This window comes from Ursus americanus, chromosome 13, assembly GCF_024610735.1.
Source record: "Ursus americanus isolate L20-20 chromosome 13, mUrsAme1.1.p, whole genome shotgun sequence".
Taxonomy (NCBI): Eukaryota; Metazoa; Chordata; class Mammalia; order Carnivora; family Ursidae; genus Ursus; species Ursus americanus.
Window position 1 is genome coordinate 45,838,838 of NC_142139.1, and position 67,773 is coordinate 45,906,610.

Sequence of the window (67,773 nt, forward strand, 5' to 3'; positions counted from 1 at the left end):
TTATGCATTACATATGCACATATATGTATACAAGATGTATATATTTTATGGGCATATATGTGTATTAAATATATGTGTATATGTATATAATATAGTATACATAATATATGTATAACAATATTTCTAATATAATGCATTAAATTAATATTTATATGTATTATATAATGTAAAATATTTAATATATTATAATTTGGTTCTAATTTTCAAAGCTAGTGTTGGAATTAATGAAACTTTTATATGACTTTGGAGAAACTTTTTCCTACATATTCATAAATTCTTTACATTTTGATTGTCCTGGTCCCTTAGGGACTTGATCATTTTTTTCCTGTTTCATGAAGTCCTATATTCAATAACAACATCTTCAAAATAATCACCTTATTTCCCAGTCTCTTTCTTTTCTATTTTCCAAAATTCAGGTTTTCAGTGTTTGTCATTTGTATGTGTATAGTTTTGAGTATTTTGCTACTCCTACCTGGAAACTAGGTGCTCCAAGTCCTTTTTAGAATGACATAGAGAAATACACTAATAAAAGTAAATCGATTACCATAAAGTGCATGTCTTGATAGATACAATTTATAGAGCTTTGTTTTCCAATAATAGCATTTTACAAAATGGGCTTACTAACTAGATCTTTGGGAATGGATTCTCTCTCATATTTCTACATTATGTCAGTAAAATGGATTTGAGAGACTGTCTTGGCTTTATAAGAAAGAATATGGCATTCTTAAAAAGCACCTCATAACCACCCCTCCAAAACTGGACTGAAGCCATGAATTTCATAGTATTTTGTGTGTCATGGTCTCAGATGCCCCATTGGCTATAAACTTTGATCCTGCTTCATGCTCATGATGAGACAGCTGCGTGGAGAGTCCCAGTGTTCTTGAAAAACTGTGCCTGCCTGTCTATAAAAAGAGATGTGTATGTTTTTGCCTCTCAATCTTCCACAGTCCTCAGTATAAGGTCCAAAGGTTTATATAAGCCGACCAAATAGATATTTACTTGTTGAGCATATATTGGGGATTTATTACCATTTTTAAGAGTGCTCACTCACACAACTGGAAACAAGAATGCAAAACAGAGTTTCAATCACAACAATGGTATAAAATTGTATAAGGTATTACTCTGGTCATGAAAATCAGCTTTTTTATATGACTCTAAGTGAAAGTAAGAATTCTTTCCCAGCACAGAACTGATTTTATATGAGTTTAAAAGTGTTCTTTCTTTTTTCAATCTCTTGCTTTAAAACACACTAACTAATCAGTTGACCAAAGCTCTACTGGCTATTATATCTACTTGCAAACTAGCAAATTCAATTTTCAACATAACAACACAAAGTAAAATGAAGTGGAATGCTGTGATTTTAAGGGGGCTTTGCCCTCCTTTGTTCTGTGAACTTTACTGGCTTTCACACCACAGCAGTCTCACAGCTCTTTGTTCAAACTCAACATCGAATGTAAAGAATGGCTTTACATTGTGATTTTCTTACCCGAGGAATCCAAATGCATCAAGAAAAATGCTCATCAAGGCTTGGAACAGAAAGAGGTATTTATTTTACATGTGCCCTAGTTCTGTATAAGTCAACATCATGACAAATGAGTTGAGATTGCAATTGAGAGTTGAAATTCTCTTTGTCTCCTATGAATCATAAAGCCAAAACACATGGCCCAACATAACACTTTTAAATATTAGTTACTGATAGTGGGAAACATTAAAGATCACCATCTCACATATATAAGTAGAACCAGACATGTGAGAGATACTGCAAACTTGAGTGGCTTCTGCTTCTTATCTCTATCAGACGTCTACTAGTCAATTTTTCCACTTAAACAAAGGCCATAGTTCCTGCAATTTATCTCAGTATGTGTAAGAAATACAAATTCTATCCGGGTGGTAAGTCATTTTGACAGAGTAGAGAGAACACTGAATGGAATTGGGAAGGGATAAGACTTCAGCATAAGATGTGAAGTCAAGCTGATTTGGATATGAATCTCAGTTTGGTCACTTCCTGGCTCTTTGTTCCTGGTCAAGTTATTAACCTCTCCATTCTTCCACTTTCTCATTTGTCAGATAGAGTCATGAGGACTAAACTGGATGAATAGTAGCTTTGAAGTGCATCACACCATGCCAACTTCATAGTAGGAACCTGATATGGGTGGCTGTTATTGAATTAGAACTACCATATTGTTTCAAGCCACAATTCTCTGGAACGCATATGAAATCATTTTCAAAATACCAATGAAAAATTTGTACAAGCCTAAATAACAACCAGATCTCCAACTGTGTTTATACTACTCATTATTTGCCTCCTGCTTTATCTCATGCTCTTTCAGTTGATTTAAATGGTGTCCAATACTTCTATAAGAAATTTTAAAGTGTTAAAAGATAAGAAAAGCAAGAGGTTTGTAAGGTAACTTAGCTGCCATTTGTCTAAGCGGCAGAAACAAAGCTATGAATTTTTCAAGAGCAAAAATATGGGGGTAGTAGATAGAGCCTAAGGACAAGTGAGGAAATCATGAGAATAGGAAAGAGTTCTAAAGCCTGCATCTCTGCATCCTAGAGAACGAGGGGAGAAATCAGCACTAAAGAAAAGGAGAAAGAATTGCTGGAGACTTTGCAAAAATAACATGACCGTGTATTGCAGAAAAGTTATTCCAATAGTCAGAAAATACATTGAAGAAGCTTCTAGAAAAGATAAAATAGAAGTAGCAATTCTGCATTGCACTTAAAAGAAAAGAAAGGAAAAAGAGAGAAGAAAAGAAAAAAGAAAAGGAAAGAAAAGGAAAAGACTGCTCATAATAGAGAAAGGGGTCTGAGATGCTGAAGGCCCTTGAAGGGGATTATGTTGCAACAAAGGAAAGCAGGCTTACGGAGGACAGCTTCTTGAACTTTGCTGTCTGGTTCCCATTACTCTTACTCTTCAAAAAATGTCATCCATTTCTTTCAGAGCAGAACATTTTGCCAAATACGCTATTTAAATATTGATTGTAGAACATTTCCTTGATTTGAAAGTATACTACCAAGATTGGCAAAAATCCAAACTATTTCTTTCTGTAGTCTTTGTCATGATTTATATGGGTGGTTCTTCCTACCAAGACAAAATGGAAAAAGAACAGAATGTACACCGCACAATACATGCAATTCCTGACAATAAAATGCATTGGCTAGAGGTACCGTGAAGGATATTTGAGACATCACTCAAGAGATTCTGATTATGTACACAAATATATCTGAGAAAAAAAACCTGTTTCTGTTTTTAATAGGAACATTTGAAGAACAGAAAGGAAAGGTTAAGGGAATGTCATAAAATGTTCTTCTTATATATGTTCTTCTTATATATGAAAAAACGTTGGCCAATGCCTCTGATTTTTGTTATATTAACTTTGCAGTTTAACTTTCAAAGATTTGAAGAAAGGGAGTGGCTAAAGATGCATGTGCTCCCTTATTTTTCTCTGCTGTGTCTCCAGATCTAAAGCAGGGCCTGGCCCCTAGCTGGCACTCCACAATATTTGTTACATGAATGAATAAATAAAGCCTCAGAGAAATCAAGTTAGCAAATAAACTCTGCAATCATCACCAGCTGAGAGGTAACTGGGCCAGAACATCCTGAGATACACATTTAATCTCATGGTTTAGGGCACCCCAACCTGAGTGCAGAGCCTCAACCCTGATAATAGCAAGTAGCTTGGTTTATAATCAACTGAGAAGAGAAATCAGCTTGTTCATTATGAAAAAAGAAAAGGAAACAATCTAGCTCCTTATCTGGATTTATTGTTTCATGTATATGCCCACATGGTTGTGTGTGTGTGTGTGTGTGTGTGTGTGTGTGTGTGTGTGTGTGGTGCATCCATCCATCTTTCTGAATCTTTCAATGATACAATTTCAGTCACCTTGTCTGGTTTAGACAGGCCTCTTTAGATAATACTGGTGTGGTGACCACAGCTGAAGAAAATATATCTAAAGTCCTAAGCAGCCTGTTTTACATAGTGTTTCTAGAATATCTTTTCAAGTCATCTCTAATAGCAAGGATATTCTTCTCAGAATTGTTAGTTAATTCCCTCTGAATCTTAAAATATGTAATGGTCCACAATTATGTATGAAAAGTACTTCGAAATTAGACCCATCCTACCTCAGCCCTTGATTATCTTTTTCCTAAGTGAGTTCCAGAACTTCCTAAATTACTTTTCTACATCTTCCCCACCCTCTCCCCCAACACGCGCTCCAATCCACTCTAACACATGGCTCCCCAGCTTCAGAGCTTATAACCATCCCTCGGTAAAACATGGCAAGGGAAAACAGCTTAAGGTTATTCTTAGGAAACCATTATTCTTAGGAAAGAATGATATATCTAGTATAAAGCTATAAAACGACTGTCACCAAAACCAGAAAGCACTATATAGATTTCTTTGAAAATAAACAATAGGGTTCTAAGAGACCTAATTAAAAGAAAATGGGAATTATACCAGCAAAGACACTGCCAGTTTGGACTAAAAGGAACAAGAGAAAGCAGGACTCTTAGAAGAGGCAAGGCTGTCAAGCTGGCTGACTGCAGACCTTGAGACTTCTCAGCCTCCATAACTGCATGATCAACAAGATGAGACTGTAAAGCTACTGGGCTGTGAATGTGCACTATTCCTCAGAAACAAAAGGGAAGAATCATATGGAAGATGATTCGGAGATCATCAGAGCTGCTATTTTCACCACAGTCCCCAGGGACAGAACTGGTTTCTGCTGGTTTCAGTAGGCCAGGATGCTGCCACCAGGTGCTCAGGGGTAAGGCTGCCCTCCCAAGCCCCGTGGTCAGGTCCCTTGCAGAGAGCCCTGGGGCAATGGCAAACTAAAGGAGCAAGACAAGCCTTGCATCTGTGAGGGTGATGCTGCCACCCCAGTGGGCCTGGGAGATGGGACATTGAGCCAGAGAGGATGATTCTTGACACTTAAAAGCCAAAATTTGCCTTTCTATGTTTGGACTTACTTGAGACCCATCATCCCTTTCTTCTTTCCTATTTGTTCCTTTTAGAATGGGAATGTTTCTCCCACGCCCGTCCCACCATCGTATTTTGGAAGTATATAACTTGTCGAGTTTCACATGCTCACAACTGGAGAACAATTTTGCTTCAGGATGAATCATAGCTCAAGTCTCCCCCATATGTGCCATATGTGATTTAGATGATATTGAGATGAGACTTTGGACTTTAGATTTTAGAGTTGATGCTGGAACAAGTTAAGACATTTTGGACTGTTTGCATGGAATTAATGTATTTTGTAAGTGAGAAGGAAATGCATTTGGGATGACTAGTACTATGGATTGAATTGTGTCACCCCAAAATTCATATGTTGAAGCCCTAGCTTCAATGTGATGGTATTTGGAAATGGGGACTTTAGGAAGGTTAGATGAGGTCATGAGGGTAGAGCTTTCATGATGGGATTAGTGCCCCTATAAAGAGAGCCACCCAAGAGCTTGCTTCCTCTCTCTCTACCTCCATACACCAAGGAAAGGCCATGTGAAGACACAATAAAAAGGTGGCCATCTACAACCTAAAGAGAGAGCCCTTTCCAGATACTGGCTCTGCTGGCATCTAGATCTTGAACTTCCAATCTTCAGCACTGTGAAATAGAAATTCCTGTTATTAAAGCCACCTACTCTGGGGCATTTGTTATGGCAACCCAAAATAATAAGACAGAGACCAAAACCCTAACCTAGATATGCTGTCTGGCATATAAGGTAAGGGAGAAGAATGGGGGGAACCAGCAACTGCTGCTGAGAACAGAAAATATAACCCCCCCCCCACAAGAAAATACACAGAGACCTGTGTTCTACAGCAACATCGGCCAACAGACTTTTTTGCAATGATGGAACTGTTCTATATCTGTGCTAATATGAAAACACAGCATCCATGAAGCACGCGTGGCTCCTGAGCATTTGAATTGCTGCAAGTGTGACTGAATTTTTAATTTATTTTACTTTAATTTTGATAGTTCCGAAAACTACCTCCTGAAGTCTCAAAGAATATTTTGAAAAACTCTTTGAAAACCAAGTTCAAATAAAAAGATTGAAAAACAAAGAGTCAATCAAGAGTTAATAAAGCCATCAAAGATGAAAGTTGAGCTCTCTAAAAAGAAATTTGAAGATAATAAAATCATGAGAAGAAATTAAGACTAATGGGAAGCAGGAAGAAGCAGAATAGATGCGGTTGAAATAAAGTCAGAGATGTGAAGGAAACACTGCAGAAAACAGTACATTTTGTGAAAAAAATACAGAAAAAAGTAAGCAAATAAGAAAAAACCAACTGATTCAGAGGAAGATTCCTTACACACATAATGAATCTATCTTTACCTGAAGACAGAACAAATAGAATAGAACCAAAAAAATATATTCAAATATATATTGTAAAAATCTTGGGGAAGTGAAAGAAAATATAAACATGTTGATTCTATGTTGTATTCCAGGAAAATCTGATGCAGAACAACCAACTTTAAGACACAACCTGAGAATTTATTAAAATTAAAGGATAAAAAAAAAAGAATTCAACATGCATCAAAACCAGAAAAGCAAATCACCTACAAGTCAGAGAAAACCAAAACAAAACAAAATAAAAACCCAGTCTGGCCTCTGAAATCTTATCCGCAATGTTCAATGCCAAATGATAGTGTTACAATGTCTACAGACTTCCAAGGGTATTTTGTTTTGAAAAAAGAATTTTTTTTTAAAGTGTGGAAGCCAAATTTTATATCACCAGGCTGTTTACATACTTAAACAAACAGAATGCTATTCACAAATGTGCGAGACTCACTGAATATGGAACTCATGGGTACGTCTGTAAAAATCATTTGATGAAGCCAGTCAGCAAAGAGATGAATGAGGAAAACAAACAAAAACCTCAGGAATGAAGAAGCTGTAATTGATGGTGGGCAGGAAATCCATTCAAATATAAAATTAATGCACCTGTGACAGTGTGGAAACCAGAGGGTAAATATTAAGAAGATGAACGTGGAAGCACGGTGATAAATATTTTAGAAGTTGGTTTGTGAAGGAAAGAAGTGGGGAGAGAGGAGGAATTTAGAGCATGAAGATCTTTACCTGTCATAGGAAGAACTCATGATATACTATCTAAAACTGATAAATTAGAAAAAGACCTAATTACCTTAGAACCTAGTTATAGATTAGCCATTGGTTGCAATTATCAGAAAAGCTATCAACCTAGATTAAGTTGAAGCAAAAAGGTGAATTAAGGACGGACTCTGAGGAAACCAAAAATTGAAAGGGACCTCCAGCGCAACTAATGCGGAGTCAAAAGACACCGGAACTCCCCATCTCACCCACCAGCACCTCTGAGGGTTTCAGTACATCTACATTAAGTTTTCTCCACTCACATAGAGGAAAAGTCTGACTAAGATCTCCAGAACATTACCCATTATTGCTTCCGGCTTGGGTCTTGGTTTCTTCTTCTGTTCATCCGTTCTAAAATTCTGAGGCAAATTTTCTGAGTGACCTACTTAAGTTCAGGTGTTCAATTCTGAACCAACCAATTATGACAGGAAACGGAACTGAATAAAGAGAGGTGACTGGCCCAGCATTAAGTCACATGTACATCACTGAACCTATCAACTATGGCCTGGAAGCCCTGGCAGAGGTCAAGTGAGATGGGGTCGAGGGCACAGAGGTATCCCCAAAGAAGAGAGTTATTTGATAGGCAATAATAGATTCAGCCATATTGGCCACAAATATACTCAGAGCCACCACTGCAGTTGTCACCATCTGTTGTAGTGACCAGTGTTACTTATCAAACAGTTCACATTTCCTGCTTTTGTCTAGTTAGTTGTGATGAAAGTCAAAGCCCTTCAGAACTTTCTTTCCCTCAGGTACAGAAATAGAAACATCAGGTTGGCTCTCTAGTGAAGCAAAGCTCTCCTGCCAAGCTGTGGTGGACATATGCTGTCAGAAATCAACCTTTATTGCTTTAAGCCACTGAGATTTGATGGCATTTTGTTACTACAGCATCACTTAGCCTACCCCATTGATTTTCCATTCTTTTCTTCTATTTGCCACTGTGATTCTTCACTGCCTATTGGCCGCTAACTGTATCACACCGGAACAAGTCCACTCGAATGTACTTTGCTACTCTTCTTCCCCTCCTGCTGGTAAGGAAACACCCTCCACTTCTTTTGACCCTCTGTCAGAGGAGGTTCCCACAGAGCTGTAGGGTCCCTGGTGAGAGTATGGCTTCTTTATACTCCAGGCATCTTCTCAGAGCCTACAGATACTGGGCCCTGGGACAGAGGAAGGTAGAGCACAGATTTTCAAGCACTTTTTCTTCAACCACCATCCATTCCAAAATTTTTACTGATATTTTATTTGTCATAGGCTCCTAGATTTATGCTTCACCTAAAACTTTTATTGCAAAGCTCAATATGTCTCTTCTTCCTATCCTGCGGCTTCTTTTATTGATCTCTTTCTCCAAACCATCAGACCTCTTAGGGCTCTGAGTGATGTCATACAGTGTGGCAACACAGTCTAATACAAGGACTTTGACAGAGAAAGCCTTCATAAGCTGAATGCGAAAGGACAAAAAAAAATTGAAAGTTTTATCTTTTATGGAAGATTTTCTATCAATGAATGTACTAAAGCATGAAGAACTAATGGTTCCCAACCAGGGAATGACTTTGCCTCCTACAAGGACATTTTGCAGTATCAGGAGGCATTTTTGGTTGTCACAACTTGAAGGCGTGTTACTACTGACATCTAGTAGGTAGCTCAGGCTAAAGTCAAGCCTTAATTAGAAATCTGTCTTTAATTAGGACTTTGCTACTCTGGAGGCTGCCATGTCACTCCTCTTTAAACACAACATGCTATCTCTACTTGCAAACAACCGTAAGTAAGACCAAGGAAATGACACAATACAAGTAGCAAGTAGCATTGTCCTAAGAGTCACCAAAACTCAAGTCCTATATCGTAACTCTCACTTGTTACCTGATTAAGAGTGGAATATTGACTCTAAGAGCGGCTGTAGATTATTTCCTCATTCTCTTAAGAAAGACCTGAATCTCACAAGTTTAACGATAATGTATTCTCACAAAGTTAGAAAGGACATCTGAATCACAGTTGATTTTTTTAAAGTTACTAGGAGGTAAAAAAATAAATGTTGACCTCCATTTTAATACCCCCAGGGCCTGAAACAAGGATACAGAACAAGATCTCTTGTTCTCCTAAACAGAAGTTGAGCCAATAACATAGGGTACTTTATGAGCCAAATAATGTCTGGTGTCCTGGAGCTAAAGAAAATGTTGGCACATCTTGCAAAATCACAGCTGTTTCAGTCTCATTTAGTGACTGGTCCCACTCTCTGCAGCCCAGTTTGCCTTTTGAAATATAGCACAGCTAGCTATTCTGCAGCATGTGATTAAAGCCACTGACAAGGGAGGTTTTATTTTTTAGCTCTTTGTCTCAAAAGCTTTAGAAATCTTGACAAGTACTGCTGAGAAATACAGATTACTTTTTCAGAAAGAAGATGCATAGAGATTTCTTAATGTGCACATGACTGTGCACATTTTTATCAAGAAACTAAATGCACTTTGGAATCATCATGGTGAAAAGGTAACTTTCTATGATGAAAAAAAAAAGTTGAACTAATTTAATCGTATGGCGCAGTGCTGCTGTGAGAAAAGATCTCTGCGACTTCCTTCACTAACCATGTGCATTTTTGTAGGTTGCAAAACAGAGTCTGCCAGTAAGCCCTTCTGAGTCAGACCTTTGAACTAGGTAATCAACTGATAACTGTTAAAAAATTAAAAGGTTAAATGAAAATAAGCTCCAAATGTTAATCACATGGTACCATTCAGTTCTTCAATTATCTAACTGTGTTTTGAAGGATTGCTAGAGTAAAATTTTCAAAAATTTAACACCAGGACTCTCAAGCAAATAAAATATGTCTCTGCAGTCAAAGGCTTATTAAGGCAAAATTTTCAAAAAGGTAAAACCGCAATTCCTATGCAAATGTAAAATGAACATACGTCAAAGATTTTATTTAAATAACGAAGGAATGGCTAAGATGGTAAAATCATTTCATAGAGTATTTTCAAAAGCTTAGTATTTACAGGCAATCTTAGGATAAGATTGCTAGACTAGATATAAAACTGGTTAATGTCCAACAGGATAATAAACTATAAAACCATTAGGGTTGTCTTTTCCACCAGGCAGAAATTATTTGCATCTCTATGGGATAAAAATCTACACGTTAACCTCTGCCCTACAACATTGTTTAGCAGACCATTCAATATAAAAGCAAGGCCAGCACTGCACTGAAAGAACACTCAAAAATCCCTTCTGGCTATTTCCAAGTGTCAGATAACTTTTCCAATAAGTCAAATTATCTTCCATGAATGAACGTTCTTAATTCTTGATGATACTAATTTTTAGAGAAAAGTTTTTATCATCTTTCTTTGACCCACGTACAATTTCCATATCATATTTTCAAACAAGTGCCCTAAATGTGCCTTTCTTTGTTCTGCACTGCGATAAACATTAGAATTTCCTAAGATACTGTGTAGATAAATCTGCATCTAGGTTATTTTATTCATTAGATATAATGTAATATATACTTAAAAGTACGATGGAACAAACAGGCTATTATACAAGTTCAGAGATTATAAATATTTTGAGCATACGTCTAAGATATTTTATATTTTGATAAATTCCCCAGAGTGCCTAATAAACTTAATAATTATGAATGCTATAAAGACAACCTTAACTATAATTCTAAGACTCACGCCAGCAAAGAAAAACAACAATTACTATCTTACAGTTTGTGATAACTGTTAACTAATTTGCATACCACCTAAGACAATGCTCTTTGTACACCAAGAGAAAGCATACGATCACTAGTAACAATATCAAATATAGGCATTAAACAAACACAATCCAATAAAACTCTTAATTGTTCAATTGTTTCTTTTATCATGGACAGTGGTAGCAGTCTTCTGTACTCAGCTTCTGAAAAGTAACCCATGTACAAAAGAAAACCCATCTACAAAATAAAAAGCAAGCATCTTTAATTTCTAATATTTTTATTACAGATTTTTAAGGTATGTATTTATTTTCATATTATCAGCTTAAAGAAAATAAGTCACACAAGAATAAGCTTTTGTACGTCTGCCAAGGTAAATTGTTCTATTTTAAATTTATCAGGTTATAAATAAACCACATAATATGCTTATGTGAACCAAACCACAGCATAATCTGAGTGCCTTTGAAAGGCACAGAGTACTCTCATTGTTTCAGTAAGAGAAAAGAAGAGCATTACTTGGAATTAAAAGCCTGGCCCTGTAGCTATCCATTATTCAACAATAATGCGGCATGAATTATTCACTGATTATAAAACAAAACACATTGTTAAAAAGCAAAGGTGACTAAAATAAACATGTGTTCCTGGACCTTTCATTTAATATTAAGCATGCCGGAATAACTGGAGGCAAATAGGCAAAGTCAGACCCACATAAGGGAGAACCAAGCTGCCCAAAAGCTGTGTAGCTTGAGACACAACATTAAAGCTCATTTCTAGGAGACTGGATTCCCACCACTAATCTCACAAATTTGGATAAAGATGAGCTGTTCCATAGAAAGCATGAGAAAATGCAAATATGCCACCTTGATAAGACAACTTGACAAAGAGTTCTTTTAAGTCAGTGGCTCAAAACAGAACCTGGGTCTCCAACCTTTTGTTAGGCCAATTTTTTATTAAAACGCTGATTAATGAGAGAAAAGGGAATCTTAAAAAGCCCAAAGACAGCAGGTAAAAGTGGAGACTCAGGAGAGCCCAAGAGCTCATGGAATGTGTGGAACCAGAGAAAGGAACTCAGAGGGATAATGGAAGAGAAGAATGGTCTGAAGAATACTTCTCCAACAGTCAGCCCAGCAAATAAGGATGCTAAAAAGGAATACTCGAATGTGCACCTAGAAAAGTTATAATTAGATGATCAAATGATCCCTCTCTCCTTGGCCCGTCTTGTAGTTACCATGCGTTGTTTTGACATTTTGCCCCTATGCATTTGCATAAATTAGAATCCATAGGTGTGTATTTTTTTTAAAAAACCTAGTATTTATTGTAATATCTTTAATAGTTCTAATTTACAATGGTATTAAGTGACTCTTGATTAGAACACAGAAAATGTGGTGCCTTAGCAATAACATACAGAACTGAGAAAACAGAATAGAATTCATTACAACATTCTTAAATTGTATTTTTCAACTTTCAGGGAAAAAGAAGTCAGTATATCAGCTTTTAAATAAACAGTGGGTGAGGTGGGGGGGAACGAGGACTTGTTCGCGATTTGAAACCTCTGTACAAACATCTATCATCTGTGATGACATGAATATCATCCCATGACACAAAGACCCAACACGTGACTACTGTATGTCCCTGTGCCTAACCCTAATTAAAAAGTTGGTAGGGGGAGTTTGGGGAGAATTAATATTGCCCTAATTCACTGTTTTAGTTCTAGTTATGTGTTTTCATTGAGGAGAATTAAAAAGAGTCAGGTTTTAATGTATTTTGTTCATATTTCTCATATTAGAATAAGCCAAACAATAAACACACTCGCTATCTGGTTCTATTGTCAATATCTGAGCAATATCATTTAAATCAGTTTAAATTAGAACAAATCTGAAGAAAACCACTATTATTAAGAAAATATACAAAAACTATAGTCTATCCTTTGTAAAAACTGACAAAATTTGTTAAAAGAGCATCTATTTTAAAAAGGCACTCTGGAAGTATAGTTTCAAATAGGTAACTTATACCTTAAAATTATTTAATGCTTAAACTACTAGACAAAAATTAGGCCAAAATTGAGAAAACAAAACTACCTAATGTATAAATTGTCAGATTAGGTTGGTTTCAACACTAAAAACAAAATAAATTTCTAACCAAAAAAAAAAAAAGGAAACTGATTCTTGCTTCTCAGATTCACAGAGATGGCCAATCATTTATAGACACAATAGAATACGTACTGGCACTTTTGCAAATAATCCACCATTTCTGTGCAGAATGATTATATACCCTGGTGTTTTTGCAGATCGCACGCCTCAGTTTTCCAATGCAGAACTGCCTCCGGGTCATATTGGGAAGGCTCTGATTTAACAATCGGCAACTGAAGAATGTTAAGAACCCTCCCTCCCCATCAGTACTTGGTCAGACCAGCCAATATGGCATAAAATATGCTTCGTTGAAGGAGTCAGCACCTCTGGTTTGCACTGTTCTGTTAAATGGCACAACAAATGTTTTAACAAAGCTAGCTGGAGTAATAATTACAACCATTCTGTAATCAGATGTTGAGACTCACATGACATGATGTTAGAGAAAAATATGAACAAATATTTTTTGAGCAGGATGTTCTTTAAACGGTTTTAAGTCTGCTTATCATGCTCAGACCTATCATATACACTTGGTTAAACTCATTTATTTTATATATTCATCTCCAGTGCCTCATTCCTAAAAAGAATTGAGGTTTGTGTACTTGATTTAAAAACAAAAACAAAAAAATGCGTAAATATATCTAGTGTTCTAGCCAGAAGATCCTTTTATTCATTCATAGGTAATACTTTGGCCCCATGTGCGTTGATGTAGGTAAGAAGGATTTTGGCTCTCTGCTCTATGACATCAATAAGCTTTTCAATTCCTTGTCTACCTCCTTGACTTTCCCAATAAACTTTATCAAGAAACAGAGACTGGAGGAGTTTCTGCCGTAAGTGCTGGCTCTTCAAAACAGAAACTGCAGATTCGGGAAACCTGAGAAGATAAAATGATATTTCATTCTTAGTAATTGCTTAGAAATATTATGCCTTACCCCACTGCTTTGCCCTTCATTAATCTGGCATAAATCACACTATCAAATAGTACCTGGAAAATGAAAACATTTTTGTCACTGGCAAGCTGGTGCTTCTCTTAATAATAGTATGCTAGAAGAATATGTTTCAAGGGAACTGAATTTTCTATGTTGAATTTTCCATTGAGAACTTGACATACTAACATCTTATTTAAAGTCATTATCTGTAGGCAAAGAGAGGCACAGAATTAAAGAGTTCTGTTATCCTGGCAAAAATACTTTCCTCGGTCTTAAGCTCCACCTCACCCATAGAAACCACTTCAACCTGTCAAGTAGAATAGTATCCTCATAAGTGTCAACGTGAGGTTTTTTGCAAGAAAATATGAGAAGCGAAATGCTGACAAATGCATGACTGAATTTAATGTGAAATAATCCAAACTGTGGGTAGTAAAAAGAGAAAGGAGTCATTCCATAATGCCCAATTAAATGAAGAACGGCTTCTGAATCAGATTACACTTCAGGAATTCTGAGAATCTGGGAGCATTTTACTAAATTGGAACACTAAAGTGTTTTCAAATAAGTTTAACAAAACTCAAGTTTTCGAGCCAGGCATTCCACAGTGACCCATCTCTGGAAAACCTGAGGTCAGTTTGGAAGGGTCCTGTTGAACTACCTTAAGAGAGTGCTTTATGTTTCCTGCTCTTCATATAGAAAGTAAAAACAAGGGCCTAGCACATACATTCTCTGAAGAACTTTGTCAAGTTTCAAGTTCAAACTCATAAGGAATGTTCTGCTGAATCTCCAATTGGCCCCATCCAGCTTTCATCGAAATACTGATAAAAGCACGGTAAAAATATTGGGGTTGCATAGTAAATTTCATGTAAGCGTAGTTGCTCCTTAACAACTAAAACAAGAACATATCCATGTTCAAGGAACACGGTTCACCCGAAGTTCCAGGCCTCCTAAACGCCTTTTCCAAATTTCAATAGAGTGAGCTAAGGATGGCATTCAGGGGGCATGAATACAAGGGACCCAGTTGCTCCGATGCCGCAGAAAAACCAAAGGCCACAGAGCTGCATGTGCTTAATGAGTCTGAGTAAGTGCGGTATTAAATAATGCTGATAAGATGCTCTGAGCTCCCTGAAGACATGTACTATATAATTTAGTGGCCATAGTATTAATTAAGTAAGCATTTTTGCTCTATGAAATATTAATAGTCCATGATTTATAAATTCTATGACCCTTCAACAAATTTAGCTGTGGAAGAATGTATGAGATGAAACCGTGAAAACCAAGGATCTCTTTAGTGACTAATCCTTTTCATAAAAGAAAATCAAAAAATTACCTGTCTGTGCATTACCTTCATTAATAGGAATATTCTATGCATAAATCTGGGCTAGCAAAGTCTTCATTTTGGCATTTCAATGTGTGACTTACTTATTCAAAAAAATTTAACTCTACACTCATTACTCCTCATATTGCATTTAAACTTAACATCTTTGAAAGCATAAATAAAACAGTATTCATATTAATAAGAATGTATAGAATGGATGGACCATATTCTCAGGCACTCCTAATTCCAAGAGAAATTATAGAGATTTAAGAAGACCCCATAATATCAACTTATCAAAATTGCCTTTGGTCAATTTTTCTACACATAAAATTTCCTTAGTTTAGTCACTTTAAAGAAAGAATCTGTCATATATTCTACCTTCGATCCACAAAAAGGTGTGAGAATGAGTATTAACAGAGCAAGACATGGCAAAAACTCATGAAACTGGGCTCATGAAACTCAAGGGAACAGTATCGTCTCTAGTCCTGAAGGTACATAAGGTTCACATTTCCTGATTTGAAGTGCTAGGAAGAACTAATGAAACATGCTTCAGACTGTTGTTCACAAGAGTAACAGTAACAGCATAAACAACACAAGTTACTGCAGTAAAATGATTGGATTCAGATTTGGATTTGGAAGACTGGGGTTCTACTCTCAGTTTCAGACTCCTTCGTGTGCTCTCCAGCAGCTTCACACAGCTGGTTAACTTTTTCACTAACGCACCCCTCTATTTTCAAGTCTCAAACATACCCCAGGGTCTTGGTCATTCTGATTTCTGACCAAGGTAGGAAGGCTATGAAGAGTGGCTATCGGCTGGGGCCTGAAATCCAGCCTCGATCCCTGTAGCTAAGGTTGAATGGCCCAGACCCTACAGTGGGTTCCTGCCACTATTAAATGTATTAGTTTCCTTTATTTCCAAATACATAAGCTCAAGATACTTTTCTCCCTAGTCTAAGTCTACTGGAAAGATTTCCAAATGCTCAGAAACCCTCCTACCTGAATTCAAACAGCCACTGTCTTTTGATACTGTGTCCTTATCAGCAGATTAGCTCTAATTTCCCACCGCATTCAGAAAAGTCTCTTGAATTTATTATGCCTTTGGACATCCTGCCGTGTCAATATCTGTGTGTTTGTTAGCCCCCCTCCCCATGCCCTGATAATGGAACTTCTGCCACCTCCTCATCCCTGCTCTACCAGTTCCTATTCCAAAGGTCCCTGCATGCTTCCTACCTTACCCATGTGGATTTTCACAGTGAGGGCCAAGGAAATGTAGCGGGAGTTTTGTAGGTTGCATGGGTTGGTGATAGTGACATTATGGCTGCAATCTTGTTCTGTTCTGCTTAGGTCTGTTTCTCATTTCTGGGCCTCCATCCCCAGATTCCACATCCACAATTCCTTTCAAGGGTTAGATCAGTCACACACAGCATTTGAGTTTTCTCAAAACCTTATTACTTGTTTAGTAGAAATATGATGTCCCATAGATGTTACTACATCATAAAACTTACTCTTTGATGCCTTCTAACAATTTGAAGTTTAAGTTCTCTTCACTTCTGTCAAAGAAACCCTTGTTGTCTATGAAAACCAAATGCCTTGGGTCGTGCTTTCGCTGGATAACATGTGCTAGAGCCACAGAATCTTGGTTGTCACATTTGGGCCTCAGTCCATTCTGTACACAGGCATCTTCCTTTCGAGGTCGGAATCCACAGCAATTTGTATCTAAGCGATTATAAATCTGAAAATGGAAAACGAAAACAAAATCCAAGATGCTGAGTAAAAACAAAACTTGGGAAAGTTAGACTTCTGAAGAATTAGTGCTTTCTAAATAGCTGACTTGCCAGAATCTAATAAGGCCAGGCTCATTTAATTAAAGGCAACTGTCAGAATAAGTCCAAGGTTCATATCCTTCTGACTCAGCCACGGTTAAAAGCATTTCCAGCTTCTAACAGCTCCAAAGTCAGATCATCCAAGTTAGACATCTCCACCCTTAATATTCAGAGTTCCCACTGACATCATATGTAGACATATGGCCAGAAGAATCTCTGACTCTATTCATGACAGAAGATAGAAACCACTGCACTTTTATATAACTAAAGGCTATAGCTTGTTTTCTTCCTCGAGTTGGGTTGTAGAAAACCTGAGTTATCTCAGTGGCTCTAAAAGTTTACTGCATCCCCTAACCTCTCTGGACTTAGAATTACACTATCTAACCTGAAATAAATAACATAGAACAAATCTTTTGAAAAGACGTGACATCCAATAATGATAACAAAAAATACTACCCATATGGAGCCCACAGCTAGATTCTAAATAAGTGAGCAGGATGCAGTTATTGGGCCCAGTGGGGTTTATTTGGGGGCTAGGGTTTCTAACCTATACAAGAGGTAAACAGATTAATTAGAAAGGGAGAATTGTGTTATTTCCATGTCTTTGGGGCAGGAAAGAAATAATATTTATTTATCGGGGTAAATTAAAGGCTCGGATTAGGAATTAGATAAATTTCAAGTCAAATCTCTGTGACCTTGTGTAGATTCCTTTACATCACCGACTCTCAATTTAATTACCTATATAATGGGATTGATACTATGACACTGTACCTTGTACAGTTACTGGGAAGATTAATGAAAATGTTTATACACCATCCAGCCCTGACTCAGGCATCTAGAAGATACTCAAAAAAAAAAAAAAAATGAAAACAGTTATTATTGTTGAGACCCACACATACACACTATATGAAATGTTTTACCTCAAAACAAGCTTCCAAGACAAAAGCCAATTTCTCCATATTAATGAAGAAAAATTGATCCTCAGAGAAGTTAAATAATCCACTCCAGGTAGAACATAAATAAGTAGCAAAGCTAAGATTTAGACACAGCTTTATTTGTCTCCAAAATTCCAAGATTTCCCCCCAATACATCATTTCAAATAGTTTAAGGCTAATCAAAGAACACACATATGCTCATGATTCAAAAGATGGCTGGACATAACACGGTCGCTTTTATTCCTTTGCACTAAATTCCCACCTTTCTCTTCCTGTTTTTGCAGATCCTGTGGGGCTGACCACTCTAGGAGGCCAGCTGCTCAAAAAGGAACGCAAAAAGAGTAGTACCAAAATTTAGCCTACTTTGAAATGATCATTCATTCATTCATTCATTCATCCAACAAGTGTTTATTGAACATCTTCACCACCTATCAGTGGGCTAGGCACCAAGGAAAATGTTGCCCATGGTCGGTGCCTCCCCACGACCATTACTCCCCGAGGAAAATGAAGTGGTTGTTTAATTTTGCCTCACTACCATAGCAAACTTTAAGAACTGGACAAATGACCTTCCTCTCTGTTTTCTGCACATAAGTGAACTTTGCATCAAATAGCATATTCTGAGAAACAGGGATTATAAAAGAGGTCAGCCTAAGCCAATTTTCTGTGACATTTATGTAAACCAGGCACATGGGCCAGGGGTGGTCAGTGAGCCAAGAAACACTTGGATAACACAGAGGGTACACTGCTGATCTACAAGCAACCTACAGATAAAGGGAGGCCTCTGTCAGGATTGGTTCCAGGCAGCTGATCCATGGGGCTATAAGTCTAAGCAATGATTTATCCAAAAGGTCGCATAGGCTGACTGCAGAGAACAGGAAGTTCCCACTTCTGGTTAAAGTGTCTTTGCCTGACATGAGGACAGGGGTTGCCCAAAGGTGAGCAAGAGAGCCCCAAGCAAATCACTATAGGTTAAATGAAAAAAAGCACAAATTAGAACTATTAGAAAAAAATCACCGAGTCCTTTCTCTTCAAACAATTTGATTCATTTTGTATAGTACATTGACTGCCTTTGAGTATAAGAGAAAGCAAGCGACATAAAGAGATTACATCTGATTGGCAATTATTTAAGTTAAGATCAGAGAGTCAAGGAGAACATGAAAAATAACCCTTCTAGAAGCTGCTTCTCATCCAATCTCCCCTCTTTTATATATATTAGCTAATAATTCTCAAAGATTCTCTATACCACACTCCAACATCATCATGTGTTTATAACCAGTTATAATGACATTATACAATAGAAAAAACGAAATCCTATTTATTTATTTTTTTTTTTTAAAGATTTTATTTATTTATTTGACAGAGAGAGAGACAGCCAGTGAGAGAGGGAACACAAGCAGGGGGAGTGGGAGAGGAAGAAGCAGGCTTCCAGCAGAGGAGCCTGATGTGGGGCTCAATCCCATAACGCCGGGATCACACCCTGAGCCGAAGGCAGACGCTTAACCGCTGTGCCACCCAGGCGCCCCACGAAGTCCTATTTAATTTTGACCACAAAACATTCAAGGTCTGTTATGTTGGATAAATGGTCAGAACTTAAGTTTTAAGGACTAATCTATCGACCACTTCATAAATGGTACCCTGAACCCTGAGCTTTTTCTTCATTGTTGATTTCATACCAGTGAAGAAAGGACTAAGACATATAGCTACATTTCTGTTGTTTCTACAACAAAGCCATGAGTCAAATATATTGATGTTAAATAATAAGCACTTTAGAGTTTAGACCCCTACTTTCAGTACTTCTATAAATATTATACTTTTCTATTTTTAAACTTCAAGAAAACATTAAAATTTAGAGGTGGAAAAGACCGATTTAGGTCATTTTGTTATTGCCTTCCCAGCATTAGATTGTTTCCTACAGTGTATTTTTAAAAGTGCTTTGTCTGATCTAATTTTGAATCACTCAACAGTCTGATGATTTCACCACTTCCCCGACAGACTGTTGTGCCATTCAAGTCTAACAGACCTTATTATTAAAAACGGGTGTGTGTGTTCAGCTCAACTCCTCTTCCAGAAAATGTTCACCCTTCCTTTTATTCGGACCTACACGTGAAGTTCATGGGTATGTTAACACATGTTGAGTAGGAGGGTGGGTGTGTGTGTACACCTACAAATATAGAATCAGATTGTAAGGACTCAATCTGGGTTTCACTTCGGTTTTCTTATCCTCTAAGTATAGTAAATTATGTCTTTGTGTTATTGCCCTTGTCTAGCAAGGGCTTAAGTAGCTCTTAAATCTTGTTCCCTAGCTCTTCTCAGAATTTTGTTTATAGTCTTCCTTTTGAATTCACATTCACTATACCAAAAATAATTTGACCACAAAACCATAATCCACTCCCTTAAATTCAGTGCCATGTTGCTGGGCATTTAATTTAGTTAGATATTGAATATATTTCTGCTTATTTCCAAGAGAGTTTACCTTTTTTTTAAAGCCTAATAAAGCATATCCTAGATAGTTATGAATTCGTAATATGGTTTTAATATATTTTTTGGCACACGCATTAAAACAATCATTTAGCTACCACATAATTAAGCGCTGTAGTTCACATCCATGTGTCTACGTCCTTAGATAATTATCCTACAAAGAAGACTCTTTGGGGGTAAATTTTATCAGTTAAGTGATTGTGATTATTGGTCATCATTAATGAAACCTGTTCAAATTCACAACCTCTCAGTCCTTAAAACCAGGAAAATCTTTTACAGAATTGATCTTCTGAATCTGAAGATTACTACAAACCATCATTTTCCATAAAATTACTCTTTCCTCTTTTAGAAGAATATATCTTTTCAATGTTTGCCTAACTAAAATTATACTCAGAAAAATCCAGGTGTTCCAGCCAAATTTTCTGTGTGTGTGTTGGTGGGAATATTTTTAGATATACTGCCTTCTTCTAAACTTTCTTTTTTTAATTTCGTCTTCCTTTTGGGGGTGTTACTTTTGCCTGCATGGAAAAAAGTATCTTACGAGTGACTCCGTTGTGTTTGCAGAGCCTAAACAAGGATGCCTCTGCTGCACTGACCAGCTCTCCAAAGCCCCATCGGGATCTACACAAATCCAATGACTTTCCACCCTTTTGCACACCCCACCCATTCTAGCTGTGTCTTCAAAAAGTGGGTCTATCAAATCAATGGCTTCATAGCTTCTTTTTCCTCAAAGCAATGGGATTAAATGACTAATTTCAAGCAATGTCTGAACAAAAGCAAGAAAAAAATATTCTAGAAGTGCTGTTAATTTTAATGAAAAGCATAAGAGCAATCATTTACCAAGTGTTTGGTATGTGCCAGGAACTGTACACTTAATGCTTTACGCGTATCGTTGCCTTTAATGCTCACAGCAACCCAAAGAGATAAGTGATACCAATAGTCCCGTTTGATAAGTGAAGCAAGCGATGAGGCCCAAGGAGGCTAGTTGACTGACCCAAGGTCCCTCACTTCATAAATGACAGAACCCAGGATTCTAACCCAGATATTCATGCCCTTCTCCATCTTGATTGTATCTCTTGCATGTAGCCAAGGTGGTAGTGCAAAAATAAGCAAGTGCATTAGTATAGAATACTAAATGTCACTACATTCAATAAATGCTGGTATAAGGTTTCAGCAGAAATATAAAAAACTGCAGTGTAGGAGTTCAGGTAAAAACACATGAAGGAGAGGATATTATGGTTGTGTTCTGAGAGATAGGGAATATTAGCTAAAAAATAGGCAAAGGCAGAAGGTAGGAAATCCAAAGACATTTTTAGAAGAACTGAGAGTACATTAGACCAGCGCTTCTCAGACTGTCTATAGTGAAAGGTCAGGTGGCTTTGTTTTTTTTCCCCTCAGTCCCACAATCCATATAGAGTGTGTTTGTTAAATGAGGATGATGAGGATGATGATAATTTATTACTAGAGAAATGAAATTTTAAAAAATATAAAATACCAGCCAAATATTTGTTAGAAGCAACAGATGAAATTCCTCTATCAAATTGCTATCAAAGGTTCTAAGTGCTTGTTTGCAATTTTTGTACTTGTTATGGACTAGTAAATTGGCAGGATCCTTGAGTCACACTGTGAGTAGGACAATGCGAGACAGCGCTGTTGAGGGTTAGGGGAATGTGAAGGCAGGTAACAGAGCAAAAGGTGAATAAGAGTATTGGACCTATAAGGGAAAGCCAAATTTCTGATGTGCCTTCAAGTTTCACTGTCATTTTCTTACATAGAGCTGGAAGGAAGGTACAAGGCAAGGAAGCAGGGCATCGGGGGAAATGTAAAGAACGAAAGCTGAAAGGAATCAAGACAGAGCATACCTGGAAGCTGAAGAGAGAATAAAATAAAGATGTTCTTCCTCACATAGATTAGAAATTCCCTCGATCCAAATATTTTTCTCATTCAACTCTTTTAGTTAAATTACATAACCCTGTAGATGTTCCTACCAAAGTTTTTGTATACCTGTTTAAGGGTCTCAGTGAGTGTGTGTGTATGTATGTGTGCGTTTCTGGTTGGTGAGTCAATATCTTAAGATCTCACCATTTCTATTTGTTTTTAACCACTTAAAAATTGCACCTTTACAAAGAAGACCACATTTTTAGAGAGAAAGTTTAAATAATGCAATAAAACACATAGTAAGTGGAATTTAACAACTTACCACAGTAACTCAGCCAATACCTGGCACATAGTAGGCACTTTGTAAGTGTATATTATAAAAAGAACCACTGGGAGGTGGTATTCACTGTGCATTTTGGCAATTTACAAAACTTCAAAACCCTGTTTTCTACTGGGAAGAATCAAATACAAAATAATGGTGTCATAGGAAGACATGGGTCTTTTTAAAGTAGCACCCAATGAATGGAGTGGAAAAAAAAATGGGAAGGGAGCAAAAAATGGAACTGCCTGTGCTTGTGATTTTCTCTTGTTTGGCTCCTTTATGTGGGTTTAATTTCACTAACCATGGACCATGAACTGTTATATCCCACAGAGTCTGCCATAACACCTTGCAGGTAATAGGCATGTGATAAATACATAACAAGCAGATGTGACAGAAATGGCAATAAGGCATCCTTTTCTATAATTAGCAGTTTTCTGGAAGATTCCTTAGACTCCCAGTTATCTCACTGGACATCTCATTCATTTTTAGAAAATGCATGGAGAAAAAAAAAGTCTCATTATCAACAATTATTTTATTTCAAAAAGGCAAAAAGACAGCGAGGATGCTGCCATTATCAGCCCCACCCTAGGTACAGAGAAGCACAAACACATACAGACTTACTTATTTATCAGCTGATAGCTCACATTGGAAAATCCTTCTATGTGAATTCGTCTTGATGTGAACTAGTGTATGGTTACAATGTTACCAGTGAAACGAGATGGATCCCTGTAGTCTAATGAATGTGTGAAGGTAGACAAGATAACAGAGAAGAGCAACCTCAAACAAATCCTCCAGTCCCCATGATACTTGCTAATACAGACTCAGTGTCTTACCTTGGGAGCCATACACAAGCAAAAGCAAAAGTGTTCTCCCCAGCCTGCACCTGTATCACTTGGGAACTCTCACCTCATAAAATAATAGATTTCATTTTTGTTCGGTGCTGCCATGGCAACAGGTGCTTGTTAAATCACTACGCATGTAAATGTGACTAGCAGAATATCTGATGAACGATGAGAAAAAGTAAAAATATTTCGCAATATATACACCGAACAATAGCCATAGGCTCGCTTTTGCTTCTACCTCTGGAAACAGCAGTCATTGCTCTACATGACCTAATCTCTAGAATTCCACATTTTAAAAGTATCTATCAATATGAACCAATTCAATGCAGAATCTCTAGTTTCTTCCATGCTGTTGAATCATAAGTTAAGATAGAACAGTATTTCTTTTTGCAGAAGTAAAAACATTTTTAATGCTGCAATATATTTGGATTTATTTCTATAGATATAATGTTTAGAATCCATATACTGTACCTCTGAATGAGTGAAATCAAACATCATTCTGCCCTAGAAAGACTCTAAAGAGAGTCACCAGGCAAGTGATAATTTATTTTTAGAGAAAGAAAATCCATGTTCTGTAATTTGCACAAGCAGAGCTGCATGGAAACAGCCTCTGCCAAAGGCACACCCACTTTCCTGTAAAGATTTATAAAGAACACTCAGACTAAGAAAAACAGTAATTTCTACACTTTATAAAGTTCTGATTTATGGAATGGGTCTATATTAAACAAACAAAATTAGAACAAGAATCATATAAGTAAAATGTTTAAAAAGTGCCTTCTTTTGAGGAAATGAAACACCATTTTTAGCAATTTAACATTAGAGTTGTAGACAAACTTAAGATTACAGACGCTTATGTCTGAGTGAATACTGTCACTGAAAACTTTCTTTGCTTGACTTGACTGTATTAATTTTTAATATTCTCATGAAATTTCTATCAACTTTATTTTTCCCTATAGTGTAGTATTTTATTATAAGGAAACTGGCAAAAATAAGATAATCTAAATGCCTATGCGAAAACACCGTTCTGATTACAATGACAAAAATTCTTTGCCTACATCACTTTCGTCAGGCTCCTGGCCCTTTCTCCTAGGCCATCTGTGCACTTCCATATCTAAACCAGTTCTAGGAAGAGCCCTGTAAGTCAGTTTAACCAGAACCCCCACCATTGATATCTGATCACTCTCATACCGAATCGGGTTCCTCATCTTCCACCAGCCCCCAGGGCTATGTCTGATCACCCAGGTCTGTCTTCAGCAAGAATCTGGTTAGGCCAGTTAAACCAGAACTCCTCTTACCCCTGGCGCTTCCTCTTCATAATTTGCCATCCACTGACCCCATGCTGTATTCAGGGTGGAGCTCAATCTCTCTCCACCACTGGAAAATCCCATTATAGTGGTCCCTATACCTATAACCATCATCATGAATAAAGTCTTCTTGACCGTCTTTAACAAGTGTTGCTGAATATTTCTTTCTTCAACAAGGATTGACACAATCTAATATAACATATCCAAAAGCTATTTAAACTCCTATCTTTCAATGGAAATTGGTTCTCTTTATAAAAAGCTAATTAATTCTGACAGATTGATTGTTCTCTGGTTATTGAAAAATAAGTACTGCTTGAGAGTAGAATGGTGGTTGCCAGAGACTGTAAAGTGGGGAAACGAAGAGATGTCGGTCAAAGGGTACAAACTTAGTTACAAGATGGGTAAATTCTGAAGACCAGACTATAGTTAGTAATATTGTACTGTATACTTGAAATTTGCAGAGGTAATCTTAAGCATTGTCTCTCACACACATACAAAAGGTAACTATGGGAGGTGATAAACGTGTTAATTACCTTGATTATGGTAAATATTTCACATGTATACAAACATCAGATCATCATACTGTACACTTTAAGTATTCACAGCTGTGTTTCTCAAGTATACTTCAATAGAACTGGAAATAAACTAACAAAGTTGAACTTTCAACCTTTTGCAAAGAGTACTACTGCATGTCCTTATGTACTTATAGAAGTCCCCATTTGAAGACAGATTTGTTTTTGTGCTCTTTGGGTTAGCAAGTAGCTATAAAGTAACGCCCTTTATGCAGCTTGGATAAAAAAATCCCAGGATACTGCTAACTCACTTTGCACCATAAAGTTTCTAATTATCAAAATCACCCAAAAGGACACACATCATCTTTTCTCACATTACAAATAAGGAAAAAACTCAAAGATGGTAAGTAACTTGCCCAAGGAGACAAAACTAGTGTATGATGTGAATTTCTACCGACTTCTGCCTCACTCACCACATGGCTTCCCAGGGTAGAAAAGACAAGCTTTTGCTCTCGTGGAGATCACAATCTGATGCGTCTAAGTAGGATTCACTGCATCCTCCCCATGGATCCGCATTCTATTTTGCACAGCACACATACTCAAAGATCGTTTGTTGAAAAAAATGAAGGAATGAATGCCGGCTTCACTCAGCTCACCTACTCAAACCTACCTAAGGCAGAGAGCTAACTGCCAAAAGACCTCCCATTAGGCCAGATCTCCATGTTTTTTTCTATTTGTTTTCTTGTAAAAAGCACAGACTCTTCAAATCAAAATCACAGAATCATAGAATCACAGAGATGTAATACCTTTGAAGGTATGAGCTACTAGACAGACAAAGGGAAGTTCTTTTCAGAAAAATTTCGCAAACTTTTTTTAAGTACCTCTGACACATAGAGTTATTGAAGACACCAAAAAGGATGAATTTATGTGGGCTATTTACTATATAGAAATTAAACCTGAAAAAATTAACTATGTATGTAGTAATTTATTTAAAAATAACACTGGCACGTCCATTACACGTTAACATATTTTTAAAGAAATTGCTATACTTTCCAACAAAATAATAAGAGAGATGGAATTGTTCTTTCAAGTAAAAATGGTGTTTAATGAAAAAAAGCAGCTAGTTCAGCTCACAATTCAAACAACGGCCTAAGGAGTTTTCTTTCAGGCAACTACGGCACTGTAGGAGGCATTAGAAATGCCGTGGGCATGTTCCCCATGTTATCACACAAAATTTTTATTTTTTTCCTTTTTTAATTTTTTTAAGATTTATGTATTTATTTTAGAGAGAGAGAGAGCATGAGCAGGAGGGGCAGAGGGAGAGAGAGATAGAATCTCAAGCTGACTCTACATCAAGTTCAGAGCCCAACACAGAGCTTGATCTCACAACCGTGAGACCACGACCTGATCCGAAACCAAGAGTCAGACACACTTCACAGACTGCACCACCGAGGTGCCCCTCAAACAGAATCTTTAAAAGATGCATACTTACAGGTAGAAATTTAAGAAAATTAATAGTTTTACTGCTTCATCAAGGACATTCTTAAGTGAATCAGACATTTTTTGCGTGTAGTTCTTCACGTGAGCGCAGTGGCAATGAAGAGTAGGATGGGTGTTGCTATAATTGGGTGCCAGCTTTGATTCATGCTAAGGCGCCAACAGATTTACCCACTATTGCAAACATCAACATAGGGAAAAAAGCAAAAACTGGTTTAACATTATTATGGAAATAGTGTTGACCTCGTGGACCCCCTGAAATGGCCACAAAAAAGCCATTGCCCCAAACAATCCCATTCAGTAATAATTTTTTTTGAAGTTCCATGTATCTTAGTTATTTCTGTCCATCAAATAACAACTTGAATATGGTTGGTAAGAGCATGGAAACCAAGAGAATATGAACCACCTCTCACTTAACCCTCCCTGAGTCTTCCTTATCGGGCAAAATTATTTTTAAAGTAAATCTTTTAAAAATAATTATATCAAAAAATAATCTATATTGAAGCCAGATGAATATCTGCCTGCCCTCTCAGGTGTTCCTATGAAAATACTATTGTATTAAGCTTTCTGTTTTTTTTGTTTTGTTTTGTTTTGTTTTGTTTATTTGCCTCCTGGTGGATTTATCCAGGTCTAACGTTCAGACCTCCTATTTTCCCGGAGCACAGCAGTTAAGGTTGGTTTCAAACTGTCTGTGGTTCAATGGCATAGGATTAGTGGGGAAGCCAATCCCACAGCTAGCTCCAAGGATGCATTAAACAATCTCTGAATACCAAAAGGTTGTTAGGGAATCACACAGGCTTCCTCAAATCCCTGATCTCTCCAGCCCAGCTATGTATACAAGATTTAGGATTGAGACGTCATAACTATGCACTACTCAATTTCAGTACAGCTTATAAATTCCACGGCCAAGTGTTGAAATAAGCAAAAATGGCATATCATTAAATAACATACACTGTGCTTTTGATTAATAATTAAATTAGAATTGACCCAGGAATGCTCAGTTGGTTGTCACTTAGCAATATGAAGTTCATGAATATAACTTATTTGACCAGATATTTTCCCCTCTGATTCAGACTGATAAAAGAGCAGACTATGGGAACCGATTTCCTAGTCCACGTTTTATGCAAATTAGGCTTTAGTATAATCAATGCCAGAAATTTCTGAGAATAAATGCTAGACAGTAGGTAGAAAGAATATATAAAATTCCAAAAGCTTTTAAGTTGGAAGCCCACATCTGAGGAACTTATATGCTCCTTAACAGGAGTGATACACTTTGAGACACAGGGAAGTCTTAACAAGAAGTGGACCAGGATCCAGAGAAACACATTCTTGTTGTAAAGGCCAAAAAGCCATGCCTCCATGATAAACCAGGGTCAGTATGGCTAGACAACTGTTTTTCTTCAAAGTTGCCTCCATGAAAAACCAAATAAATAGCTTCAATGCTGTGAAGTAAGAGAATGTAGTCTCTAAAAGACAGGCCTCCACTAGAGCAATGATGTCAAAGCCCAAGACAGAGACTCACAGGCCAGTGCCTTCGTGTTTACTTTCTCAATCCTGTCATATTCTTGTAGAACATTTTTAGCAGCAGACGTACATTCCACCTAAAGGCCATAAAAAGCAAAACTATTTCCCTTTTGAAGTACAGGCCAATATAATTCTACAGTTGGTTTCCTAATCTCCCCAAGGTTTTGAGAAGGCCTAACTGTTAAGGGGGCAGATAGTCTAGGAGGTAAATTTCTTCAGTGAAGGAGGGTTTCACAGACTTCCTACATCAGACTCTCTTCGGAAGAGAGGATTCTGAAGGAGCCAGTATGTGTAAATGGGATATATTCCATGAATAGTCAAAGGGGAATTGGCCGTGTGGATTAACCAAGAGGACATCTGTAAAGGAATCACACTGAGAAACAAGAGTACAATAGTTCCCAGGCATAGAAATGACATTGTGTCAGACTCAAAGCCAAGTCACAAAATCTCAAATGATGACTGAGCCTCACAGATTGATTAGGAATTGTCTAGACAGGACATAGAAATTCCTCAATTCAAGTTTGTTCAATTTAATTGAATCTCATGAGCAGTGTCCTGTATGCTTATAAGTCCTGATATTTGTTTATAAAGTAAAATAAAAAGTACTAAGCTATGAGAAGAGGAAAAAGAACAAACGGTTATAAAGTAAACTATCTAAACAAAATACCTACAAGGCCAAGCAAAGCCCTTCATATGATACCAAAGTGGCCAGAAGCAATAAATAAATGCCCTAAGGTATTTATTATATTAAGATGCTGTTTCGACCTAAGGAAAATTTCTTGGCTGCTGTCTTGCAGACCTATGTTCTCAGGAACAGAACCTCCCTAATACCCGCCTCCCACAACATCCCTTTTTCTGGCATCATAAGACCACAGCCTGCCTATACCCTGCTTCTCTCTAATTGGTAAAAGGACAGGAATAGCATGTGGCCAACTGCACTTAAAGTATGTAAGTTTTTAAAAACACACAAATATCCACTTATTATGCATATAAAATTACTTTAAAATTGGCTGAAAGAATGCATACTAACCTCATGACAGTGATCATCTATTTAGAGAAAGTGCAGGAAGGGGACTTGAAGAGATGGTCAAAGGGGAGTTTAATTTATTTTTAATGTGTTGATATTTCTAAAGTAGGTTATAAAAGCAAACATGCAAAAAAAAAAAAGGTTTGACGGGATAATCCTATAAGGTAGAAACATAGTATTTTCATGTTAGTCTTTGTTCTTTGAGTTTTGGGGTTTTTGGTTGTTGTTTTGCTGTTTTATGTCTCAACAAAGGAACGAGAGACCTTGAGGAACAGAATCTCAGAATATATTCCCAACTAGCTTCCCAGATTCTGTAGGCTGAGAACCCTGCAGTTAACAAACATGTAAGAATGTATTCTCTGAAATTCCCTCATTTCTGCAAAAATGACAGTGCTTTACCCCAATTTGACCTGAATGGGAGGTCCGTGGAAACAACCTTATATGATCTCATGGTTTCCTACATAGCATCAAATGCTATAATGAGCAGCACTTTACTGCAGAAAATGCAAAGAAAAACAGACATGAGCCCTACTGCTAAGGACCTGCAATATTTGGAGATTCAGGAGATCACAGCTATCTGTACATATATGCACTCAAATTCGTATAAATAGGGTGATTCTAGATGATATCTGTGCTGATCTACTGAGTACTTTTTATGTGCCAATGCCTTAGTCCATTTGTGCTTCTACAACAAAATACCACAGACTGGGTAATTCATAACATTTCTTTCTCACAGTTCTGGAGGCTGGAAGTGTGAGATCAGAGTGCCAGCACAGTCTATTTTTGATAAAGACCCTCTTCCTGATTGCAAACTGCCAACATCTCACTCTGTCCTCACCTGGTAGAAGACACCAGGGAACTCTGCCAGGCCTCTTTTACAAGGGTACCAATGCCACTCATGAGAGCTCTGCCCTCATGACCTAGTCACCACCCAAAGCCCCCCACCCCTTCTAATACCATCACCTTGGGGGCTAAGAGTCAATGTATGAATTTTGGTGAGACACAAACATTCAGACCATAGGCAGCCATGTATCATGATAAGCATTTCATTTCACATCAGTCTCCAAGCGAAGTAAGATCATTCTCCATTTAAGTAATAAAGAAATCAAAGCTCAGAGATTATGAACTTGCCCTAGATTATAAAGCTGGCTATTGAAGAAGCTGGGATAGGAATCTAGCTTTACATCAATACTATTGTTTTACTTCTGTTTTACATCAATGCAATTCTATGATGTCGCCCTATGATTTTAATGTACTGAAAACTTGTGAACATTTTTTAAAAATGATGTTAGATGTTCAGAGGAAAGAGGGAACTTAATGTGACTGAGTTAGTTCCAGAAGACTTTGCAGAGAAAGAATTTGATTGGAATTTGGGGGCCAGGCTGTACATTAGATGGGCGGGTAGTAGAGCAGTGGTGAATAAAGCATAGGGAAAGCGGGGGTGTGGGTTCCAACAGACTGTGAGTAAATCAAACCACAGTACACACACACACACACACACACACACGCAAGCACATCGACCCTGAAGTTAACAAACACATACCTCCTTATGTGTTTGCTCACTACAGGGGTTCTCAGCATACAGTACAGAAGTACTACAAGAGATCATGGCGCATGAGCAGATGAGAATGGAAAGGAAGTGAAAAAGCCAAGTCATGGTGTTTCTTAAAAGAAAAAAATGAACTTGTGGGACTTCATCAAGATAAAAAGCTTCTGCACAGCCAAGGAAACGGTCAAAAAAGCTAAGAGGCAGCCCACGGAATGGGAGAAGATATTTGCAAATGACACTACGGATAAAAGACTGGTATCCAAGATCTACAAAGACCTTCTCAAACTCAATACATGGGAAACAATCAAATCAAAAAATGGGGAGAAGATATGAACAGACACTTTTCCAATGAAGACATACAAATGGCTAACAGACACATGAAAAAATGTTCAAAATCATTAGCCATCAGGGAAATTCAAATCAAAACCACACTAAGATACCACCTTACGCCAGTTAGAATGGCAAAAATTAACAAGGCAAGAAACAACAAATGTTGGAGAGAATGTGGAGAAAGGGGATCCCTCTTACACTGTTGGTGGGAATGCAAGTTGGTACAGCCACTTTGGAAAACAGTGTGGAGGTCCCTTAAAAAGTTCAAAATTGAGCTACCCTATGACCCAGCCATTGCACTACTGGATATTTACCCCAAAGATACAGACGTAGTGAAGAGAAGGGCCATATGCACCCCAATGTTCATAGCAGCATTGTCCACAATAGCTAAATTGTGGAAGGAGCCAAGATGCCCTTCAACTGATGACTGGATTAAGAAGATGTGGTTCATATATACAATGGAATATTACTCAGCCATTAGAAAAAACGATTACACAACATTTGCAGCAACATGGACGGGACTGGAGGAGATTATGCTAAGTGAAATAAGTCAAGCAGAGAAAGACAATTATCATATGGTTTCACTCATTTATGGAACATAAGAAATAGGAAGATTGGTAGGAGAAGGAAGGGAAGAATGAAGGGGTGGTAATCAGAAGGGGGAATGAAACATGAGAGACTATGGACTCTGGGAAACAAACTGAGGGCTTCAGAGGGGAGGGGGGTGAGGGACTGGGACAGGCCGGTGATGGGTATTAAGTAGGGCACATATTGCATGGTGCACTGGGTGTTATACGTGACTAACATAACATAATAAAAAATTATTATAAAAAAAAGAAAAAAAAAGAAATGTTAACATTTTTGTATATAAATTGTGCCACTAGACAACCGGGTATTATATCAACTCTAGCACTAGAGAACCAGGTAAGAGATGAAGGGAAATTACTCCTTAGAGAAGTGTTCCAACTAATAAATGAAGAAGTGATGAGAGAACCAGAGTATTCCCATTTCTCAATGCCTAGTGAATGGAAAGATCAACATTGAGCATCAATAGCTACTACTGTCACAAAAAGAAAGACCAATCAGACGTTATCTCTCTCAGTAGAAGGATATACCACCATCTGTGTAGAAGTCTTGAAAAAACATCCGACAAGTCTCTAAACTCCACACCAATGTCTATGGAATACAGGTGACAGGAAGACAAATAAAGACACTGTGGAAGTGCAACCAGCAAACTCCAGAATCTAGAGCTCTAGGAAACAAGGCAAATGCTTTCTTCAATGAGTAAACTGGTAAGAAAAAAAAGGAAGAAGTGGGCATGGAGTTTATAGATTAAAAGACGTATCAATTGATCACAAAGTGCAGGCTTTATTTGAATCCAGGTTCAAATAAACAAACTAAAATAATAAATAAGCAAACAAACAAATGAATAAATAAATAAATAAATAATTTATAAGACATTTAAAAATTAGACCAGTTAATGGATATGTCACTGGAATTATGGTTCATTTTTCTTTTGGGTGTTATAATAGTTATACGCTTATGTTTTATTTTCTAGTGGTACTGAAATATTTATGGATGAAAGAATATGATGTCTGGGATTTGCTCCAAATTAATGTGGGCATGGGAAGTAGACTGGGATAGCGATAAAACAAGCCTGGTCATGAGTTGATTAATTGTTGAATTTGGATCACAGGTAACTGAGGGTTCATTTACTTTTGTATATGTTTAAGTTTTTCCATACGAAAATTTTTAATGCATTAAGGCATTTTTTTTGAAGTTTTTATTTATTTGTCAGAGAGAGAGAGCGAAAACACAACCAGGGGGAGCAGCAGACAGAGGGAGAAGCAAGCTCCCCACTGAGCAAAGGGTCCGATGTAGGACTCGATCCCAGGACCCCAGGATCATGGCCTGAGCTGAAGGCAGATGCTTAACTGATTGAGCCACCCAGGTGTCCCTAATGCACTAAGGCATTTAAAATTTATTTTCCAGGGGCGCCTGGGTGGTTCAGATGGCTAAGCGTCTGCCTTTGGCTCTGGTCATAATGTCTGGGTCCTGGAATGGAGCCAACAGCTGGCTCCCTGCTCAGTGGCGAGTCTGCTTCTCCCTCTCCCTGTGCCTCTCCCTCCCAACTAATTCTCTCTCTCTCAAGTGAATAACTAAAATCTTTTTAAAAAATTAAAATTAGAAAAAGAATTCTTTTCCAATCAAATGGAAGTTTTCAGAGTTGGGTTTTTTTTTATTTTTGCAAGAAGCAATTAAACCAATTTAAAGGAAAGTAGGAAAAATAAACTCTTACAACATCTGGACCTATATTGGTAAGAGTTAGATTAGGATAGCATTAATAGGGATGAAAAGGGAAACATAATTGGAGTGACTTTGAGGAACTGTCGAAGTTTAGTGCTACTCAAATATGAGGCACAAAGCAAAGGAAGATTCAAAGATGACTCAAAAATTTCTGACCTGACCAATTTTTAAAATAGTAATATTACGAGGAGAAACAGGTAAGTCAAGAGGGCAAATTGTCAGGGCATGAGGTGACAAATTTGTTTCTAGATGTCAAGTTTGAGAGGCTGACGTGACCATTGGCTATTTAAAAAAGTGAAGTACTGTTTAGCTACGTGTGCATAAAGATGTTCTTCGTGCCTTCTCCAGTGGTGATGATTTATTTAAAAATTAAGAGTCACGAATTAAAGTTGTATAATAAAATAACTGAATGAAAATATATAAGTCAAACCTCCTCAAACCAGTAAGATAACCCAAATCTTTCCTTAATAAACATACTTTCTTGGCATCGGCCATTTCATCTATATCCTCTTCTCTGCAAAAATCTCTATGTCCTTTGATACAGAAGCAAATCTGTAAGCTTCTTTTACATCACCTCCCCTTTCTCTACATAGCTAAACACAGGTGCCCAGTAAATACCAACTTTTCTGGCCAATTTGCTCATGTATGGTGAGTAGTACTTAGAAGAATAAAACTATAATGTCACAAAATAATTTGGTTATTCTTCTGAGGCCTCTTTATTTTTTTTAATTTTTATTTTTTTAATAATATTTTTTATTATATTATGTTAGTCACCATACAGTACATCCCTATTTTTGATGTAAAGTTCCATGATTCATTACTTGCATATAACACCCAGTGCACCATGCAATACATGCCCTCCTTACTACCCATCACCAGCCTATCCCATTCCCCCACCCCCCTCCCCTCTGAGGCCTCTTTAAATAAGATAATCCCTTGTATTATAGCATCAATAATACTGAAAATAATTTCTCCTAGTGACAAAGTGTGAACATGTGTATAATAAAAACTATGTCAAAGTCAGACATTTGAATTTCATTTATAAGAAAGGGCACACTTAGCTTTATACAATTAAAATTCTGTAGAAACCACAATATATTTCAGTTCTTAGCATATCCATATCTTCAAAGTTTTGAGTTGGTCATTTTTAATGCCTAGAATATCACACTTCCATGTCTCTACCTTAGTAAGTGACTCTGTAATCAAGTGAACCATGGTGATTCTTATCATAAAAAGAAATTTTGAAGATTTTTCAACAATTAGAAGCCCTCTGATCCTTGCCCATCTTTTCGAAACCCTCTGATCCTTGGCCATCTTTGCTCCCTAAATCCGTGTCAACTCAGCAACCAATATTGCCAAAGCTAATCACTTTCTTTGCTACTTGAAGACAAGACGGTATCTGACTTATATCATGCCTCATTGTTTGCTAGCAAATAAACAAAAAACTATATTATTTGCTTGCTTGGACTTAACAATAAATACAAGGCTACAGGTTATTTGGATTGGCAGTGTGCTACTTTTGCAAAACAATAAAACTGAGCCGAACTATTAGAAATCCCAGTGTCCAAGACACTGGGTCGGTATGCCTCTTGCTGTCAGAGCACCTGTCTGTGAGTGATCTCTGAAAGTTGGAGGCAAAATCCTTGATCACTGAGTAGTAGGGATAAAAGGAGGGGATGCTTGGAAGACCTTCATAATCCATCATGGAGGCCACAGTTGGAATCAAAGGCCTAGCATTTGGATATTCAGGCAGAAACAAATATTCTCTTAGTGAAAAGTTATATTTTCTCTTGTTTATATGATAGTTGATTGGAATTTTTACTTTTACTATCATCACATCATTAAGTGAAAAAAAAAGATGCATAGAAAAAAGAGTGGAAGAGAATAGGTCAATGATTAACACCTATTAATCTAATGCATTATATTCAGGAACTAAATCATTAGAACCCAGGTAAGAGCTAGGAGAGACAACTCTAGGGGGACAAGACATACCAATTCATATTATTGTTGTTTGTTGAATTTATGAATATAAGTTTATTACTCACAGCCACCTGGGGAAAAACTACCTAATGGAACAGGAAGCTTCCATAAGCATAATTGTTCTCACTCTGAACTTTTTCACACCTTTAGCCCTTTGTTTGGAACCCTCTCTCTGGTACTCTCTTCCTGTCTCCTGTACTCACCTGATTTCTGCAAGGTCTTCAGTCTCTAGATTAAATGCCACACTCTCTGTCCACAGTCTCTACAAATCTCGAAGAACTACTAGCATCTTATTTGTTTCTAAATGATGTTAAACTTAACTCAGTTATGACACCTGATACATTCTGTTAGGATTATCTGTCTGTGCTATTAGACTGCATAACTCTTGAGGTCAGGGACAGGATCTCATCCATCTTATCACCAGCACTAAACCTGCCAAGTGTCTGGGACAGGAAAGGGTCCAAAAAAGTCCGTCAAGTCCAAGTGGAAAGAAATATGTAACTTATTTTGTTGCAGGTGGAAGCAAACATCTCCCAAAATACATCTCTGTTAGTCCTCCTCTATCTAAACACTCCTTAATTGCTCATCAAATAAACAATTATTCTTAGAAAATATAAGTACAGGAAGAACTCCATTAAATAGCAAAAATATTAATTTTTTTCTATTCACTTGATTTTTTATTTTCTAAACTTCTAATTCTTTTATTTTAACAAAACTTTATTTTTTTATTACAATTACACTTTTGTTTCTTTCACATTTAACATTTTTAATTTGACACTTTTGATTTACTATTTTAATATAACTAGGTAGTTTTCTTTGATCAAAAAGATAACACCGTGAGTATGACATTCTCAGATACTCTGCTACTAATTGAAAGGTTACAGAGTTGGATAAGACAAGGCCTTGCCCTTGAGAAATTCACAGCTTATTAAAAAAGACAAACTAGTCAAAAATAATTAAAACTTAATAGGCTAAGATCTCTAAGTACACAAGAGTAGAAAAATATAACGATTTGGGAATGACTTACAATTTAATGAATAAAAATAATGATAAAATACTTTAATTCTTATATTGATATTAACATCTGCTATTATTTCTGCATGATCACTTTCTTAACATGTAATACTCACTGAACCTATTATGTACTAGGCATTATTCTAAATCCTTCATGTGTGTAAGTGTATTGAATTCTCTCAATAGCCCTCTCTATAAACAATGTTATTATTCCTGAGGGAACCAAGGTAGAGAGAGGTTGTTAAGTAACTTCTCAATGTTAAAAAATTAGTATTGGGAATTTGGATTGAAATTTAGCAGGCTGATTCCAGAAGCTCAGTTCCTAACCATTATACAGACTATCTATGAACTCAAAAAGAAAGTTTTATACATCCTAAATCTTTTCCTGTTATTTTATATGACCTTTTGATAGAAATTTCCCAAGTCTTAGAAACTCAAATTCTCTCTAAAATACTATTCTTTGGCATCCTAACAGAGGTGAATTTTTGTCTCTGCAGTTCATACCCCCACGTTTCAAGAATAAAAGGTTACTTGTGCCTCTATCAAATTTTACAGACCCAGTAAAATGGCATAGCCTTTATGAATGTAGATTTGTTAATTGGGTAAAACAAAAAGAATGTTGTGTACAGAAAATTAACAACTGGGTTCTGTATTCTCTTGCCTTGTTGTAGCATCATAGAACAAGTGATTTTAGTCTACTTCAGGCAGAACTTTTCTAAGCTTGTTAACAAACTCCACCCAGTACACTCCCAACCCATTCCCGATCACCATTTAAATAAGGCATATGTTTGACTTTAAAGTAAACATCTCAGTGTAATTGATGAGAAGGATTATTGTATAAAAGATAACTATTACAAGTACTCATGAAAAATGTTGTTTAGCAAACATTTTTAATAAACATCTCTCTATAAACATTGTATGATGCTAAATACAGGAAGTAAAAAGGTCAACTAAGATATAATCTTGTAAAAAATTTAAAATTTCTCTGGAGTAATATCTACTGTGAGCAAAGTCAAATGAAAGACAACAAAGTAAAAACATTATTTAAGATATATAGGATTGATAATGGCTAATTTTCACGATATACAAATGTTTTTATAAATCAATACGGAAAAACTATAAAAAATGAACTATAAATAATGAGTATTTGAAAATGTCATATCCTCAATCTCACTTATAATGAAAAAACTGGGAATATAAACAAGACCGTGCTACCCTCCATAAAATCAGTAAAAATATTAATCAGTTTTCCACTTCCCAAGGTTGGCAAGAAAGAGGAAAATGCTCACTCTCTTGCCTTACTGGTAAAATTGTAAAATGCTGCAGCATCTAGAGGAAATTAACCTTTTGTATGTTGCACTGTGGGAAGCAAGTAAATGTTGGATGAGCAAAAAAAATCTGTCATTCTCACAGATGCCATCCTCATATATATAACTTGATATACTTTTGTAGATACCAACCAAAGTAACTCTTAGCTCTCGAATTAACCTCTGACTTTTAGATTCAATGCTTTAGCCAGAGCCAAAACTGGGAACTCCAACATTGGTTTCATAACTTGGACAGGTTCCAGTAAAGTCTTGCAGAGACCACATCCTCATGGATTATCAAGAATGTGAAAGACACCCCCACCACCTCCCCCGGGGCAGAAGGGACAAGAAGGTAGATTACAAATAGAACTGACGTACCAATAGAATCAGTTCCTGCAGAGTTAGGAGCAGCCTGATGCCCAGTATCTCAGGCCAGCCGTGATCTTGGCTTATACAGTTTGAGTGGACTGGAGGAACTCAACCAGGTAATAAATGACAGCCCTGAACTAAGATAGGAGCACAAGCCATACCTAGAAGAAGATGGATTGGGGAGATATCAAAGATTTCATCATTGTATGGATATGAGGGTAAGTATCACGAGGCATATAAATGACTCCCAAATTTTTGACTTGGGATATTGGAAGATGATGGTGCCATTGCCCTATAAAATGAATAGGTGGAAGCATTGCTTAGAGGTTTGTCTCTTAAGCCAGAACTCCTCAGTTGGGCTCTGTGACTCTAGCCAAATTAATTAGTTTCTCTTTGCCTTGATTTCCTCATTTCTAAGATATGAACAATAATAAGACCTACTTCATAGGACTGTTATGAGGATTAAATAAGTTAATATCTTAGTGGCTCAGTACAGTGCTTAGAACAGTGCCAAACACATAGCAAGTGTTATATAATTGTTACATTATTAATAGTATTAGTTTCAGGACTTAAAATATTTGTCTTCTTTGAAAACTTATAATAGTGATGTGTCTACATTCATCTTCAAGACCACAGACAATGGACACAATGATAGAAGCTGTTGATGCACTCGGGAGACTGTGGCTCAGTTGGAATTCGTTCCTGCTCAGTCAAGGTAATGAACAGAAAGAGTAACAATGTAAACACACCTCTTGTGAAAAAAAGCTCTCTTCCTCCATGATCTATCATATCTCTTATAGACAGGGAGCATCACTACTCCCCTAAATGACTCTGTCTCAGACAAATGGTATATTTAGGATGCCGTAAATATCATATGAACATTGCCAACCCCATGTCCTTCCTCACATTGTGCCTACCCTCGTTATCATTCACGGCCTGCAATCTTACTCAAACTCTTCCTCCTTTACTATTTTATGGCAAAGCACTCTCCCTTTTTTAACCTCATACCAGTAGGAACTTTTATGTTATCTCATCCAGCCCTTCTTACGTGTATCTATTTTTGTTTCATACACTTTACTTTCCTAAGTGATTTTTTAAAAAGCCAAACTTGGGGTAGGGCAGAGGGGATAACTGTCTTTACTACTTTGCTACCCCTGTTCAGTTTTCTTCAGTATAATACACAGTGGATGTTGCATAAACATATCGGTGATTGAATGATAGTTGCAGTTTTCCTCAATAGAAAAGACAATGACAAAGACAGAAGGTAGGTGGAGATTTAGCTGAAGTTTCCAGAATTAAAACAAATGTCACCAGAGACAACTTCTAAAAGGGTTCGCCCTCTATTCAGTGTAGGTCAGCTCATATGTTCCTCAGCTACAAACCTCTAGGTCATTCCTTTCTCATAGGAATCACAAATGCCACATTCATGAATCTCCTCTCCCTCCTGCCTCCAGTCATCACCCTCAGGAACTTCAACCTCTATACCGACCACCCCCCGAACACCTGGCCTCATAGTAAGTACCTTTACCTACTTAGCCCTAGAAATCTTCACTTACTCTTCACTTTATCGCTAATACATGTTATCACACCAACTCCCTTCATTAACCTAAGGATACCCTGGTAGTTGCCATACAATAATGGTTAAAAATATAGAGTCCAGTGTCAGCCGAACCTGCCAAAATCACTGTTTGGGGACTTACCAGCTCTGTAATACCGAACAAGTGAGGTAACTGTTGAAAAACAGTTCTCCATGGCATTTCTGCACATCGTAAACCAGGTTCTGCTCTGCACTGTCTCTTCAAGGTTGTTAGTATAGCAAAAGCCTTGGAAAATACAAAGAGTGTTTCCCACTGATGTGGAAGGCAGATTTCTCTCCTGACCAAGATAATAAAGATAATGTCTCCTTCTGGGGCAATGTTGGGCAGGTTTGCTAGCAACCTCTTATAAGATTGGGGATTTCCTACCTTAGAGTTCCTCTGTAGTGACACAAACCCCTATGCAGCATTCACCAGGGCTACTCTGTATCATCCCAGTGGGACTTGCGGGGCAAAGGAATATGAAGCTCATGCCCCCTGCTATACCATGAGTAATGAAGTCATTTGTCTGTCTCTGATCCAGGAGTCTTTTGTCCTCTGCTAGCATCTACGAACATGTGGCCAGCTAATTTGTTAGCTTGCAAGAAAAGTAAGGTCTCAGACTTTCCACAGTTCTTGATAATTACCTCTTTATGCTTCAGTTTCCCTTTTACCTACCCATAAAATGGAGAGAAGATGCCTATGTCACAGAGTTAGAATGCTAATTAAATGGAATAATGAGATAATCCGTATACAATGCTTAAGACTGGTCTGAGCCTCACAGCTGGACTCGACAACAGTCTTTGGTGACTCCTGACTGCCTCCTTGCCAAATGGTCTGCTCTCCAGCTCAGTTCTCACTGGTGGTTTTGCAACACTGACACCATAAATCATCTTCTTCTTGAAAGTTCCTAATCCCTTGAAAGTCTGTGACACTGGTTTCCTTCTTACATTTTTATCCCTCTCTAGTTCTTTCCCAAAATGTCACACACACACACACACACACACACACAGGAATTAACAAAAAGAGAATGTTTTGCAAACGTCCTAAGATAGTCCTAAATTTCTACAAAATATTAATTAGCAATGCAACAACTGGTTTTTCTTAAATGGAGGAAGGGAAAACCAGTAATCAGAATGAGGGGATAAAAAGAGTCATGAGATCTTTATCAAAAGAAGATAAGAGTTATAAGACACCTGTGACATTCTGGGTCACTCAATTATGTAGATAGCCAATATTTATTATTCTATTATTCTCCAATGTCCAATCTTAATGAAATATTTACAAAAAAATTACAAGAAAGAAAACAAGAGAAATGGTGACTGTAAGCAATATAACCAAATGACCATCAAAACACAATGTGGAATGATGGAAATACAGTGTGAAAAGAAGACAACTTTTTACCATCAACAGATCCCAGGGAACCCCAGCTCCAGCTTTTAGTAGTTGTCAGAATATGGGTGAGTTCCTTTACCTCATGAAACATCAGTTTACTCACCTCACAAATGGGGGAAGACCATGCACCTTGAAGAGATGTTGATAGGTTTCCTCAATAAATCTGATCTATGATGAGTATGACTATTGCAGGACTGAAGTACTGAAGAATTACTCCTTCAGAAACTAATTAAAGAGCTGAGGGACATTTCTGAGTATTTCCCAAAAGAATATAAAATTTTGCAATGTAGTATTATACTTGCCAAATATCCTACTTGCCAAATAGAACTTAAATCCTGGCTTCATGAAAATTCAAGGTATAGACAATCCCTTAGTGTTAGACTTACACAACTCCGTGTCAGACCTATATAACCCTTACTTGACTTGATACACTTACCTGTAATAGAAAATCAAAGAGTGCCAGCTTGGACCACTCGTGGTGATGTACTTCAGTACATCCCCATTCAGGCTTGGGTACTCGGCCATTCTGCCAGCACTTCTGTTTCAACGACTGTTGGTAAGTTCCCCAGGTGAGCTTAACAGAAGAGTGGGTCTCATTACTTGTTGGAGATAAAGATGAGTCCCAGAGAATGAGAGGACATGGGCGGCCATCTACAGAATCCAAACAAAAACAAAAACAAAAACAAACTCGCTTTAGCATGTTTACCATGACTCAATGTGAGCCTTTAGACAGTCACTCACAACTTCACCCTCTCACCTACCAAATGCAAGCGTTTGATTAGATGATGTTTCATGGTCCCTGTTAGACAATGAAAAGAAAGATTTTTGAGACAAGATCTTTTATTGATGTGGCATAAGAATAAGCCACTAATCACCAATAACAACATCCTCTGGTTAATGTGGTTTTATTCCACATCTAAAAGCAGCCACCACGAAAAGGGAAAGAATCCAGGCATTTATAATTGTCTATTCAATGTCTGAGTGGAGCTGCTCTCTATTTGTAATAACAACTGTCTGATTTTCTGAGGCCACGGAAAAAGGATTTTTGGAAGTCGCAAATTTAAAATGAAATTGTACGGCTCACATCAGCCACTATCATCTCCAAAGAGAGAAAAAAAAAGCAAGATGAAAACTTTTTTTCTTCTCTGATGGAAACAGTAGCACTCTTGGTAATGGATCATTTATTCACACATAACCTCACAAAGTGCATGTAAGCAAATGTATTTCTTCAACTGCATGCATATAGATGATATGAAAAAAAAATCTGTCGCTCTAATTGTTTTTGTCTCACTCTTGATAGTTTAGATGCCTCTGCTAGTCTGTATGAAGAATGATGAGCCCAAGTGAAGTTATAAACAGGGAAGACCAGAAGGTCCATTAAATGACACTTTAAGCTTAAAATCAAGCTTAAAACCATCACTTTCCAGCCCCCATTTCTGCCAAATAAAGTCACTCAGAGATGATGTTAAGCGGCTATGCTTGTAAGTTAAAAATCGGAATGATGCTCTTGGGGAAAAAAAAAAGTCACAAATATCTGGAAAAGCCCACTTAACTCATTCTTAACAGGCCTGGACAACAGAAGCCTCTGAATTATGACTGGAATGTCTAAGACACATCACAGGAATTTTTAAAAGCCCTTTTAAATAACCTGAGAGGCTCTCGATCTATGACTGTATTCCTTTTGGTTAAAGACATTTATTTTACCATCTTGCTGGTTTGCCTTTCGTAGAGTTCTTATCTCCTCCGTCTGGTCTTTACTACAGGAAACAGTCGTCTTCTCTAACCTCTCTTAAATTTGCTCTTACAGTGACCTCAATAATTTTAGTAGCGTTCACTTGATTGTTCAGATCACCTGCTTTCCAGTTTTATTCAAAAGAAAAATCTTCCTCCTTTTAGCCATGCAATTTCGGCCTGGGTATGCAAGAAGTACTTTAGATTTGGGGAAGTATGCCACAATCACCAACACACAATTAAGAAAAAAAAAAATAGAGAAAGAACATAGATCCAAACTAAAGAACTTCATTTTTAACACCATCTGCCCTTTTTCTTTCCTTTGACTTTCCTAAACGGTTTTGGGCTGCTCGGACCTAATTGTTTTCTTAGGTATAAGACAAACAGAATTTTAAATGAGTGGACTCCAAATACGACACCAATTTAACAAGTAATAATAATAGTAAAGTCTAGGTAAAAGCAGTCCATCGTGAGTGGGAGACATGTAGCGACCAATGTAACCAAATATGAGTAGAAAACAGCATCGCTTTCAAAGACATGTGTACTTCGGACATCGAAAGATAAACCCCAAGGAGTTCTTTCTACCCATCAGTGTCTCTGGACTAAAGTTATACACAAACAGCACTTTAGATTCTCAGGGCTAGGAAGTATCAAAGGGAGTTGAAACCTAATCCCGAACCTCAACAACACAAATCAATACAGGAGACAGACAGGCGGCTGTTTCCTCTGCAATTCACATGAGGCCCGCAGAGAAATAGGGAAACCTACATAAACAATTGAAACAGTTAAGCTTCTGGGCTGTTTTTCCTTTCCTTTAAAACATTTGTTTCTTATTTTTAAAGCAATTAAAAGCAAATCTACTCATTTTAGGAAATGTGGAGAAACATTAACATCTAAAGCTAAGAAAACAAAAATCATCTATAAGCTCCGGATAGGAGCTTAGTAATTGGTTCTGCGATTTATACACCGACTTCTGGTACTTTTCCATCACTTTCTTTCTCACCTGAAAATATACATTATTTTTAGAAACTTGAGAAGTAGAGCTTCTGGTGAGAGCTTAGGTTCTGGAATCCAACAGACTTTTGAATTCTGGTCACATTACTTCTTAGCTTTGTAACATTAGACAATTTAAGCAACCTCTCTAAGCCTTGCTTTCATCCTCCGTAAAATGGGGGTGAGAATGTACCTTCCCAAACTGGCTTTTAGGATTAAATGGGCTCATACATTTGAAGTTGTCAACCTGATGCCTAACATATATGCACATCCCAGAAAGCTTCTGTTATGACAATTATTACATAGAGACATTATGCAACGACACAATTCATCAGTCTTTCACTGCCTTCGTTTGTTCATGGACCATCCACTATGTGCCAAGCATTCTTCTAAAAACCGAACCTAAATAAATTAATAAATAAACACCAATTTCCTTTTATTTTCATGGCATTGACATTTCCACCAGGGGAAAGAGGCAAAAATTATGCAAGGAAAACAAACTATGTGGGACTGTCTTGTATATATAATTTTTCATGATAGCTTTACTAAATATTTTACCACAAACATTTCTTTTATAATTGAATATTTTTAATGGCATCAGCTTAACTGTCATACAATAACCTAGCCTAGTGGTCAGCACAATCTGTCAAAGGTAGGTAGTAAATATTTTAGGCTTTGAAGGCTGTCCAGTCTCCAACACAACCATTGACCCGAAAGCATTTAACTCTGCTGTAGCATAAAAGCAGTCAAAAACAATATACCAACAGATGGATGTGACTGTGTTCCAATAAAACTTTATTATAGACATTGAAATTTGCATTTCATATCATTTTCAAGTGTCATAGAAATGTTATTATTCTTTTGATTTTTTCAAGTATTTAAAATTGGAGAAAGCATTTGTAGCTCACAAACCATTCAAAAACAGGCAAGGGGCCATCTTTGGCCCGTAGACTGTAGCGTATCAACCCCTGATCTAGTCTTCGAGAATACTGTACCTCATTTGCCATTTCTCTACTTTAGCACATCGAATTTTTTGAATGATACATTTTCTATACTATTATTTAAAAAGCTGTTCTCAAACTGTCAAAGGGAGCCTTCAGCTGCTAGGAGTAATTGGTTTTCAATTAATATTCTGGGTTTTTCTCCATGTCTATCCATGTCCCCTCAGCAAAATATTTTGAATGCTGACTATAACATAAAAATGTTCCATCCTGCCCTGCTGGAAATCCATGCACCTCAGGCAAGGGGGATTTCCAGAAAGCAAGAAGAAAGCAGGGCAGTAGCAATTCTCAGGCTGAGCGTGGGTGGGCTGGGTCCTTTGCACACTCGGATCTCCTTTCTGCGTCTCAGTGCGTATGGCCCTCGAGATAACAGTAGTTGTCAGGGTGCTCCAGATCTCAGAGCTACGAGGACTAGTGTGAAAAGAATTCCACTTTTTATAAAATATGGCTGTTAAGAGAATTGAGTGAACTTTGATAGATCTGAAGGGATGACAGAAAAATAGCCTCTGAAAACAGGAGACTGGTTAGAGCAACTTACCCTGAAGTGTTCCAGAGATGAGGAGCGCTCATCTCTTCACATTCAGCTTTGTCAAAATGATACAGTACTGCACTCTCTAGAGAAATCTGAACAGTGAAGAGATAAAATTCTAACTGTCAGAGTCGTGAGAAAGCAGGTTTTAAAAGATATGTGGGTGTTCGTGTGAATTAAAGGTTATACAGCTGCCTTAAAAAATGAGACTTGCCAGTAAAACTTATTTTTTTTTGAAAAATCTGAATATTTCCTCTGAATTTTGATGTTCTCCCAAGTCATTCTCTATTCAAAAGCACAAAGAAGACATTCTTTTGAGAAGATGAACATGAAAATTCACTAAGAAAGAGTCCTATACACAATCTCCTTTGCCTGGATTTATTAAATGCCCTTCACTTTGAACATGGCTGCCTGGTTTTGTTGACCTACAGGTGATGGCTAAGCATGCTGAGCGGAGTTGTGAGTGTCTGTCTGCCTTTGTCACTGCACAAAAATAAGTAAAAACGTTCTGAGTTCTGAAATCAAAAGTCCTTTCTATCATATGGGCCAAGTTCCAAGACTGTTCCAAGACTCCTTGTGAGCAAGACAAAAAGGAAAGTAGTAGTTCAGCTCAGAGCCCTTCATTAGAAACGACTCTCCAAACCCTAGTCAGGAAAGCAAAGGCCAATCAAAACTTGACACTCATCTTTGTTATAGGAAATAAATTCTGTTGGGTTCTACCACAGCTATCAACAGCACATTGGAGGAAAACCTTAATGCCTTGGATCTGTAATTGCTAAAGGCAATTATTGGTGTTGATGTAACTCCAATGACAGCATAGCAGGTGTCTAGTTGTTAATGATCCCTTAAGTACTGTCTGCTCTATTTTTCTAGAGTGCCTTTCCCAGTAGGGTTTTGGCAATTAAAAGTATTAGACTGAAGTGAAAAAGCAGGTAGGATCTCTTGGCTTAGAGTTGGTAAATGTGAACAAGTCAACGAATGTGAGGGAAGGGAAAACAGGAACACAAGATTCCTGGACAGCCTTGAGAGAGGAGAAAATTTGAAGGATTTGATGAAATTTTAATTCTGCTCAGGGTTTTAAATATTGTTAATTTACTTATTCAAAACACAAGTTTTTACAATTGTCCTCAAGTGGACCTATTAGTTCCTGGGTTTCGGACAGAAAGAATTCAATGAGGGACAGCAAAGATGGAGACAAGATTCCCCACCACAGGTAAGGCCCTGGCCTCAGAAACAGATGAGTTGCACACATAAGGACAATCAGACAAAAATATTTGCCAGTTGAACAAGTGTTTGAAGGGAACAAATGAAGGACTAACATAAAGATTGAGCTTTCAGTGCAAAGTTAAGAAATGAAGAAATACTGTGCCCTAGAATAGCTATGTGCTGAAATGTCGCAGTTAATAAGGGAAAGAAACTTGGCTGAAAAGGAGCTAAGAATATGGGGTTTGGTAGAAGAAGAAATCACAAATGTTGATTGTATTCCTGATGGATCACTGGTCTCCACAGAACATGAGCTGAGTCCCTCAGCCCCCTTGACTGAAGCACTGAGTTCCCCAAGGTAGGAGAAGAGTACCTTCCAAATCTATCTCAGGGTTGTGTGAGAACCCAGTGAAATACTGAAAATATAGCACTGTCAAATATTTAAAAGAACCAAACTTAGGTTTTTATGATTTAAAAAAAAGAGAAGCAGAAGGGAGACAGAATTCTACAGATTTCATATGTATAGTTTCTCTGTAGCCAACCAAGTCCTGGATACACAGACCTGTCTCCGAAATAGATTTCTTGGTGATTTATACTACATTTCTTCAAACAACAAAGAAAGTACTTATTTATATATATAACTGTTTTTCACTTTATAACTTGTTTTCTCTAGGTTGGACTGAGTTAAAATAATCTTCATATTTCCGTAAGAGTTAGCTAAGTGTGAAGCTGAGGGAGCAGGAAAGGGGAATGCCTTGTGACTTCCGCCATCGCAAACTACTTAATCTAAATCATCAGTTCTACTTTAAAAACAAACTGTGCTTCTCTTTTCTGAACCTTTGACTAATGGACAGGAACTTCTGCTTTCTAGGTCTGCCCTGGACTTCTGCTATATATATAAATGAAAATTCCCAGAAAATTCCTATCTTGATATTCCATTTAGAAAAACAGAAATCAAATGTGACTTCAGAGGGTGGTGATGATGTGGTCACTGTGCCAGGCTCTGCAAACAATCCTATTTTGTGAACAAGGTCCTGGTCACGTTAGGGTGACCCAGTCCTGGGCAACTTTGTGTTTATTACTGTAGATAAAGGAGCCATGAATTCCTGCCCAGGGTGACCTTCCTACAATGCAAAACTCATTATATCACTCCTCTTCTTCAAACCCTTCAATGATTCCCCATTATCTGCAAGATAAAGCCCATGACCTTACATGACATCAAACCCAGACACTCTGGAGTACCAAAGCTTTATCTCACTTCATCCCCGCCCACAACCCTCCCAAACCCTCATCTCCTTCTGAGCTCTGAGATTTCCTAAGCACCTCTGCCTTCACAAGTTTTTCACACATCTATTCTCTCTACCCTTCCGACACCCACCCCATCTCTCACTCCACCCACAGCGACTTCAGATCCAGTTCTGACATTAGCTCCTCGAGAAGTTTTTACAATGCCCCACCCACCCCCTTACATACACATTCTGAGCTAAATTTTCCCTCTATGCCTGCAAGGCCTCCTCAAAATATCTGCATTGAGGTCTTTATCATACCCTTTTTATATGGTGCAGTTTCTTAGCTGTCTCCTACCCTCCAAGCTGAGCATTCTGTGAGAACAGGGACTACTTCTTAATCACCTTTGTACCTCCAACTTCTGACGTGATATCTGCACCAAAGCAAGCACTCAGTAATGTTGGAGAACAGGGGCGCCCGAGTGACTCAGTTGGTTAAGAGTCTGCCTTTGTCTCAGGTCATGATCCCAGAGTCCTGGGATCAAGCCCCCTATCAGGCTGTCTGCTCAGCAGGGAGCCTGCGCCCTCTGCCCCTCCCCCTGCTTAGGCTCTCTCTTGCTCTCTGTGTTTGTGTGTCAAATAAATAAATCTTTAAAAAAAATGTTGGAGAATGAATGAATTTTTCAGAATCCCTCAATTTTCATCTATCGCCCTGAAGTTCCAAGGAATAGTCAATGCGCTCAGAATCAAAGTCTGGTTAATGGAACATCCTTACAGTAAGCTGTGATTGAATTGTCCTCACTCCCAATTGAGTTAAGAAAGATCAGAGAGAAACTTGAGAAACGAAGGTGAGAGTATGTAGAGGTTTCCATGACTTGGTTCTATCTAGCTTGTGCTCAACAGTCCACTCCCAGGTCTCCATAATCCTGCGAGTCACTGAAATAAAGAAATTGAGGGTGATGGAAACACCCAACTGCCTCTCTCCTCCTGATCCCAGATCACTCTCATGAGAAGGGGAATAGTTAAGGCATCACGCTACATTCAGGAATCAGACTACAAGGCAGTGGGGAAAGCAGGTTACAATCCAGATGTATGATTAACTTGGAAAGCCCCACGCCACAACCAATGGAGGCTAACACGTGAGGTGAAGGGCTCATGGGGAACAGGACAGCACAGTGATGAAGAACAAGGCTATGGGGTTCTTCCAAACACACTACGCATGACCAGTGGGCCTTTGAAGGACATGTGTTATCTTCTGAGCCTCATTTTTTCCCCACAGAAAATCTGTCTAACTATACCTGATGTATGGGGCCATTATGAAATTTCATGAGATAATAAATGTGTGTGTCAAATAAATTGTGTGTCAAATAAATAAATCTTTAAAAAAAATGTTGGAGAATGAATGAATTTTTCAGAATCCCTCAATTTTCATCTACAGCCCTGAAGTTCCAAGGTATAGTCAATGCGTTTTTATAAATATATATCAACTTTTATAAATATATATCAACTCACTTAATTTTCACAACTTCATGAGGTAAGTACTGCTATCATCATTATTTTTATTGTCATCATCCCTAGTACACTAATGAAGAAATAAGGTACACAGCGATTAAGTTAACTTATCTCAGGTCACGCGGCCACTCGATTCACAAGTGGTAGAATCAGGATTCAAACTGAGGAAGTCTAGATTGTCAGTTGCCGTGAACTGAACTGTGTTTCCCCCAGATGTATAGGTAAAAGTCCTCAGTACCTCAGAATGTGATTGTATTTGGAGACAGGATCTTTAAAGAAGTAGTTAAGTTAAAATGAAGCCATTGTGGTGGGCCCTAATCCCCAATGACTGGTGTTGCTCTAAGAAGAGATTTGAACCCAGAGAGACACGAGGGAGGGCATGCACAGAGGAAAGACCATGTGAGGACAAAGAGAAGGCAGCCATCTGCAAGCCAAGGAGAGTGGTCTCAGAAGAAAGCAAACCTGTGGATACCTTGATCTTAGATTTCCAGCCTCCAGGACTGTGAGAAAATAAACGCATGTTTTTTAAGCCACCCCACCTATGGTATTTTGCAATGGCAGCCCTAGAAAACTAATATGACAATCCACGCCCTTAACTACAAAGCTATTTGAAACAGAGTGTATGGCTTCTTCCCCATGTTTAGAGCAGTGCCTCACACACAGAAAGTAAATGTTACCGATTACAACAGAATATGACTGCAATATTTGCCCATTAACTGAAATAGGAGTGAGGCTGTCTAGTCCTTCTTTACCTGCGTGGTCCTTAGACCAATCCAGAGACAGTAACAGATTCAGTCCTAATGGAAAGATCACAACCTTGAGCTGAGGAAGGTTCTGAATAGATTCTGACATCAGTGGCGGATGAAGAGTCCCTTCAGGCCACCAAACTCTCACATGGTTCACTGGCGTCAGCTCTAAAAAGGCAGAGATTCTTGACTTTTTTGTTCACTGATGTAGCCCCAATGACTGGAACAGCAGCTGGCACAGAGCAGGTGCTCAATAATACATTTCTTAAAAGAAGAAAAGATGACTGTGATACTGGAGAAGGGAGGAGACTGCATGGAACTGAGGGGCACATGCATCTTTCACACCATGGTAACTATTCATTGTCTTTTCTACCCCGGCCATGTGTGGGAGCAAGGGACAAGCTGCAGAGCATGGCAGAGAAGGTTACCAGGTCCCCTCACTTGTCTACGAAGGTATGTAGTGAGGGAACAAGGGGATACTGGAGCATAGTGTCATCTAGAGTGGATGCTCAGCAAACTTTTGTTGACCAATGAATGAAAAGCATTAAGCTGACCAACTCAATTTGATTGCTAAAGAAATGCCCTTAGGGCTTTTCTGATAACACAGTGTGTTTTCAAACCAGATTTTTAACAATAAACGTGATTCCTACCCTCCCAAAGAAATCTTTTAAGCAAGCTTGCACAAATGTCCAAGACTTTTAGGATTTTGAGTTTCCAGGTTGTGGCGGCATCTAGATTATTCTCATTACTGCCTGCAAAATGTTTCTGTCCTTACCTGAGAGCCTGAAACAACATGAAATGTGAAGGTGCCATCCCCCTGCTCTGGCAATGGCCCCATCACCCAGCAAATACGGTGCTACCCACGTGGACTCGAAAAGAGAGTGGAAAATACACACTATATTTCTCCTACTTTATAATAAGATGAGGCAATGCAAGTTGGAAAACAGTGAGCAACTTGGGATCTACAATGAATTTAAATGGAAGTTGGTGGGGTGCCTGCAGTTTGTCATCTAAGCAGCCTTGACACACAGAATTCCTGGAACTAGGCTACCTTAATTCGGTATGACAGCTCTGTGGCAATAAAGCAGCATCCTAAAAATAAAGCATACATAATGCATCTTCCATGCTGGGCATGAGAAATAGCACAATGCTTAAATGCTACCAAAATGGTATCCCTTGGGATTCATTCACATTACTGTGCAGACTGCTAGGGAAGATTTGGCAAAGCTGCTAAATCGAAGATCACAGAGGGGTGCTGGGTTTTCTTATGCTCTTGACTTTTATATGAATGTAGTCTGCTTTTCTAATCTTAGGTAAACATTTTAAAATATTTTGTTAAAAAAATTAAATGTATCAGCACCATATAGTTTCTGGTGACCTTTGAAATGATTTATAACTTTGCAAGGATAGTTTGGCAGAAAACACACCAATATGTTCAGTCATGTTTGCATATCTCTGACCGTTTATGGTAAAACAAGAAAATCTGGTAAGCATTGGCTTGCATTAAAAAAAAAAAAAAAAACAACGAAAACCTTGCAGCAGTGCTCAAAGTGGTATGTCATACTTCCTTTGTACAAAAATATTACCCATGTTAAATTGTCAAATTGAAAACAAATTAAGTAGAAACAGTAGTGGCAAATCAGAAGTCACCATGCTAAAATTTGCCCATTTTTGCCACTATCCCATAATTATACGAAGTTATAGCTGAGAGGTGATGTGGGTTAAGAGAATCAACTTGAGGAGGCTTTAGCTATCAGACAGAATGGTTACAAATTTCAGTTCACTAGCTCTGTGTTCTTGGGCAAATTTCATAATCTTGCTGAATCTCAGCACTCTCATATTTAAAGTATTGATAGTATCTTCTTTACAGAATGATGAAGTGATGGATAGACATATAATACCAAATGCAGTACAGGAACTGGCTGATGTATAACACTAGATTCATTACGAGTTCACAGTTGAAGAAGATGTCATTGTTGCAGAAACTGATTTTTTTTAAAGCCCTTTGATGCTATATTTCCATTCAGTTTTGCATTTCCCACATAGATATGCACAGGATGAGACTCTGTTCCAGTGATAATTGCTAGGTTTTGTAGCATGGTACACCACTGGCACTCCCTACCTAATTACAACCTTGACTTTCCCCAAGGACACCCTTCTCATTTTCCGAGTTATCTCTGGAGTCGCACCTGTCAGATAATGGTCTGGTATACAGTACCAGGTCAGTGAGTCCACTAATTTCACATGCACACTTTTTGTATTCAAGGGGAATCACATAGAATTCATCAAGTTATACAACCAAGAACCTGTCTCAAGCTAACCTGAGCTAGTGGGTCTGTGCTGATAGGATCACCCACAACAGTTTTACTAATTAAAACAAACAAACAAACAAAACCTGAAGATGAGCTTTATAATTGAGACTTTTTGTCTTTGGGCTGAATCAAGGAAAGATTCATCTGGGAGGCTGGGGGCAGGTAGGTCATTTAAGCGTAGCATTGGACTCTCTCACATCTCCCTCTGCCTCTCATGTGTCCTTTTCACACACAGGCAATTTATATGACTTTGAGCAAAGTATGTAATTACTCTAGGTCTCCACTTCTACCTCTAGAAAACGTCTCTCATAGAGGACCCACCTTGTAAAATTTTCATGAGGATTTAATGAGATAATTCATGCACGGTACTTAAAAGAGTGCCGAGTATATCATAACCTCAACGTTATTTTTGCTCTGGTCAAGGTTGTTGCCTCCTTGAGAAAAAAGAGGCTCTCGTAGCCTGTCCTTATGCATCACTGTGTTAGCCATCTGGCTCACGATATTAAATAACCAGATATACTAACACAGTATGGTGATGGAGGGAAAAAAAGTCAGACCTTAAGGCCCCTTAAAGGATTTGCTGAAGGAAGCAGATTGATGAAAATAGGAAAGACAAGGAAGTTAGAAGACAGGGAAGCTCTTTCTGGGTAGCTAACTCATTGTAAGACCTAGAGAAATCTTATTACCTTTTTTCCAACTTAAAATTAAGGTTAAAATTTTTTTCTACTGCAAAGGTTTCTTGGAAAGATCTACTGAGATAAGTCAAATATCTTTATTTGATTCACAATACAGACTAGCTATATTCTTGGTACTGGGCATGAATTTATTTTCACAAACATTAATCAGAAGTCGGAGAACAGAAACGACACTTAGGGCAGGACTACTTACAGGATTTTCTGGCTACTCACTCTCTCAGATATTAAAATATCTATTCTTAGACCAAGCCAGATCATCAGAGAAATATATACCTAAAATAATCCAACAGTTCCTCCTACAGAAAACTCATTATCAAATTACATTACAGTGTGAGGCCAGCAGACCATAGTGATGGTCCTCACAAGAATAAGTTCTATAAACCTCATTAGTTGTATAACACAGAGGTTGCCAAAGACATTTTTCATTACCTCTACAGTGAGCTCTTTATAAGATCCTCCAGAAGAAATCTCAGCCTGACTTCAGGACTAAAAATGGTAGTACTTGTCTCCTGAGTGTTGGAAGTGGAAGCAAATACAGATTTACTGTTAAGAGTCAGTGGAACAGGCCAAGAATGTATTCCTGCATTCATTCAAAAATATTTATTGAACACCTACTACGTGCCAGACTCTCCACTAGGATCTAGAAATGAAAAACAAGACAGGAAATGTCTCTGCCTTCACAGACCTAGAAACTAGTGGGAATGAAAAGATGATTAAATGAGCAACTACAATACAAAGAGATGATATAAAATGAACCAGAAGAAGGTCCTGGGCAACTAGGTAAGATCTATCACCTTAGGTAGACAGGGAGCCTGAAATAAATCTAAGCTTGGACTAAAAAAAGAATTAGAGGACCGTAGAGGAAAACACACACTTCTGTGGAAATCAGGAGAGGAAAGACATGTCAGGAAAAGCCTAGAAATAGGTGGATAGAGAGAGATACCAAGAACTTAAGACTGTCTATATATCTCCTACCATGACCAGAACTGATCTATTTATGTACTTTACATCAATATAATAGCCTACATGAGTAGAATTATATTGTGTAGAGTGTTCATAACTATATTTAAATCATGTCATAGACTCCTGAGGAAATTGGCTTGATTTTATGTCTCTAAATAACTACATAGGAGAAGGTATCAAAGAAAAAACAAAGAAAGATTTAGTACTGTTTGAGATATAATCTTAGGTAACTCATCACACTGAAACTCATATGGATACAACCTTGTTGGTTTCTTTCCATCACCACTTACATCTGAAATGAGAGAAGAACACCAAGATATATTGGGATTATAAACCTCTCCTTCAAATTGAATGCAACTGTCCTTTTTATCCCCACAAATGCCGGATATTCAGGGGTGTCTGGGTGGCTCAGTCGGTTAAGTGTCTCTTGATTTCAGCTCAGGTCATGATCTCAGGGTTGTGGGATCAAGTCCCATGTCGGGCTCCACACTCAGCAGGGAGTCTGCTTGAGATTCTTTCTCTCCTCCCTCTGCCCCTCACTCTACCTGTCTATCTCATTCTCTCTCAAATAAATAAATAAATCTTTTTTTAAAAAGTGCTGGATATTCAGAGCACAGAATAAATATATACAAGGAATTATGATATTGAAAATTTTAACTGAGCAATCAAGAGACCAGGGCTTTAGACCTGGTTGTGTCACATAAAGACATGATATGTGAAGCTTGGAGGCTATGTGAGTAACTCAGTGAACTTGGTACCTCATGTGTGTAGTGTAGTAACAAAAATAGACAATATTGATTGAGGATCTACTGTGTGACAATCACTCATTCCATATGTTTTCCATGTATTCACTAACAATAACCTCATGAGGTAGGTATTATTGTGCTTCTACAGCTGAGGACACTGAGGTATTCAGAGATACTGTAACATTTCTAGGTCACATGGTTGGTAAATTCAAAAGCAGGCAGAACAGCTCCAAGTTCCTACCCACTACTTTATTCTCCTAACTTCCATCTAAGAGCATCCCAGGGAAGAACCATATTGGAGTACCATGCCTCGGGATCTATTCAAGAATTCACCTTCTCTACCCAGGGGCCTTTATGACATGATAGTGAATGGCAATATAGGGTAATAAGAGTGACCCTGTGCCATGCCCTGCTTTGCCCAGGACAGACTCGGTGGATGACTGTTATCTCAATGCTCACCAGTATTTTCTTTTACTCCAGGGTGTTCCACTTTGAATAAGCTATACAGTCATACATACAGTGGTTAAGAGCTTAAGTTCTGCAGTTTGCTGGGTCTGTGTTTGAAACTCAACGTAGCCATTTACTAGTTGTGGAAATTGAGGCCAATTATTTTAACTAAATAAGTCTTAATTTTCACATCTACTAAATGGAAATAATAATGGTGCCTACCTTATAGCTCAGTTGTGAGAAACATAGGGTCAAGACATGATCAGCTATATGAATCAATTAGTATAGCGCCTAGCAAATAGTGAGCACCCAAGAAAAATGAGTTTTTACCAACCTTTTATTAAACGTTTGAGAGGTTATCTCACATCTGCATAATCATGGTGGACTATTTTGTGAACTTGAGACATCAAACCATACCTGTGAATCTGAAGCACTTAGACATGAACCAAGTCTTTCTAAGTAAAACACTGGTACTTCTGGAAGTACCCATTTTAAGACTAAATTATAATCCTAAAGCCATTGGAAATACAGTTTAGTTCTTGACCACTCCCAAGAATCTTAATCTATTCCAGTCTGGACTCCATTAAATGCTAAAATTCATGATGACAAAAAGTAAGAAAATATTCTTTAAGCTTATAATCCCCTTGTGGTCCTTGCTAGCCTGTTGGGCCAGCCTAGATTCATACCAGCAAATTCTGGGATTATTCTGCTTTAAAACACAAACCACTGACCCACCCTACTTTGTATTCAAACCCTGGAACAGCTTCAACATTCAGAGAATATCCTTTATATGGCAGGAGCATGGCCACAGACCAGCCCCTTTGCCTTCCACTAAAGTGACTGGCTACATACCCCAGAACCTGCCAAAATGTTTGTCACCTGACAGAGTCTTAGAGATTAGGCTCAATAAATTATAGTCATGGGCTTGAAGAAAACCATATAGCTAGTTGGTATATATACTGAACAAATTATCTATTTCCCCTTCATTTTCTTTGTAAAATAAGGGGGTTACATCCATTGTAAAAGAATCAAAGGGTCAAATCTAACATGGTCTGGCTCTGGGCCTTTTAAAAAGATTCCATCTGCTGAAGGATGATGACCCCCTTTCCCCTCTACTTTTAAAAAACTCCTAAGGAATGAAATTCTACTTACTTCCATAGTAACCCCTCTAATAATACGCCTGACTGTCAGCAAGTTCTTTGCCTCCACCCCGCTTCCTCTTCTCATCATGCAAATTGCCACTGGCTTTAATTAGATTTAATAAGCCACTGGGAAGTGCAGTGAGGGAAACAGGAGAGCAAAGATTACACAGTGTGGGCTTACCCTTGCATGTTGAGTACAGCATTTCCCTGGAACTCTCAAATCCTCCCAAAGTTGGGAAAATAAAGAATGCCAAACGTATGGAAAGACATGCTGCTGCTGTCCAAATGTGAAACGTGGGTGGAGAAAATCATTTCGAAAGAGAGAGTGAGGGAAAAGAGAAAAATCAACCCGAATCCCCAACAGCTGCAAATCACGAAGCGTGTGAAGCTGTTACCTTGGATGAACTCTGATTTCCTGCTCACAGATGGCAGGGTCCTGTTGAGCCCAAGGATCCTGTCCAGGTGGAAGGCAAACACTTCACTCATGTCCAAAGGCTGCTTGAGTAGTCCACAGGGGCTGCGGCCACAGCCGGGCACAGAGCCAGCGGCGCTCCCCTCCAGCACCAGCAAGCGCGCTCCGCTTTTAGAGGACACGGGCTGAAGATCTGCCACGGCCCCATCCGCCAACAGGCGCATTCGGAGGATGTCTTCTTTGCTCAGCCACGAGGGGGCGCTCTCACTATAGATCCTGATGTTGCTCTCCTGGGTCTTGGGCCGCTGAAAATCTGAGCCCCCAACTTGCACCCCTGAGCCCCGGATCAACCTCCAGGGTCGCTCCCCAGCCTTAGCCAGATTTCCTCCCTGGACGTACCCAGGCACTTCAGCATCAGCTGCCCTTGCAGCATCCTGTGGCTGAAGGGATGGCCCGACCAAAGCCTCCTGTCCCAGGGCTGGCGATGCCACTGCATACTTCTTCCTGCGCTTGGGTTTCACTGTGCCACGGATATTGGCAGGCTTGCTGCGCTTGGAGCGTAGGGTAATGTATACCACATTGAGCTGCAGTGTGGTCCCATTGCCCTGGGACTCTGGAGGGGCCAGGGTACCATCCAAGGGTATCTCGGGGAACGGTGCCTCGGCAGTGTCGCGGCCCTGGCGCGGCCCCTTTTCTGCTGCCCTTCCTTGCTGGAGAGAGGCGCGTCCCACCTGGCTCACCAGAAAGCCCAGGTAGATGGCGCACGCAGTGCCCAGCAGGAGGTTCCTCCGGGTCCTGGGGCGCCGGCTGCTCCACAGTTTACGCACCCGCGGGACGCACAGGGAGCAGATGAACCAGTTTATGAGCTGCCCTGGCTTGTCTGGACAGGTCATTTCTCTGCTGCATCCACATGTTGAAGAGAGTTTAAAGTCTGCAGTTCGTTCCTGCTGACATGATGCATGGTTTCCTGAATTCAGCTGTCGCCTCCGCTTAGGTATAGAAGTGATCTCCAGTGGGTAGAGGAGAGGTGGAAGTAAAGGGTTGGTGATGAAGTTGGGAATGCTTCTGACACTCGCCACAACAAACCTTTTAAACTCCTATCAGCCTCCCCAAGGAGAAGTGTGGCTTGTTTCTGCGAATGAATGGAAACAGAGTTAACTGAATCACAATCTCAAACTAGTTCAGTTCCTCTTCAAGAGTAAAGGGGAAAAGTAACCCTTTCCTTTCATAAACACCACCACCATGAATTTTTTTAAAATAAAGTTTAAAAAAGAGAAACAAGACAGACGTATAGAGTCGATATTCTGTGTAAATTAGTGAAAACAAACCACGGAAACCTAAGAATATTTCATAACTTGTAGCTAGAGTCATTTAATTTGATTCTGAAAGAAAAGTATTAAAATTTGGCAAGCCCTGTTTGAAATTTAGAAATAATTTCAGACAACTGATAGGTGGTTTTTAAAAACAATCTTTCAGACAACTGATAGGTGGTTTTTAAAAACAATCTGTAGCCATCCATGTTTATTTTTTAGAGTCCTGCATTACAAATTGGACAGAAGCACCAAGTACTAACATTCAAATTCAGAAACTTTATTCTCTTAATCCGATGGTACAATTTTTCCTCATTGTATGTTTCATCATCCCTACATGAAGAATGATTTCAATATAAAGCCATAAATGTCCATATATCTCAGAAGAAGTTACGTTTTTTTCAGTCACACACACACACACATAAACACAAAACACAAATCCGACTGCTTTTCATTCCTTTTCTTCCCACAAAAGTCAGCTGAAAGAAAATAAAGGTATCTCTAGCTCTATTTTTTTTCACATTATTAAAAAGAAGAAGAAGAAGAACTCATAAGCAACCTTACTTACACAGCTGGCCCCATGCTTGGCTCCAGGAAGAATGTAATCCCTGACTGTAATGCAAAGAACTTTTAAAGGCTGAGGCATGTAAGTAGAACATATTTCATGGTCAAGAGTGTTCCACATTTCAAATATCTCAGCTCAGCTTTAAAAGCTCCCTTGAAAACTCCTGATTGCAAAGCAAAACGGCTACTTGTCAACTGGCTGCTGGTATCCCAGTTTTAAGGCGCGTAAGGTTTGTTTTTTTTTTTTAATAGTTAAAAAAATAAACTTTAATTTTAAGATCTGGAAAAACAAAAGCCAAAGCCGTACAGAAGCAGTTTTCATTCAAATAATTTTCCACTTATTTTTAACCCCTGGGAGCCCTCTAGTGTCCTGTTTGGAAACAGACTCAGAAATGTCCTTCTCATGGAGTTAAAAAGGATTGAGAGTGTTTGCTTAGAGGCCGCAGGATAAATACCTTATAAAATGAGGAATGCGGTAACCCTGCTATCCATCCCGTGTAGCTGGGGATTAGAGCACCAAGGTTCCCAGGGACTAGGACTCACCTTACTGTCTTGACTGTTTACAGAGTAACATCTGTCTCCCACCTCTTCTGAGAAGGCCTAGAGGTTCACAAAAAGGTAAGAAGGGGTTAACTTAAATGAGGAAAAAAATAGAACGGTGAGATAAGAGTGCACACAGATAGGGGTAGACATTTATAGCGTGCTCTTGCAAGGAGCAACGGCTCACAAAAAGAAGTCATGGATTCTCTCTGATTGGAGGTGGTTTTAAAAACAGGTTAGTAATTGGCTTGGGGAGTTTGCATGTCCTGGTACAAAGGCAGGGCTGATGACCTCTGGGTCTCATTTAAGCTCATTCTTTTTGCTTCGAGGGCAAATGAATCAGAAGGTAGGAAGGTGACAGGAACTGTTTGCCCCGCTGGAAAAGAAGTTTGTGATACTGGGGGCAGGTAAGAGATTAGCATATGGAATATAAGCCTAAAAATACTGCATTTTACAATGCAAAAAAAGATCAAGGGATTGAAACAGAGCGAGGAGGAAAGAGTAAACTTCCAAGTGATAAAATGCCCAAGTATTATAATACAGCTGTTACTTTAGCACTCAAACTCAGACCTGTCTTCTTTTTTAAAAGTTCGGCCGCATGGAGGAAGGAGAGGAACAATCCCAACATTGACAATGGTCTAGAAGTACCTGTAGATTTTGGCTAGACTTCATGAGACTTCAAGCATTCTTCCAAAAGCGTTTTCCTTTGTATTCCAAAACTCTTAAAGCTCACTTCCATAAGCACAGAATTATTTTCTAGGTAATAAATGTTAACTTTTTGAAAGGAAACCATGACAGAGTTGTTTTATTATAATGATATTAGGGGCATCTGGGTGGCTCAGTTGGTTAAGTGTCTGCCTTCAGCTCAGGTCATGATCAAGTCCTGGGATCAAGCCCTAGGATCAAGCCCTGCATAGGGCTACCTACTCAGCAGGGAGACTGCTTCTCCCTCTGCCTCTCCTTCCACTAGTACTCTCTCTCTCACTCACTTTCTCTCTCTCAAATAGATAAATTAAGTCTTTAACAAAATTATATAACAATATTATTATTTTCACATATCAAGAAGAATAATTGACCTGACTCTAAAAATTAAAAATGTATCTTAAATTAGAAGCAGAAGGCAGGTTATAACAAGCAGAAACCTCCAACTCCTCCGGCTGTTTCTAAAGCAACTTCTTTAGTAAAGAAATGTTTTGGAAATAGATGAGAGTGTGTGAGTTGGTGAATTTGCTTGACTGCCCCTCCCCCCAACAAAGGTCTCTATTGGAAGACCAGCACATTGCCTCCTCTTACAGCCACAAAAGAGAGTAGTAGAGGCTAAAGGGTAGGATATTTAGAGAGTGGGCTCCAGAGGGAGAAAGCCTCGCTCCTAATCCTCCTTTGCTTTCTAGCTGTGGTCCCTTGTGACAAATAGCCTTACCTCTCTAGCCTCAGTTTCCCTATCTAAGAGAAGACTAATAATAGCACTTACTTACCCCATCAGTTTCTTGTGATGGTTAAATGAGATAGTGGTGACAGAATGATAGTTTGAAAGCTTAGTCAATATTTTTTATTCCCCCATCATCTTATTGAACTTCTTAGAGGCCCTTCTCCCAGCCCACGCAGCTTGACAGGGAATCACCACCGCATCAAAGGGGAAGCTATCAGCATGTAATTAGGCACACGCTCATTGAATTATTGGTGTCATCAATATATGGATATAACCAACACAGTGGACAAGACTGCTCATCAGATCTAATCAGAAAACAATTTTCATTGGGATGCCTGGGTCAGTTAAGCATTGGACTCTTGATTTTGGCTCAGGTCATGATCTCAGGGTCATGAGATTGAGCCCGGAGTCTGGCTCTGCACTCAGTGGAGAGTCTCCTTAAGATTCTCTCTCCCTCTCCCACTGCCCCTCCCCCAACCCCCACACTCACTCACTTGCTCTCTGTCTCTCCCATTCTCTAAAAAGAAAGAAAGAAAGAAAGAAAGAAAGAAAGAAAGAAAGAAAGAAAGAAAGAAAGAAAGAAAGAAAGAAAAGAAAAGAAAAGAAAAGAAAAGAAAAGAAAACAATTTTCATCATTCTCCCCACTGCCTATTCATACCTGCTCTGTGGCCTAGTAGCACTTTTCCACTCCCTTGGATAAAAATGCAGACATGATTTTTCTAGTCATACTAAGATTTTTTAAAATGTCTCCACTCATTGTAGTCACACACATAATTTGCACAAAAACTAATCAAAATGTTTGATCCAAACATAGTCAAAATTTTCAAACTTCTTTTAAGTTTAAAGTATTTTCCTTTTCCAGAAATGAGCTGTCCCTCTGAAAGCATAGACAAAGCCTACTGAAAAGGAGGAGTGGAAATCCATCTCGGACTGTTTCGTTTTGTTTTGTTTCCCGTCTAGACCTTCTTCCTCACCTACATACCCACTCAGCCCACTCTGCGTCCGTCCCTGGCTATTCCAGAGTTGAAGGGTAGTGAGGACGGAAAAGTAGTAACAGTGGAAATATTCTTGCCATTCCACTGTATTGTCATGAATTGGTTCATAAACTCCCCGGGCTTAGCACAGGTTTATAAAGCTGACCGTCTGGTGGGCATTTTGCACTTGCTTCAAAAACACCACTGTTATTGTCTCTCCGGCTGGCTGTGGATGTCTCTTCAGTCCCTTGAGATCTGGCAGCCCTCTGCTCTGTTGAGGTGGCCTTCTCTCTACAGGCCATCTCTTGGGCAGCATTTAAAATGGCCAACATGGTGGCTTTCTCATTGGGACCTGTCTGTATCTCCCACAAGTGGTCTGATACACACAGTCACCATCCTTTGCCTCGGCAACCTCAGGCGTTGCAACGCGACAACCTCTTTCCCTTGGCGTGGTGGACCGTCATTTTGGAAGGGAGAAGCAGCTGCCACCCAGTGCTCATGGTCATGGCTGAAACTGAACAGGATGGTATTTTCTACCATCGGGCTCAAGGGAGAAGTTTAATTTCATTTTAGAAAAATAAACCTAAATTCCTTGAATGAGTAATGGCTTGAAAATTTGTTGTCACAATACAACATTCACAAATAACATGTGAGCTCACACGTAACACTCCAAATATTTGTTATTGGTATTAATATTTGGTCCGAGAGAGCAAATCCTCATACTTTCTCTCCATTAAAAAAAAAATACATGAGGAAAACAAAGTGGAAAGGTAGACAATAAGACAATGATAGGGCTTATTATAATTACCTGGGAAACTTTTTATTCCTTTATGGAGGCAGGAGAGGGTAATGAGGAGAAACAACTTGAGCAGGGTCTGGAGCCTCTGGTAGCATTCAATTTCTTGACCTATCTGGTATTTATTAAAGGATGTTTATTTTGGGACAATTTGTTGGCTATACATTTGTGATTTATGAAAGAGGTGGTAGGTAAACAAATATTCTTTTTACATTCTTTATATCTTGCATGTGCTCTAACTCTATATAGAAAGAGAATAGAAGTAATAATTGTTTACATATTTGGGTTTTTTTAAAGATTTTATTTATTTATTTGACAGAGAGAGAGACAGCCAAGGAGAGAGGGAACACAAGCAGGGGGAGTGGGAGAGGAAGAAGCAGGCTCCCAGCGGAGCAGGGAGCCCAATGTGGGGCTCGATCCCAGAATCCTGGGATCAGGCCCTGAGCCGAAGGCAGACGATTAACAACTGAGCCACCCAGGAGCCCCTGTTTACATATTTGTATTTACAATGAAGAGTTTGCAATGTTTTCATCATTTAAAATTAAATGTATAAAGTTAAAGAAAAGTAAAATCATTGGAAATTTTGAAAATATGTAGATACCTAGGCCCCACCCACCTCCCCAGAGATTCTAATTTCATTGGTCTGAGGTAAAGCCCAGCAATCCATGCTGGGAAAAACTTCCCATGTGCGGGAATTCACTCCTCTAAAAGTTAAATGATAGTTTCAGAAGCAAATTAACACCTTCTGGCAGTCAAGTGATAAGTCTGAGGCTTCACTGGCAGTAAAATAATCTTTAAATCCTCCAAGACTTCCAACTGTAAGCACCAAGGGCAGTAAAGGCTGCTTCTCCTTTGGGCTGGAGGAACTCCAGGACCAGACTGGGCAGTGCGGAGGGCCCCAGATTTGCCATTCACATTACTCCCATTTCTCATTTCTCCTCTCCTGTCAGGTGTACCTTTTGCTGCTACTGGGGGCTGGAGCTCAGCCATCTCCTCCGAGCCATTCAGAAAGTGAAACGGAGGAATTCGTAAGGACTCCAGTCACTGAAAAACTAAGTATCAAGCTTCTCCTTGCTGCTGTGGACCTATGCTTGTTACATAGATTACGGACCTACAAATGAGCACTTTGTTCCTGGCTCTGTGCTGACCAGACCCTTCCACTGGGTCCCTAAGCCTTGCTCACAACCTTCCTGACTCTCTAGGACCTATAGCGCTTCTAGAACTGTAGTCCTGGCTTTAGCCTAGGTTGTTAGGTACCACCTCTGTCCTGCTTGCGATGTGGAATTTGCTGATATTTTTGCTATCCATTCTAATACCAGGCCAGGGCAGCCCCAAGCTGGCCTGTCCTGACACTGAAGAATTCGTAGTCTTAGTATTTGAAATGTTGTCCTAAAGGTGTTTGATGGGAGCGCCTGGTCCTGATTTCAGGGTCATGAGATCGAGCCCTGCAGCGGGCTCTGCGCTCAGTGAGGAGTCTGCCTGAGATTCTCTCTCTCCTTCTGCCTCTGCCCCTCCTCCTGCTTGCATGCTCTCTCTTTCTCATGATAAATAAAATCTTTAAAAAAAATAAATAAGGGTGTTTGATTGGTACCAAGAAGTTTGTAGTTCCTTAAACAGTGCTCTATATTATATCTGTCTTCGAAACTGTATGCAAAAGAAGTTACAGTGTTCCATTGTATTAAAAAAAAAATGCATGCCCTTCCACCCTGCACTTAATTAATCAGTCACTCTTAAGGACATCTTCCCTGTTGACCTACACCACCACCTCTACTTGCCATCGGTAGGAGAAGCATTTTAAAAGAAAACTAGCTGTCTTCTCAGGGCTAGCCTTACAAATCTATGAAGTGATGCTGAGTGCCATCTCTTGATCTCTTATATGTGAGCAGAAGGGCACCAAATAGGCATATTTCCAGAGGACGCAGTGCCTGACATTTCATTGCGTTGGGTGTTCTCCCCTCTATCTCCTGTTTTACCTGGCAAAGAGGAACACAAGCCTCCATGCCTTTTCGCAGTATGGAAATCTCCTGCAATCATCCAGTTAGCCTCATTTCCCTGGGAGTGTTTGTTTCATTTACATAAAGTTGTATTTGGGTCAGGATGTTTCTGCCGCATGACCAGAAACTGTGCAATGTTGGTATGGACGGAGCATAATATAGGAAACAAATAAAATGTATGAAAGCCAATTTGACATACATTTGAAATAGCATATTTATAGGGTTGTTATTTCACTTCTGGATAATTTGATCATTTCTGCATGTGATAATAACCAGCATTTGTTTTGTAGTTCTAAAACCCAAGAATGCATATTGCCCTCATGGAGTAAGAAAACTTAGGTAAATCAGAGGCCATCCGAGTTGCCCCTAAAATCCTCTGGACAATCTAGACAATGAAGCTGCTTTACCTCCGCTGTGGGTGCTGAAGGCCTAGATGCTCTGCCTCTCAGCCCCACTCCCCGGCCACACACAGAAACGAGGCCAGACACACAACAGCCCTCGGTCATCCTTGGCTTAAGATAGGAAACCCAAGCAGCCGTGGTTTTTGGCCTATGCAAAGGCATAAAGATTGGATTAAATTGTCTTAATCCTTAGGCTCCTTGCAGAAAATTATGCAAAGCTACAAATTATCTCTTTCCTCCTCACGTAAGGCATCGTTTGCATGAAAGAAATAAGTTGCAGAATTAGAGGAAGGAAGGCCCCCTGGCTAGACTAGATTAAACTTGGCATATTAGAAATGCAATGGGATTATACACAAACACTTTCAAAGAGCAGGAGGAGAAGGTAGAGAGAAATTTGGGGTGCTTTTTTCATCTGCATCTAGTAGCTTTGAGACTCAGCTGTCTCTCCCACAATGATTCAGGCACGTGTGGCATATCTGAGAAGTTGCTGGGGTGTGAGAACTGCACATGCATGTTTCATGAATGTTTAGAGAAGCTGGATTCAAAAAGACAGAAAGTGTTTCTATCACATTCCCTGTCCATCCACCCAACCCCACCTTCCTAGCTCTAGAGATTCAAACCCCAGGAAATAACTATAGGCAAACACGGATGGAGATATTTTCACGTCTTGTCCTATAAGATATCAAGGCATCAGCAGCCCACTTTGGTTTCCAGGCAAGGAAATGTGATGCAGAGTCAGGGAGCATCCATTGTTCCCATCCTTCCAATTTCAGGCACACTGTTAGGCAGCGCCCCTGGCATGGACCTCATGCTTCCCATGAAAGACGGCAGCAGCAGCAGGCTCAGCGGTGAGGCACCTTTAAGTAGCTGGACAGACGGAAAACATCCAAGAGGAGCAGGAATGTGGTAACCAGAATTGACTGGGTGATAAGCACTTGAGTGACAATCCCTGGCATCCTGAGACACAGTTGCACACTTATCTGAGAGATGCTGGAGATCTTATTTTATGCAGGAGTGGGTAAGAGTCAGTGCAATTTGAGTCACTCCCACTAAAGAGTACTTGGCACCCATAGGCTGCTAAGACTCAGGGAAATGCACAGCCACTTAATGTTTATTAAAGACTCACTAAATGCCATTAATGTCCCAATAAATATTGAATGAATGAATGAATGAATGAGTGAATGAATGAAATAATGAATAAATGAAGGAAACTATTAAGATAATAAAGCACAGTCTCTAGACCACGGCCTCTCAAAGTGTGGTCCTGGATCATCAGCACCAACTTCCCCTGGGAATTTATTAGAAATGCAGATCCTTGAACTTCACCCCAAATCTACTGGATTAGAGATTCCTGAGGAGAGGCTCTGCGATCTGCATTGTGAGAAGCCCTCCAGGTAATCTGTGCTAAAATTTGAGAACCATTGCTCTGGTTGAGGACCCCCAAAAAGAATGGGGCAGACCAGGAAGAAGATAGGAATATGCCAAAAGAGAAAGGACAGAATAAAGCAAAAAATTGTAAGAAGATTCAAAACAGCATTCGCAAATTATGTAAAGTTATCTCTACCTTTTCCCTCTTTATAGGAGTTCATTTCCTCCTTGACACTTCATCCATTGGTTGGGAAAAGACAGAATACGCTAATATCACATGTTCTGCCCAGCCAAGCCCCCTCACCTATCCAACCCTATTGATTGAGAAATTGAGAAATTTTCTCTATTGAGAAAGCTGCTTTCTCAAGGCAGGGTCATAGCCTGTAGATATTGGGAAAAAGAAGAAATCTGAGCAAAGACAATTCCCCAAATCATAGAATGGAAACCAGGAACACTCCTGGGTGTGGTGAGGCCATCACCAGTTCCATACCCACAAAGACATCTTTTTTAGGAAAATCACACTGTTTTCCAAAAGGCGGTCATAGGGTTCCCATGTCCACATAATGTGTAGCATAGACAACAATTATAAACCAAAAAGCTTTGGTGAGAAGTCTGGAATGGGTTCTGAAATGTAAAAAGCAAGTAGATAAAAGCAGTATAACACATAGAAGGAAATTAAATATTTGTGTGAGAATGAACATGGCGTTTCCCTAAATATAACACACCTCAATCATTTTTCCACAGGAAATAACCAATGCTTTGGTTAAGAATGCGCATTATTTTTCAGTTCTTTGGGGAATAAAGTAAACTTGATTGAGGTAGTCACCAGTTGGGAGGCAACCCTCCTTTTTTTTTTAATCTTTGTACTAATTGCTTATAAAATAGAAATTGCCAGAAATACCGTTGACTACAATAAATCTGCCTTTAATTCTGTTGATTGAGGAATTTGTAAACAAAATATTCTTAGCTGAGTGCTTTGGGCAAGTGCTGTGAACTGAATGTTTGTGCCCCCTCAAAATTGACATGTTGGAACTCTACTTACCAACGTGAGGTAAATGTGAGGTAAATGGAGATGGGGACGCTGGGAAGTAACTAGGTCATGAAGGTAGAGCCTTCATGATGGAAACATTACCCCTGTTAGAAGAGACAAAAGAAAGCCTGTTTCCTCTCTCTGGTCTCTGCCATGTGAGGGCACAGCAAGAAGGTAGCCATCTGCGAACCAGGGAGAGGGTTCTCACCAGAACCCAACCATGCTAGCACTTTGATCTCAGACGTCCCAGCTTTCAGAACTGTGAGAAATAAATTTCCATTCTTAAATCCATCCAGTCCAGGGTAATTTGTTATTGCAGCCCAAACTAAGAGACCAAAATATTTCATTTTGCTCAGTTTCCTCATCTGAAAAAATTATTATATCTAGCTCATAGGGCTATTCTAAAATATAAATAAAATAAATAAAAGCACTTAACACAGTGCTTAGACATAGTAAAAAGTAATGGCTCATTCACTTGCTCTTTTTTTCTTGCAAGAATGATACTTGTGACTAAGAACTCTAAAGAGACTCAAGAAAACACTGATGGATAAAACACTGATCAAACATAATTTCAGGTTCAAGAAATAGTTG

The 67,773-nt window shown here is 38.6% G+C and overlaps 1 protein-coding gene across 3 annotated transcripts; it reads right to left on the reverse strand.

Annotated features, from left to right (window-relative positions):
• Positions 1 to 11,029: 11,029 nt before the first annotated feature.
• On the reverse strand, positions 11,030 to 59,332 carry GASK1B (golgi associated kinase 1B). Of its 3 annotated transcripts, none has more exons than XM_045798752.2 (5): positions 59,194 to 59,332; positions 56,760 to 57,908; positions 41,555 to 41,769; positions 16,657 to 16,883; positions 11,030 to 13,781 (listed from the first exon to the last, which is right to left on the reverse strand). In XM_045798752.2, the coding sequence occupies exons 2-5, from the start codon at positions 57,667 to 57,669 to the stop codon at positions 13,574 to 13,576; spliced, it is 1,560 nt and encodes a 519-aa protein (XP_045654708.1). In that variant the 5' UTR covers positions 57,670 to 57,908; positions 59,194 to 59,332; the 3' UTR covers positions 11,030 to 13,573. The 3 variants fall into 3 exon arrangements, with proteins under 3 accessions (XP_045654708.1, XP_045654707.1, XP_045654709.1); XM_045798751.2 differs by lacking the exon at positions 59,194 to 59,332 and adding an exon at positions 58,655 to 58,889; XM_045798753.2 differs by lacking the exon at positions 59,194 to 59,332 and adding an exon at positions 58,651 to 58,889.
• Between the last annotated feature and the right edge of the window lie 8,441 nt (positions 59,333 to 67,773).

Coding starts and splice junctions, on each gene's coding strand:
- GASK1B (XM_045798752.2), bottom strand. CDS start 57,669: ATGACCTGTCCAGACAAGCCAGGGCAGCTCATAAACTGGTTCATCTGC. Junction 41,770..56,759: donor GAAATCAGAGTTCATCCAAG/GTAACAGCTTCA, acceptor TGGATTCTGTAG/ATGGCCGCCCATGTCCTCTC. Junction 13,782..16,656: donor TTGTTAGAAGGCATCAAAGA/GTAAGTTTTATG, acceptor TTATCTTCTCAG/GTTTCCCGAATCTGCAGTTT.